This window comes from Marmota flaviventris, chromosome 2, assembly GCF_047511675.1.
Source record: "Marmota flaviventris isolate mMarFla1 chromosome 2, mMarFla1.hap1, whole genome shotgun sequence".
In the NCBI taxonomy this organism is placed as follows: domain Eukaryota; kingdom Metazoa; phylum Chordata; class Mammalia; order Rodentia; family Sciuridae; genus Marmota; species Marmota flaviventris.
In genome coordinates this window covers 187,968,441-188,029,388 of record NC_092499.1, presented here as the reverse complement: position 1 = coordinate 188,029,388, position 60,948 = coordinate 187,968,441, and the positions used below count along the sequence as shown (strand labels likewise).

Sequence of the window (60,948 nt, the reverse complement as noted above, 5' to 3'; positions counted from 1 at the left end):
AGGTGGCAGCAAGAGGGGTGTTTCATTTTCTCTGTGACACAGGTGGGGAGGCCACCTATTGAAGTAAAGGAGAAGTAATGGGGGAGGTGGTTTAAGGAGCATAGAAAAGGCAGTGCTCGCTCCCTCAGGGCACCTAGGGAGCAGGCAGCCCTGAGGGTTCCCTTCACTCAAGGCCAGAGCGGGGCCACCTTGGCACCTGTCTGTGCAGTCAGGTGAGCTCCTGGAGGAGGTGGAGAACGTGAGCTCCAGGGTTGCGCTCTCCTAGCCAAGTAGCCTGGAAGAGCCGCAGAGCAAAGGAATTAAAGGTATTGGCAAGAAAGGGCCAAAGTGTCTGAACGTGACATTTCTATCACATTCCTACCTGCTCACAGGCTTGGGGAACTTACATTCCAACCCTTCAGGTTGACATTTCCCCACCTCAAAGCTTGATGTTTTTTTCAAAAACTGGAGGCTTCCTCGACCTTTCTGCCCATGACCGTTCATAGCACGACAAGGATCAAGTCCATTCCCTGCTCTTCTCCACGGTTCTCGTTGCTCACTCATTCCCCGTAGACAGATGTACCCAGTTCTCCTTATCCTTTGTTTCTTACCTTTAAAATAGTATAAAAGCCAAATTCTTCAGGACCTCTAACCAATAGCAAGGCGAGCACTTAAGATTCTTGGTACCGGTGGCAGTAGTATTCACTCATTCCGTGTTTTTTGGGTATTTTACCAGGAAAACCGAAACAGACTCTGACTGCGTATCATCCAGTTGTTGAAATTTATTTGTTTCAATACACTGACATATAACACTATATTTTGTTTCTAAATTTGTCTCCTTCAAGGGTCACTTTAGCTTAAACCAGAGGATTCTTTCAACCCACATGCGCGCACGCGTCCACACACACACACAATAGGCAAGTGCAAAAATGTAACCTAACCAAAGTGCATGTGAATGAAAGTGCAAACAGACTTCAATGTCAAACTCTGGGACCGGTCTCTCTGCCTCAGAAATTAAACAGAAAGGTCACCCCTGTCTCTGGCTAGGGCAGGGCAGGTACTAGGCGAGCCTGCCAGGGCCAAAGTGTAGGTGGGGCCTGTTGCTAGAGAGCAGGGCACAGGGCACTTGGAGCCACTGCCCGCTTCCTACCCTCCCACACTTCCAGGTCAAGGTACAGTGACCTCATTCGGGAACACGGTGGGGTGAGGGGTAGTGGGGTAGACAGAAGGCAGAATTCTTTGTACTTCCTTATGATTTGGCTTCTTTCCAAAGAGTTTGACATTGACGCACAGGTGCTGAAGCCTTGAAGTTGGGAGGCCTGGGGCACTTTCCTCCACCATCTTGCCCACAGGCAGACATGAGGTGGCTGGCAGGCCTGTGTGGCAAAGGTTTCCAGTCCCTGTCCTCAGTGGCGAGGCCCCACAGCACCAGCCGTGAGCACTGGATGCCTCTCCGTCCTATAGTTGGGAGCAGACTGAGGACCAGCTGACCAGTTCTGCTGCCACCTGAACAGCTCAGAGGAAAGAGAGGTACAGACTTACTTGCCTCTCTTCATCTCAGCCAAGGGGGCAGCAATGCCACCCAGCCTGTGGCAGGGCCTGCCCAGTGTCCTCCCACGAAAGCTGTGCTCAGGGCTGCCTCTGAGGGCTGAAAGGGAAGGGACACTTGAAGCTCCACAGAGGTCAGCTGGAGTGTGTCTGGCCTGCATGGGAGAGCGGCCCTCTAGGGCTGTGGCGGAAATCAATAGAACTTTGGGTTCCCACTTCTAAGAAAAAAATAAAGCTTTATATTTTAATAATAGCCCTTGATATATTCCCAACACTGAACCTCACACCTACACCCATCAAACACGTCTGAGAGTGACACACACACACACACCAGATGATTGCAAAGGGGTCTCTGGAACCCCTGGCTTCACCACCCGCAGGCCCATCTCAGCCCCCAGGGGCACGGGAGCTTGCTGTGGGCTCTTCGCCTCCATGTGGGGCTGGCCCAGGTTGGGAGGCAGGTTTGGCAGTGGCTTAGAGGAGCCTGGGTCGCCACTTGAATGACGAGGTCCATGTCCCAGAGCCCACAAGGACCCAAGTGGCAGTGCAAGACAGATGGAAAGTGCTAAGAACGACTTAAGGGACCTGGAGCATCCAGAGGAGTTTGCCTTCCAAATTCCTGACTGCAGGTGATCTTTGTAAGGCTCCTCAAGAGCGAGTGGTAAACATGTAAGGGAAGTCATGGGGGTGCTACATTCTCACAGCAGGGGGCCTGGCAGGTTGGGGCCCTCAGCCCGCAGGCACTGCCTTGGCTGGGAGCCACGGTGGCAGAGAAGGTGCTCTCTCAGCTTTTGGTGCCACCGCTCGGGCTGGAGCTGCCCTCTGGCCCGACCCGAGATTGTCTGACACATCCTTGGTTTGGTTTCTGGCCTGGGTCACCTATCAGATGGGGCTTCCTCTTCCCCAGGCTCAACATGGAGAGGGGGTGTGGGAAGCAGCAGTGAAACTCGACCTCTGCCAGCTGTCAACCCAGCTCCGCCTGCTGCTCTCTGCTGGAACCAGAACTGGCACTGAAATGCTGAGCAGGACGACAGGGCATACAGGAGAAGCATGGTGGCCAAGTCTCCTCCACTGCTGGGCCAAAGGGATGAGGGTAGCCTGAGGCTCCCGGGAGGCCCCTGTGGACATGTTTCTGAGGTTTCTACGTCTAAGGGGCAAGGGTCATGGGGTCTGGCTGGGTTACACTTGGGGGCACTGCCCAGGAAATCAGGCAGCAGAATAAGGGCCAAAAGACCAGCAGGCAGAAAGGGAGGAGGTACCTTAATGCATAAATGTGTGTGGCAGGGTCACTTCTGGGTAGGAAGAAAGGAGCCAACGAGAGAAAAGCACAGAGACGCCAAAGAGGAAAAAGGGCCTCGGACTGAGGACTGCTGCCCCACCACGCGCGTCTCCCCTGCTAAGGAAAAGACCCTTAGGTGACAACACAAGTTGGCTGGAGATGTGGGGCTGCCTCAGGCCGGGCACCTACTCCATCAGCCATGACCCCAGCTCAGTCGCAGCCACACCAGTGCATCTGGAGGCAAATGAACTCCAGAACGCGGGGAGCCAGGACTCCACCTTCCCTAGGGCTCCTCTGCTCCATGTACCTTCCAGAAAGGGCCAGCCCTGGTCAGATAAAGGGGAGGGGACGCAGGAGGGGGTATGAGGAACTCAAGTCAGGAAGGAAGCATCAGCTGAGCGGAGGTCCAGCAAGGACCGGAGGAGGACCCAGCCCCAGGTCAGTCACTTTAAGGTGTCATCAGCATTTTTGAACATGAGAATGGCGTTATAGATCTTCAAGGCTGGGCCCAGCTTGACGCTCATGATCTTCACAATGTCCGCCTGTGTCAGCAAAAGGAAGGCCTCGCCGTCAATCATCTGAGGGGTTGATGGGGGTGGAAAGAGGAGAAGGTGGGAAGGGTCATGGGGAAGGGGGTGCAGGAAAGGTGGGAGTATGCGTGGGGAGTGGGGAGGGAGAAAGAAAATGGGAATAAAGGATGTTAAATGTGGGGGAAGGGAAGGGGAGGGAGAGAGGAAGAGGAAGAGGAAGGACAAGGAGAAAGGAGAAGGGAGGAGAAAGGAGAAAAGGAAGACAGCAATGGGGACGGAGAAGGAAAGAAAGATAGCCCTTGCTCCCCGTGTCACACACATGCCCTCTCTTTCAGCTGGCCAGTCTGAGTTTCATGGTTTGCATTTGCAAGATGTCTCCAGAGTTCTCACGGACAGCAGCTTCAAAAAAACCTGCCACTGCTCCATAATTATGGGGCTCAGTACAAAATGAAAACAGAGAGCCCTTTGTTCAAAAATTATTAAGAATTTCAAGATAGTAATAGTGAGCATTAAGCCATGAGTGGGGTTCTTCTACGGGGGTGGCCCTGGGAGGCTGCATGGATCACACCCCCACGAAGCCCTTCTGCCCACCTTCTAAGTAGCTTCATTCACTGGTCATCCACTTTACAAACGTTTCCTGACTCCTTTGCAATCTGTGTAAGACCTCTTTGTGTGATTAATACCTTTGCAATGCCCAAAAGACAAACAACAACAATGAAATGACCCCCCACAATAAAACAAAAAAATGCTGTTGTCCTCACATGAACCCAATATTCAAACATAGTGCTGCTAACAGCAGACAGCTGGTCACTGTGCATCCTGATGGAGTGCAGTGCGAGACACACTGTGCCCTCTGACCTATCTTGCCAGAGAGAGAGAAAGAGAGAGCGCTGGGAGGGATTCAACCTGAATCTAACTAAGCCTTCATATCTGACTTCTAGCTTATAGCACACAGGAAACGGAGGAGCACGTTAAGTGACACCACAGGAAGCAAGACGAATCCAGAAGGGAATATTCTGCAAGACTTTTTAAAGCATCAAGAGAAAAAAGAAATAAACCAAAAGAGGGAGGGGGACTCCTAGAAGATACTCAAGAGCCATCACAACCAAAATCAGGTATGTGGGTCTTGTTTGGATCCAGGCTCAAAACTGCAAAAAAAACCCTAAAGTTCTGGGGCAAATAGGGAAGCTTGGACACAGGCTGGGCATGGGGTGATATCAAGGAACTCTGCCAATTTTGCGGGAAATGAGGATGTTGTGGTCATGTAGAAGTTCTTAGTTTCAGAAGTACTGAGGGTGAAACGCCATAGTGTGTGTAATTTATTTAATATTATTCAAAAATAGGAAGAAGCAAACATAGGAAATGCTGATAACTGCTAATTCCAGGGGATAGGGCATGAAGAGAGTGTTGGGGGGGTGGGGACTGGAGGAGGGAGTGAGATGAAAAGAGCCCAGGAGGGAAGCTGTTCAGGCTAGAGACTCAGCAGAGAGAAAACAACCAGACGTCCATGAACAGGAGGTTTGAGACATGTTCATAAAATGGAGTACCACTCAGCAGTGAACAAGCTACAGGTCCCCTTGGCAACAGGGAAAACCTCCAAAACATTACATTGAGCAAAAAGAGACAGACCCAAAAGAGTCCAGGCTGTTAGATTCCATTTATCTGAGTGCAAGAACAGGCACGCTAATCTTTAGTGCTAAAAATTAGTGGTTGTCTTTTGGGGACTGACTAAAACAGAACTCTCTGGTATGATGGAAGTGTTTCCTGTCTTGTTGAAGTGTTGGGTTCATGTGTACACATTGCAGGAAACTTGTGGCACTGTACTTTTAAGATGAGTGTTTTTGCTTTACTTATATTTTAAAACCTTATAGGACAAGGGACACAGATAAGCAGAAAGCACATATTTAGCATGCACAAGGCCTGGGTCCAATCTCCAGCACCAAAAATCCTCAAACCAAAAAAAAAACAAACAAAAAAACATCTAGGGGAGCAGCAGCCCAACGCATTCCAGGTTATCTGGTTTTTAAAAACATTTCCCCTTGCCAGGCGCAGTGGCACATACCTATAATCCCAGTGACTTGGGAGACAGGCAGTTCAAAGCCAACCTTAGCAACATAGTGAGGTCCTAGCAATATAGCCAGAATCTGCCTCAAAATAAAAAATAAAAAGGGCTGGGGATATGGCTCAGTGGTTAGGTGCCTCTGGGCTCAATTCCTAGTACCAAATAAATAAAAATAAAAAATAAAAACATTTCCACTTGATTCTGGATACAAACACAAAGATCAGATCAGCAACACAGAAGGCTCTTGAACACCCAGAACAGGGAGGAGGTGGGAAGCTCACTGCACAGAAACAGAGGGAGAAACCATGTGGGGTCTGGACATTCTTCCAGGGAAAGAGGAGTATTCTCCTTACAGGCACTGACCTACAGTGGGCAGCTGTGAGCAGCTGAGATCATGCTGCCCTGAGTGGAAGGTGTTGTACAGAAAGAATGTTTATAATGTTTCGAGGGAAGCCCTAGACAAACCCAAAGGTTTCAAACTTTACAAATTAGGAGAGTCATAATAAAGTTCTTTTTTTAAGGGCAACTGTGCACTGAAACCCAGAACTACCATTTATAGATTCCCCCACTGTACCAGGCACGCTGGTATAGTGACATGATTTATCTATTGCTTACTCTATGCGAGAGTGTGTATGTAGGTATGCATAGTATGTACACACACTAATGATACAATTATGCTAGACACTCTGGCATTATGATTCACTCTTCATTTCCAATGGCTCTGCAAGGTGGTTCTCATCATACTCACTTTATCTCCATTCTACAGACAAGATGCAGCTCGAACTGGGCAAGCTGAAATTTCAACCCAGCCCATCTCCAGAGCTGGCTTCCTCTTACCTATCACTCACTGCTTCTTGTCTTTGCAAAACTCTTGGGTCTCCATCTGAAGTGTGTGTTAAGACCCTTATTATTCAAAATATGCTTTGGGCTTGGGGTATCAGATCAGTGGTAGAGAGCCCATTCAGCCTGTGCAAAGCCAAGGGTTTGATCCCCAGCACCAAGAAAGAAAAAGAAACTACAGACAGGTGTGAACTTACTGCCCCTCACTGGGAAAGCCAACTTCTGCAAACAAAAGACTGGGCAAAAAGCAGCATCTCCTTCCTGAAGATGTTCTGAACACACAGTGGCCCCAGCTGGCCACAGCCCACATCAGATTCTTCACAGAGACATGGGTCACTGACTAGTCTCACCCAGGTGGGCAACAGAGGCACTGGCTTGGGCAGCACTGATGAGAGCACCTGCTTCCTGCTGTCTCAATGACACAGTGACCTTGTCTCTGTCCCCCACTCTGCACTTGCACCTTACCTCATCTTTGAAGAGGCGTGCTTGGTCCTCACAACCTGTCAGAGTCTGAACAAAGCCAAAGACCTTGAAAAACCAAAGGAGATGTATTGACAAGGGGATGGGGCTTGTGAGTGGAGCGAGGGCTCACCTACGTGGCCCTGGGGCCTTCTGGGCTGGGCCAGTGCTGATTTTTCTCAGCCTCAGAGATCTTGGGTCTCCATGCTGGTGGGCGTGCGAGGTAAGGCTCCTTGCTCTTCAAGCCCAGGGCTGAAATCTGTCTCCCCAGCTAGGTTTCCGGCCCTTCCCCATCTGCCATGATGGGCCTTGGCACAGCGTCTAGGTCAGCCCCAGGGCAACTGGAAGGGACTGTGATGGGAAGGAGGAGCAGGGGAGGTACAGGGGTCTACCTGACCAGGCCCCTCCTGAGCCCTCCCACAGGGCGTGGTGAGAGGGAGAGGGAGGGCGGGGAAGAGGGGGAGGCCAAGGAATGGCTCCTTACCTCCTCGATGGTCCACTTGGAGACTGTGGAGGCCGAGATGCCCGCCACTCCAGGCAGGAGCTTGCAGTGCTGCTCCCAGCACATGGAGAGCGAGCGGTCCGGGTGGGCCGACAGGGCCGACATGAAGAGGGACTGGTGCACGACATCGGGGGTGAGCGCTGCAGGGGAGGCAGAGGCCGGCGGCTGATGCTGAGGACCAGTGTGTTCCCCAGAGCCCACTCACACCCATACAGCATGGGAGACAGGCTGGCCAGCAGATAGGACCAGGGGTCCCTCTGGTAGCTCACAGAGCCAAGAGGGTGACCTGCATTCCCTGACTCCTTACCTGGGGCTACTCCCTCTGGTCAGTGGTCCCTCACTCAGACTCAGGTAAACTATAAAGAGTGGCTACAGGAACCTGAGCCCTGAGAGGATGCGGTCTCAGTGGAGCTGTGTGGCATCTGCAAAGACACCGTTCTCTAGATGTCTTGCATTAAAGTTGTCCCCACCATCCAAACAGGCTTGGCCCTGATGTGAGAAGTGCGTTCTGTTGGCCCTCCTTTCCAAAGTGCTGTGGCCCAGCCAGCTCAGAGCCAGGGTGATTCTGTCTCAGACACCTGCCCTACCTGCCTGCTCTGGCACTAGACACTCCCAGCTGCCTGTCACTTTGCTTCCTGATATGCTCGGGAATCTCTGGCTCCATGGATCTGGTGACTGATGCTGCTCTGCTAGGCCTTCTCCTGTCCAAGCCTGGCGCTCAGCCATTTGGACTTCACCCACCTCAGGCTGCTCCGACAAACCTGGCCCTGCCCTCCTTCTCTGGCCTTGGCTGCCTTGGGCAGTGTGGCCATTTGTGCATGGGATCTGCCCTGCCACTGCCCCCTATGCAGGGGAGCTGTTCTTCCTGTTTGCTTGGTGCTAATTCTGGATGCTGATGAATAAAGCAACTCCAGCACCCTCTTCTCCATGTCTCCCCTGCTGGCCAGAGACCATTCTGCCCTCTCGTGAGCCTCAGCCTTTCGCCCTGATCTTCCTGCTCCTCACACGTGACCTCAGGGATCATCACCAGCCCCACTGACTGACGTTCTTCTGCAGCTGTCCTCTCTGCTGCCCTCTGCTCATCAGCCCAACCTGAGTTCTGCCCTCCTGATAGTCCCCTTGAATACCTCCAAGGAACTGCTTGCCCACTCCATCAGCCAGCTCTTTTGTTGGCCCATCAGGGCACATCCAGGATCTCCCTTGAGATCCACTAGCACCTTGTTCTACCTGGCCACGTTTTGGCCTCGTCCACCCAGGTGCTCCCTCTTTGAAGTCCTGGGTTTGATCTTCCTCACGGCCTCGAGTGGGCTTGGAGGCCACACCAAGTTTGTCAGGAGTGTCCCTCTTTATCTCCCCTTCCCAGAACACAGTGAGGCACTCACAGGCAAGTTATAGCTTCTTATTCAACCATCTCGCTGCACATCCGAGTTGGCGCTACCGCTCCTGGAGACGCCAGAGCCATCAGTGCCAAGCGTTGTCACAGAGCACTCCCCATGGGGCAGTTTACAGCAAGCCCAAGCCTGCACTGAGGTCTGCCATGGATGTGTGAGAATCCCCTCCAGAAGGTTGCCCTTCTGGGTGCGAGACCAGCTGCTAGAGCACAGAGGTCAGAGACCAGGGCTCTGTGCCTCAGGACCTCGGGTGAGTCCTTTCTCCCCTCTTTGGGCTGTGGTCTCAGTCATTGGAAAGAATAACTTCCTAAGAATCCTACAGGTTGGTTAGCAAGTGCCCTCTGGAGGTCAGAACTTGGTCCTGCAATGGAAGCTGACCAGGCAACCAAGGTGGGCAGAGTAGGTACCCACTACAGTTTAATCCTCAGAAGTCTTCATCTGAGGCTCTAGAGGCTGGTTAGACCCTTGTCACCAGGCCTGAGGCTGCAGGAGGTGCCTTCTGTTTGCACCAAGAGGACACAGCATGGAACAGCAAGAGGGAGTCCGGCAAGACAGACTACTAAGACAACTGCTACTCACTGTGCTCAGAATCCCACATGACCATCTTACTTAGGCCTTGCTATCCAAAGAGGGGTACTGTCACTACCAGAAAAAATAAGTACACAATGCTCCGGGAATTTGGATGCACCATGGGAGACCAGGAGTGCCCACGCATGTTAGATGGACCGTGCAAGGACACAACAAGAAAACGGCCACCTGTAAGCCAAGGAGGGAGTCCTCGAAAGTAGAGCTCCGGCTGACACCTTGACTTTCAGCCTCCAGGACTGTGGGAAACAAACACCTGTTGCTTAAGCCACCTAGTCTGTGGTGTTTTGCTATGGCGACTTACGCAAAGTGATCCACTGGGCAGTGAGAAGTAATCTGACGTTTGGATCAGGGGCTTTATGTCTTATGCCCGAAGCACATGGCAGAAGTCAGGTCAGGTGTGAATCCCAGTTCAGCCTCTTACAAGGTGAATGGCCTTGAGCAAATGAATTTGCTCTGAGCCTCTTGTTCTTCCTCTCTCAGATATATTACAGTTGCTTGTGAGAGCTACAGAGGGTATACACGAAGAACTCAGCACAATGCCTGGCCCATAGCAGGTGCTCAGAAAATGGTAGTAGTGACCACTGTTATTTCAGGTATTGACTTTTTTTTTGTACTCTAGGAGATTTAACCCAGGGGTGATTTACTGTAAAGCTATATCCCTAGTCCTTTTTTTTTTTTCTTTTGGTACTAAGAATTGAACCCAGGGGTGCTTTGCCACTTAGCCACATCCCCAGCCCTTTTATATATTTTATTTAGAGACAGGGTCTCACTGAATTGCTTGGAGCCTCTCTAAGTTGCTAAATGCTGGCTTTGAATGCGCCATCCTCCTGCCTCAGACTCCTGAGTGCCTGGGATTATAAGCATGCACCACCATGCCTGGCCCCAGTCCTTTTTGTTTATTTTGAGACAGGGTATCACTAAATTGCTTAGGGCCTTGAAAAATTGCTGAGGTTGGCCTTGAACTTGCAATTCTCTTGTCTCAGCCTCTGGTCACTAGGCGTGCACCCCCATGCCTTGACATCAAAGTCAGGTTTTCTTTCTTTCTATTGGCAGGGCTGGGGATTGAACCCAAGGCATGCACATGCTAGTCAAGCAAGCACTCTATCACTGAGCTACATCTTCATCCCAAAAGGCAGGTTTTATTTATGTTTTCAGGTATGGAAACTGAGGCTCAGCGAGGTTAAGTGACTTGCCCAATGTTAAACAGCTAGAAACTGACAGCCTTGCTCTCCTTCCCAGGAAGCCTAGAGTCAGAATAGCAGAGCTGGGCATCATCTGCTTCACAGTGGAGAACCAGAGGCCCACATCTGGTGCCTTTTCATGCACCACAGCACAGCAAGGCCATGGGACTGGAACCCAAGGCCTCTCAGGGCCCTGCCTGTGCTTTTGCCACTACTCTGCGGTCACAAAGAGACTCCCTTCCAGCTTTTCCTGCTCTGGGTGCCCCTGGAATCTCACCCCACCAGTTACAAGCACCCACTGGGAGCATGAGTAGAGGACCCAGGAGCAGAGGACCCAGGCTTACTCTGGAAATCTTCCTGTGGCATCTTCCGATACTTTGGAGGGCGTCCAATCCTGGAGAGAGAGGGACCAGGTCCATGGCAGGGGATCAGTGTCTGGCCCAGGAGGACACGAGGCCCCGCACCCGGAGAGCCCAGGCCCTCACTCCCTGGCCTTCGCACCGGCCGTGATGGCGAGGCTTCTTCCTTGGGGACAAACTGGAGACGTTCTTTTTCCGTGCTGAGGCCTCTGTGTCAGACAGCTCCGCTTTCAGGCGACTCTGGTTCCTCTCAGCCAGTGGGCAGCCCGAGAGGCAATGGTGAGCTGTGAACTTGCCGGTTACGTGGCCAGAGCCATCACAGCCAGGAGTGGGGCACTTCCTGGGAAGAAGGCTGAAGTTGGGCTGATCCACTTGTCCCCACTGAGTCCTCCCCAACTCTGGCCCTATTCAGCAGGTCTTGGTGAACCCCCAAGGGCCTCGCTCAGCTGGTGCAAAGCAGACCCTCCCAGAAGGTCCACAGATGCCCGGTGTCTTGAGGCAGGAGGCCTTTACTCACCGGTGGTGAAAGCTGTATTTGGAGGTCCTAGTGTGGGACAGACTCCTGTAGTTGAGAGGAGGGCAGCTCCCAGGGGAGGCGGAGCTGGGCTCTCTGGGCCCTGGAGGAGCAGGAAGAGAAGTCAGCATAGAGTCCTAGAGATAGGGCAGGGAGGGCAGGGCAGGGCAGGGATGGTTTCCACGCAGGAGGTCAGCACTAGGAACGGGGTCCCCAGGAACAGGGCCCTGAGCCAGGTCAGGCCACCATTCTCACACTATTCATCTACCTGCCCATCGCTGGGGAGGGAAGACTTGGTTCTCTTATGCTTTGGGCCATGCCCTTGGTCTCTGAGCCAGGAGCACTGCTTAGTGTAGCGGACAGTTCTTGGTGGGGAGCATGGGTATCCTGAAGCTCACTGTGGGACCAAAGCCCTCTATGTCAGACCTGGTTATGAGGGACAGAGCCCCCTGGGCAGGCCAAAGAAGGAAGGGCTGTCAGAGATTGCCAGGAAGGGCAAGGGACGGGATGCCCTAGGGTACGCACGGAGAGGAGGCTCCAGGGGATGTCCTGTCTTGGAGCACCAGCCTGCGGGGTGGATGTCTGGGTGGTCCGCATCAATCCAGAAGTCATAGCCGTGACTCCAGCCATCAAAGTGGAGCTGGGGATGAAGAGCCCATGGAGGTCAGGAGTTCCTCATGGAGCCCTTTTCAGCCGAGAGGGCCTCCAAGCCCCATGAGGCTCTCCCAACCCTAGGGCCTGTGGAAGCAGACCCTAGACTGGAAGGACCCCGGAGCCAACTCCACAATAACTGGTCTCGGCCCATGTTCACCAAGGGCCTCACCCATTACATAACCGGCACCATGTAGGGACCATCAGTCCCTAGGACAAGGATGATTCGGTCCATCTGACAGAAGAGAAGACTATAGCTCAGAGAGAAGTGACTTGCTCAAGCCCACAAAAGACAGATGCTGATGAGGCAAAAACGAGAAACAGCGTCTTCATCTTCCTGTCTCATGCCATGCCCTTAACCTCTAGCTAGTCCACAAACTCCTGCCCAACTGACCTGTCCACTCCCCCAGCCCTAGGTCCCGGAGCCACCTTTATGCGATGGTCCTCCACATCCTCCACACTGGCCACACGAATCAGGGCTGGGTTCCTGCGGTCCACAGCCTCCAGTTTCATGTTGACCAGGAAGCTGTGAGGAGGTCGCTGTAAGGGGATAGTCATTTTCAGGCCAAGGCCTAGCTGAGGAGAGCCCAAGTGCTACACCCAGGGAAACCGGCCTGCACTCAGGGAGGCCAGGGCCCATCCTGGCTGGTTAAGGGCTCCATGTCTTCCTGAGCTCAGCTCCAGGGAAACGGAGCATCAACTCACCACTTTGAAGGCCCAGGAGGGCACAGCAGAGGTCCCAGTTTCTTCTAGATATTTCTCCCAGCAGAAGCTGTCAGGGTCTGGATAGTCTACAGAAGAAAATGAGAGCAATGTCTAGAAGGTGACTGGAGAGCTCTCTGCCCCGTAGCAGGAATGAGGAACGAGGAAGGGGCTGAGACCCTTGGAGCAGAATCCCTTCCATGACTGCTGCCAGCCCCTCACCCAGGTTCCCGAGGCAGATGGGTGCTGGTGAAGCAAGGGCAGCAGGTCATCAGGGACTCTGACCCCACCACCCATGGCCCTGCTGCTCCACTCCAGTCCTGTCTGAATCTCTACTGTGCTTGGCCAGCATGGTGCTCCCAGGAGGAAGGTCACACTCTGCTTTGGACTCCCTGCTCCTTGCTGAGGTGGTCCTCTAACTTTATTCCCCTGAACCCCACCAGAGACAGGATTTGACAGGACTTTCCCAAAATCAAAGGAGACTCAACTCCTAGGCCAAGAAGTGGAGGCTCCAAGCCATATCCATCCCCTTACCCTAACCCTAGAGAGCTGGCTAACAAGGTTCTGGTAAGGGCAGGAGGACAGGGAGGAGGGGCCAGGCTGGGAAGGGTGCACGCCCAGTGCAGGGTTACCTTGTGGAGGGGTGAGGGGCTTCCCTTGCTTCTGGCACCAGCCTACTGGGTGGATGTAGGGACTGGTGGGATCACACCTGAAATCCAAGAACTCGTCACTGTTCCAGGAGAAATGTGGGGGGCTGAGCCTGCTGTCCGCTCACAGCGTGGCTTCAGGGCCATCCCATCCTACTTCTTAGTAAGAGGGAGACAGATGGCTGACAATACAGTCAGAAAACTGCTGCATTAACTGAAAACTCCAGCTCACCATGCTATCTAAGGGGGAACTGTGAGTCACGGTGTACGTGCATCTCAGCCAGGGCAGCTTTAGATGTCACATGTAATAGGGAGCTGCATTTCTTATGATACAGCTCAACTCCACAGGACAGCCAATTACCCCACCGTGAGCAAGATCTGAATGTTGCCACATGACACCTGATATGAAAGCAGTTGCCCCCAGCCACCCCCTCCCCCTGCAGGCCTCCAAGTACCAGTAGTCATAAGTATCATCCCAGTTGTCAAAGTGCACCAGAAAGCGGCTGTCCACCACGTCAGTCACACTGGCCACGCAGACGAGAGATGGGTTCATGCGATCAACAGCCTCCAGCTTCATGCCCACCTGGAAGCCCAGGGGTGGGGGACTCTAGGGATAAGAAGAAGGGCTGCCATGGCCTGGCTGGCTAGTGCTAGCCCAGAGCCTACTAGCAAACATAGGAGTGGGTTCTCTAGAAGGGCCCCCTGAGGGTGGGAAGTAGAGAGGGTGGGAGAAATAGGCTGGGAATGAGGGTCCCTCCAGGGAAGAATCATAACCGTTCTGTCGCTCAGAACTCAGGCCTCCAGGTGCACCCAGAGGAAGCCTGCCTTGTCGCAGAAAGTAACTGGCAGGAGGCCATGCCTTTATCCAGAGACTCTGACCGTTCAGTACCAGTCTCCTGTACTGGCCTAGCCTGGCTTGAGGGCAACAGTGGGGTGGTAGGGAGGGAAGCAGGGAGCAGGAGGGGACCAGCATTAACTGGGCACCTGCCTTATATCAGGCATAAGTTTCAAAAGATATAACCTCCCTTCATCTTTACAATAGTCCTATAAGTGTTCTGATTTCCACTTTAGAAGTTAAATAGTCTGAGTTGGAACACAACCCCAGTCAATGGGTAGGGGACAGGATTTGAACAGTTCCCCACCAGTTACCTTTGAACCTGAGAGTGTGGTCTCTGGAGCTGGACTAGGTAGGGATCTAACTATCCCTGCCTGAGCAGTATGGTGGCATCTCTGGCCCATGGGGACCCTGGAACTTTAATGTGGTTCTTGCTCTATTTATGTAATTATTTTTAAGTGCTGGGGATCGAATCCAGGTCCTCATGCATGTCAAACAGGCCCTGGATGGTAGCACTGAGCTACACCCCCAGCTCCACTATGGTAATACCTCTAATGGGGGTTCTCTATACTCTCAGACCCTTTGTTTGAGATCATGAGATACTTTGGCTGCCAAATAAAGCTGCCAGCTCCTTGAATAGAGTTAATGGGTAGTGGGGTGAACAGTTGGAATGAATGGGAGAGCCTCAATATTAGCAGAAAAGAAGCTCCCAGAATAGAGGCTTTGACTTACACCACAGAACTAAAGAGCAAACCAAAGGAAGAGCCCAGTGGTGACATGTCAGTGTCAGACTGAGGTCATGGGCTCTGAGGGAGAGTGTGGAGGAGGACTCTGCAGTCGGCAAGTGCTAGGGCTGGGCTGGAGGTGGGTCCCCAGTGGGGCACTATTGAGAGATGTTGGGACCTCTAACAGGTAGGACCTAACAGGAAATAATATTAAGTTACTGGGGGTATCACTCTTGGAAGAGATTCATGTAGTTCTTGTAAAATCCTGGTTAGTTCCCACAGAGTGAATTACTATTTTTTTTTTAAAAAGGCAAGCCTGGCCCCCAAATCCCTCTGACTTCAAAACATGCCCTGTGATCTCTTCCATATGAGCTCCCACCATTGTGATGCCATCTGCCATAAGGGTCTCCCCAGAGGTTGAACAGTTGGGGCCACGTGATCTTAGACTTTCAGCCTCTAAATTATAACAGCCTCGGGTATTTTGTTATAGCAACAGAAAATGGACTGAGACAGGAAGGAAAGAAGGAACTGGGGGGAAAACCCATAACCAGCTTTACCCACTCTGGCCCTTGGCCCTGCCCAGCTATGCCCCTTGCATCTGATAGGAGACCAGAACAAAGCTGAGAGCAACAGCAGATGGATTCTCTTCTGATGAGTCAGATCCTTGGGGCCGGCTGCAGTGACTCTGGCCTGGGGGTGATGTCCACTTGCTCAGGGCACTCACATGGCTCTGGCTCACAAACAGGTGCTTGGGGGCCGCCTGGGCTCTGGTGCTGCGCAGGTACTGGCTCCAGCTGAACTCCTCCTCTTTGTAACCTGGGCCCCTCAAGGGAATGCAAGAGCACTATGCAGAGGTGGGGCCACGGAAGGGTAGCCCACACCAAAGCAGCAGAACCCAGCAGATCTGAGGAACCCACAACCCTCAAGAATCTTACCAGGGAACCCCAGTCAAAGCAGGACATGACCTGGTGAATACTTGAAGGGCAAAGCAGAAGCCCTGGCTTTTGACCAGGGCAGAGTTGTATCATAATGTGATGCAGAGGCTGGCTTTGGAGCAGGGTTAGGGTAGAAAACACGGGAGCTGGAGGGGTCACTGACAGGAAAGGTGGGCGGGGAGTCTGAGGACTGATGTCTCATGGGACCAACCAGGTGGGCCTTACCTTTGGGAGGCTGCAGCTTGTGTCCAGTCTTCTCAAACCAGCCAGCGGGGTGAATGTCAGGGGAGTTGGCATTGACCCAGAAGTCATGGCACTCGGAATACCCATCGAAGTGCAGACGCAGGCGGTAGCCACACACCTGGCCCCATGAAGGGAATCACAGGGACTCCAGCGCCAGCAAATGTCCTGCTCCCTGTCCCTTACCTCTGCTGGCCTAGACTGTGGTCTCAGGGGCTCTAAAGCTAGTAGGCTCCAGCCCTGCTTTTCTTCCCCATCCTGAACTCTGCCCTGAGCCCTCCCAACCTGCGGTGAGGACAATTCAGGTACTTGTGAACCCTGAGTGCTGGGTCCAGGACGGGTGGACTCTGTATCAGCTTCCTGTGCTCTGGGGCCCTGGATAGAACTTGGAAGGTTCCCATAAGGTTCAGGACAGCTCAGGGCCCCCGATGGCCTTCCCTTCTGTGACCTCTCATTGTTCCCCACTCACATACCCTGCTATGGTCCCGAGTTACCAGCAAGTCCTTGAACATGGTGGCCTTTCCATGCCTCCGAGTCTTTGCCCTTTTGCTTCTTCTGCCTGAAACTCCCCCCTCATTCACACTCCTCTCAAGACTCCGTGAGAGACCCTTCCTCTATGCTCTTCCTGACCACTCAGGCCAAACGGGGCACTCCATCTTTGTGCCCTACTACTCATCTGTCACCTCCTGTGGCGTGTCACTCATGTTTATCTAGTTGATTTTCTGTATAACTGTGAGCTCCTAGAGCACAAGGACCTTGTCTGATTCAAGCCAACATCCCCAACCCTTGGGATCGCCCCTCCTCAAGATCCCCCAGCACAGACAGTCTGTGTGCATTCACAGACTATATATATACACCACAGCCTATAGCACTTGTTCTTTCTTTTTAATATTTATTTTTTAGTTGTAGTTAGACACAATGCCTTTATTTTATTTATTTTTATGTGGTACTGAGGATTGAACCCAGGGTCTTGCTTGTGCCAGGCGAGTGATCTACTGCTGAACCCCAGCCCCAGCCCCAGCCCTGGCCCCGGGGCACTTGTTGTTTTTTGAATAAAGCTTTCTCTGCGTTCCAATTCCATCCCCACAAGACTATGCCTTCTGAAGTGGAGCAGTGTCTCCTCTGTGCCCCCAGCAGCGACATCCCTCTACACTCAGCTATATCAGCAGAAGGGCATTACCAAGCTCCGCTTACCTCGGCCACTGTGAGGATGAAGTACATGGATGGGTGCTGAGGGTCGATGCCTTCTAGCTTCATGCCCAATTTGAAGCCATTCTTGTTATGAGTGACGGCCTGGGACTGTCAACGCACAGAGTGGAGAGGACCCAGCTTCCATCCAGCCTTATCCTTGCCTAGTGGGCTTGGGGTGAAGGAGCTGCCTTTAGGCCCCACCTGCCTGGTATTCCCGAAGCGGGCAACATGCGTGGGGATCTGAACTGCGGGGATTGAGAGAGAGAATAGCTGGGGGGCTATTCTGAGGGCCTAAGTCAGGACTGGGCTTAAGGGCCTTCTCTAGCCTGACTCATGGAAAGCTCAGTGCCAAACTGAGGAGAAGGCATGAGAACTCAGCAGTCTGTAGGCCCAGGGATGGATGCGCCTGGATGCCATCTCCCCCCTTCTTCCTGCCCCTGGTGGTGGGCCCTCTCCTACTCCAGGCTCCTAAGCAGTCGCTTCCCTTCCATTCTGCCAGTCCATCGAGGAATGTCAAGGAGAAAACACCGGAAGGTCTGAGTATGTGATGAGTCCCTGGCTGGGAAGACAAGCTCTTCCCAGGTGGAAACTGCCAACTCACGTCCTGGAAGAGGCTGACTGGGGCAGTGATGGCCTTCTGCTCCTCCAGATAGGACTCCCACGACCAGCCCTCCTTCTTCTCACCTGGTGCTGTGGAAAGGCACAGACAGGCCAGTTCCTGGGCTGCCACTGATGCGCGACTTTTCTCAGTGTCCCCTGACCACACACTCCCTTACCCTCCAAAGCAAGCCTTTGTCTGCAGTCACTTGAACCCCCTGGCCACTAGGCCACGATGTGCTCGAGGGAGGCAACCAAGTCTTGCCACCCAGTCCCCGCCCCTAAGCCACTCAGCAAGTCCCTAAGCTTATCAAGTCTCAGCCTGAGGCACTCTGTCCTCTGTAACCCAGGACAAAGATGAGCAAGGAGTCCTCAGCCAGAGGACTTAAATCACAGCACCACCTAAGCTTGCAAGGAAAGAAATGGAAAAAGAGAAATGAGAGGGCAAACAAGGAAACAAGAACTGGAGGAGAGGGGACACACAGAAATAGGAAGTCCTTTTTATAATTCGCCTTTTTCTAAACACGCAGACACACTAATGTGTATCCATGTGCTTCATGTGCCCCAGAGTAGATGGGCTGATTCCACAGCCCTCCCAGACAGACAGACAGACACACACACACACACACTGTGCGTACACTATGATAGAGGCCCAAGTCCTGCCCGTATCTTGGAGTCTCGGGTTCCTGGGGAGGGAAGATAAACTCCCCTTATAAGTGGAGTCTCAGCCTCCACCACAGAGGACACACACCCTGAAAGGCTAGGATAGGGAGCTACCCGTATGGTCCGAGCTGCCGTCTACAGAGGACCACAGACACTTAAAAGGCCACAACTCAACCAGAATCAGTTCATAAGCCTTTGGTACAGAGCTCCAGCTCCTTCTGGAAACTTCAATGTCTCAATTTTGTCATCTACTAAACGCAGTCTATCTTGGAGGATTGTTCATGAGAACTACAGAGACGCTGTGGGTCAGAGTTCCTCACGAGGTGACTCATGTTATTGGTCATTTTAGTCAGATTTTTTACTGCTGTAACCAAAAGACCTGACAAGAACAATTTTAGAGGAGGGAAAGTTTCTTTGGTGCTCCGTTTCAGAGGTCTCAGTCCGTAGAGTGGGCTCATTCTTTGGGGCTCAAGGTGAGGCAGAACATCATGATGGAAAGGTGTAGGGAAGAAACCGGCCACCAAGAAGCAGAGGGAGAGAACTGTCCTCACCAGGACAAAGCTAAACACAAAGGCACACCCCAGTGCCCACCTCCTCCAGCCACACCTACCTGCCTTCAGTTACCACTCAGTTCATCCCTGTCAGGGGTTAATCCACTGACTGGGTGAAGGCTCTCATTGCCCAGTCATTTCGCCTCTAAACCCTCTTGTATCGTCTCACACATGAGCTTTTGGGGGACACTTCGTATCTAAACCTTAACACTGGCCTTCACCAAGTCAGAGACCTGGATCCTAATTCTGCCTCACCCTAGTTCACTGGGCCACAGCCCTGGGTATTCAGGCACAGAGTGGTTTGCCACTCAAGAAAGATGGTTTTTCCTCAGTTGGAAGCTGTGTGTGCAGAACATCTGTCTTGCAGCTGCCCCTTTCCCCAGCCACTGCACTAAACCAAGAGATTCCCAACCACCTGACCCAGTTGGGCTAAGGCACGAATTTTGTTCACCAACTGCTCAGCCAATCAAACCCTCTCAAGTCTATTCTGATGATCTAATTTAGAACACATCTCTTTGAGCTATCTTTTGTCCTCAGTGAGACCTGGATTGTGCTTTATAACATACAACCTACTATGTTCCTCAAGAAACCCTCTAGTTCTCCACCCAGCTTCATCCACACTCACCGAGTAGGGAAAGAGAAGAGAGGGTGGACCTCAGGACACCAGGCTGAGTTTATCTCGCTGCCTCCTGCCATGGGGACTCCATATCTTCTACACAATGCCTCCGCTTGTTCCAAACCACCGCTACCAGGACAGAACTCTTCCCAATGCCCACTTCTCTCTCTCTCTGGATGATACTCTCTCTCTTTTATTTCCCCCTCATTCTTTCCCTACTGTAGCACCTGCTAAGTAAGGACCTGACTGCTTGCCAGAGTTCTCATCTCAAGTATTCTTGTGGCTCCTGAGCATTTCATTTTGAATACCCCCACCCCATGCTAGTCATCCTCCAACATGGCCAAGCCCCAAGACCCCCATGCCACAGCAGGCACCTCTGAACAGCACCTCGCTACACGCCGTCTCTTACATTATTGCCCCCAGCCCTGCTACTTCCCTCCCTGGACCTGTGCCTCTTGACACTCTCATTAGACCTAATGCAAGACAAGCCTGTATCTCCACAGTCTACCTCACGCACTTCTTAGTTCTACCTTGACCATTCTTTTTCCATTCAGTGGGGCCACATGTCATGCCAGAAATTGGGGGTGCAGAGATGCCTCAGAGACTTCATACACATTGTCTCCATTAGGCCTCCCAATGTCCTGAGGTGATGGTAAGGACTGGTTGTAATCCCCTTCAAGATGAGAAAAGAGACTAATCTGTTGGAAAGAGGCCTGACTGCTAAACCTTTCTGTAATAACTGGATTCCTTCCCTGGACAAGCCCCCACCTTCCTCTCGTTTCCTGCATTCTTTTTCCATAGGTGAGAAATGGACTGAGCCTTTAGGCACATCCCCAAGACCAAATAAATCTCAAAGCTTCTGTGTATAGCCGTGCAAGCTGTGTACTCTATATAGATGCCCAGCCAAGCGGGGACAGACGGGGGCTGAAGTTCAGCCTGGACTTCTTGCCAAGTCATGTGGCTGAGTCTACAGTGAAGAAAGGTGCCCTTTTCTAACTTTTCTGCTCAGAAAGGCACCTTTTTTGCTTTCTACAAAGGCACCACACAGGCTGGCTGCAACACACTCTCTCTACTTCCAAAAAGGCTCCTTGGCTTATCCCTGCTTCCTTAGTCTAGATGCCCCTGGTTAGCTTGTTCTTTGGTAAGCCCAGCCTGGCAAAACCAAAGCCGCAACTTCTGTGCCAACGCCGGTGGGTCCTTTGGTATTCTTTATCCTAGTCCACGGCACCACCACCCACTCGCTGTGTTGCACAGGCCAGGAACTTGGACATGATCCTGGTGGCTCTTTTTATCTCTAACTCTGCACATTTACCATCCTTGCTTTGAACCTAGTGCACAAGCCTCCTAACTGATCTTGCTGCCTCAGACCTTCCCCACTGCCAGAGCATCTCTAACGTAATATACACTTGTTTATTTTAAGTTCCACAATGGCGTCTCAGACGTAGAGTACTTGCTAGCATGTAAAAAAAATCTTTCCACGGCTCAAAATCCCTCAGTGAACTAGCCACTCACTGCTGCTCCAGCTTCCCCATGTGTGTCCTATGCTCTGCACAGGCTGATCCTCTGTGGCAAAGATCCTGTCCCCACCCTGTCAACCCATCCTCCTATCATTTTCTGGCTCTTCAAGCCTCGGTCATAGCTCCAGCACCTAGTTCAAAGCTTTACGCAGACTAGATGCTCAACAAATGTTTATTAAGTGACTGCGAGTGGGTGGGCAGGTGGGTGGATGAAACCCTCCTGTCCCACGGAACCTTCCTTTGCTGCATGAGTTCATTCTGTGACAGTTCCTTGTATTTACATACTTCAAATGCAACACTGATTATACGGTCGTACACTAACTACCTGTGTATATATCTATCTCTGCATCTTGTCTGCTAATACTGTGTTTTCCTCACTTTGAGCTCTTAGCATCTAACCCAGTGCCTGATAAAGGCAATGTCTACAGGAGAGACAGAAAATATAAAGAGAAGAACAGGATGCCACAGTATAAGGACCACCAATTACAAGCAGTCAGGGTACCACCATAGGCTGGGTCATCTTGTTTTAAATTTGTTACAAACATATCTTTGTATTTACCCACCTCTTACAGAACATGGTTAACCAATTCAGAATCAGTTCATGTTTTTTTGCTTATTTATTTTTTTAGTGCTAATGTCTAGTACATGCTTGTAAGTACTCTACTACTGAGCTACATCCCCAACCCAGAATCAGTTTAAGACACTTAAAGTGCTTTGAAGTTGTAGCTCGGAAGTTGAACATATGCTCCGCCTGTGTAAGGCCCTGGGTTCAATTCCCAGCCCCAAAGGAGAAAAAAGATACTGAAAGTTCATTCCTGATCCTTGTATTTAACATGTGTCTCTTAGAGCTCTATGTCTGGGAACACTAAGCTTCCTAATGCTATGGTCCCTTGTTTACCTTGTGAGGGTCATAAAGGCTGCCTGGTTTCTAGGGAGCACAAATGGGCCCTGCAATGGTTTGATTGTCCCCTCCCGGTCTCATGGTTAAAATTTTTTTAAAAAAATACATTTTTAGTTGTAGTTGGACACGATATCTTTATTTTATGTATTTATTTTTTTAAGTGGTGCTGAAAATGAACCCAGCACCTCACACATGCTAGGCAAGTGCTCTGCCAGAGCCACAGCCAGGGCCCTCATGCTTAAATGTAATACTAGCGTTGTGGTGGCAGTAAGAAGTGGGACGGGGCTGGGGATGTGGCTCAAGCGGTAGCGCGCTCGCCTGGCATGTGTGCGGCCCGGGTTCGATCCTCAGCACCACATACAAAGATGTTGTGCCCGCCGATAACTAAAAAATATTAAAAAAAAATTCTCTCTTTACTCTCTGTCTCTCACTCTCTCTTTAAAAAAAAAAAAAAAAAAAAAAAAAGAAGTGATTAGGTCACAAGGGCTTGCTCTCAAGAATGGGCTCATGAAGTTACACACGGTAGCACATGCCTGTCATCCCAGAAACTCAGGAGGCTGATGCAGGAGGATTGCAAGTTCCAGGTCAGCCTGGGCAACTTAATGAGGATCTGTCTCAAAATAAAAATAAAAATAAAAAGCGCAGGGGTGTACTCAGTGGCAGGATGCTCCTGGGTTAAATCTCCAGTATTATGCACACAAAAATAATAATAATAATAATGGATTCATGCCATGTCACAGGTGTTGATTAGTTATCATGGGAGTGGGTTCCTAATAAAGGATGAGTCTGGCCCAGTCTTCTCTCTCTGCCTCACACATGCTTGCTCTGGCAGATCTGTCATGGGATGGTCACTGCACAAAGGCCCTTACCAAATACTACGGTCATGCTCTTAGACTTCTCAGCCTCCAGAAACATAGCCAAATAAACTCTGTTGCTTATAAATTACCCAGGCTGTGGTATTCTATAATAGCAACAGAAAATGGACTAAGACAGAAATTTGCTATCAAGAAGGGGACCTGGGGACTGAGGTTGTGGCTCAGCCATAGAGCGCTCCCCTAGCACATGCGAGGCACTGGGTTGGATCCTCAGCACCACATAAAAATAAATAAATAAAATAAAGGTATTGTGTCCAACTACAACTAAAAAAATATATTAAAAGAAGAAGAGGAGTAGGAGGAGGAGGAGGAGGAAGAGGAAGGGGAAAAGGGGGAAGAAGGGGAAGAAGAAGACCTGTAACAAATACCTGAAAATGTAGAAGTGGCTTTGGAAATGGATAATGGGAATTTGGAGTAGCAGAGTAGAAAAAGCCTAGATTTCCATGAAGAGAGCTTTAAGGGCAATTCTGGTAAGACTCAGAGGAATAGAAGAACTGTGCAGAAAATCTGAATCTTCTTCCAGATTACTGAAATGGTAGTGACCAGAATGCTCTTGGCAGAAACATGGATAGTAAAGGGCATTCTGATGAGGTCTCTGGTGTATAAAAGGAACATCTTACTGGAAAATGGAAGAAAGACCTTCCTCGTTATATGGCTGCAGAGAACTGGTGGAATTATATCCATATCCTAGGACTCCATGGAACGCAGAACTTAAGAGTGATGAAACAGGACACCCAGTAGAAGAAATACCCAAGCAGCAAAGCACTCAGGCTGCTGCTCGGCATACACCAAGATATGAGAATGAAGAAAAAGCTTGATGGAATTTATGATTTTTTAAGAGAAGCAGGGGGTTGGAGACGGAGCTCAGTGTTATAACATGTCCCTGGTATGCACAAGGCCCTCCTTGGGTTCAAACCCCCAGTACCATAAAAAAAAAAAAAAAAAAAAAAAAACAAGAGACGGATGGAAGAGAAGTGGAAAATTTGCAGCCTGACCATGTAAATAGGAAAAAAAAAAAAAAAGTTGTTCAGGGGAACAAGCCAAAGGTGTGGCTAAGCAATTGTTTGCTAAGAGAGTGATATGGCTAGAGGAAGCCAGGACCTATTCAACGAGACAATGGGAGAATGTCCCCAATATCATTTCAGAGAACTTCCGAGGCTGCTCCTCCCATTCAGAGAGTTAGGAAGGCAGAATGGTTGCCAGGGTTGGGCCCAGGACATCCTCCTTGAGCTGGGGACACCATTCATGAGCTTATTGCTCAGGACCGCCCTAGGTCTCTGCTCCAAGTAGTCTGGTGACATACTCACAGCCACCCAGCCATAGATGAAGGAGGCCAGGGCAACTTGAACTGCTGCTCTGGAAGTCATAAGCTGTGAACCGCGGTGACATCCACATGGTGCTAATTCTGCAGGCACAGAATACAAGTGCTGTGGGGGCATGGCTTCCTCCACTCAGATTTTAAAGGAGGTCACAGTCAGTTTGAGGGGCCAGAGAGAAACTTGTCTTGGGGCAGAGCCATTGCACAGCCCTACTAGGGCAATACCCAGTGGAGCTGCGGCAGCGGAGCCACTACCCAGGTCTCAGAAACGTACAGCCACCAGTGTGTGAGACTAGCCTGGGAGAACCAAAGGCACAAGATTCCAGCCTGTGACAACTGCTGCTAGGGCTGAGCCCAGTAAAAGCAGCAGGAGCAGAGCTGCCCAAGACTTTGGAGCTTAAACCTAACAGTAGGTCCAGGTAGCATCACATGGTATGAAAGATTAAGTTAGAGCCTTAAGGTTGAATGCTGTTTTCCCTGTTAGATTTGGAATTATGGTTATAGTTAATGGGTAGAGTTAATTAATGGGCATAGTTACTACTCTCCCCCACACCCCGCTCTTTCCCCCTTTAGGAATGGGAACATTTATCTTACACCTATACCACCATCATATCCTGTAAGTAGAGAACTTTTTTGATTGCACAGGCTCATAGCTGGAGGGAAATTTCCTTTAGGATGAATCATCCCTTGACTTGCACTCACATCTAATTTAGGTGAGACTTTTGATTTTTTAGTTGATGCTGAAATTAATTAAAAGTTTGGGCCTGGTGTTGTGGCACACGCGTGTAATTCTAGTGGCTTGATTTAAGAGCGGGTGGGGGGGATCAAGTACTGGTGAGGATATGGATAAACTGGACTCCGATACATTGCTGGTGGGAATGTAAAACAATGCAGCCATTTTGAAAAACAGTCTGGTCGGGCCTGGTCCCACACACCTGGTCCCAGTAATTTGGGAGGCTGCAACAGGAGGATCACAAGGTTGAGGTCAACCTCAGCAACTTAGTGAGACCCTATCTCAAAATAAAAAATAAAAAGGGATGTAACTCAGAGGTGAAGTGCCCCTGGGTTAAATCCCCAGTAACAACAACAAAAAGTCTGGCAATTACTTAAAAGGCTAAATATAGAGTTACCACAGGAACAAACAATTCTACTCCTAGGTATATGTCAAGAAAAAATGAAAACATGCTTATGCAAAAACTTGCACATAAATGTTCATATTAATTAGCATTATTCACAATAGTCCCAAAGCAGAAGCAACCTATATATCCATTAATTGACAAATAAAGTAACATACCTACAATGCAAAGTTATTGGACAATAAAAAGGAATAAAGTACAGATGCATGCATGCTAATGAGACAGAGGTGAAGGACAGGTAGTCAGCTTGAGTAGGAAAGATAAGGGCTTATCATCAAAGAAAAGGAAATGGGTTGCTAACATGGTGTGTGTGGGGGGGGGGGCTTCATACTTCTCAAAACAAGGAGTTGCTAATGACTACCCCCTGGGCCCGCTCCTTCCTGCCCTTAGGCACATACATGGAGAAGAAAAAGAAGATGAGGAGATTAAGATTGGGGATTCTGGCCAGTCAGGTGGCCCATGTCTGTAATCCCAGCGGGTAGGGAGGCTGAGGCAAGAGGATCACAAGTTCAAAGCCAGCCTCAGCAAAAGCGAGGCCCTAAGCAACTCAGTGAGACCTTGTCTCTAAATAAAATACAAAATAGGGCTGGGGATGTGGCTCAGTGATTGAGTGCCTCTGAGTTCAATTCTAGGTATCAAAAAAAAAAAAGAGCCAGACTGGGGATTCTGAGGATCTATAAAAGGCAAGACATAAGCCCTCCTGAGGCCACCCAGCTCTGGATCCTGACTTCTCTCCAATAAAGTCTGCTAACTCTGTTCTGTCTCTTTTTTTCTGTTTTAGATGGACACAATACCTTTATTTGATTTATTTATTTTTATGTGGTGCTGAGGATTGAACCCGGTACCTCACACATGCTAGACGAGTGATTTACCACTGAGCTACAACTCCAACTCCTGTTGTGTCTCTTTCTTAAATAAAACTTGCTTTCTATGCTTGCCTCAATGTTTCTTGGGTATTTAATCTTCAACACTGTGGGAGCGAGGACCAGATCCTGATTTCCAAGGCCGACATCACTAAAACATGACTAAACTTGGAAATACTATGCTGAAGTGAATTAAACAATAGTCACAAAGAACCACATATATAATTCCTTTTATATGAAATAGGCAAATATATTTATACAGAAAGCATACTGGTAGTTGGCAAGAGCTAAAGGGGACTTGAGAGGGTATAGAGTTTCTTTTGGGGGTACTGAAAATGTTTTAAAATTGATGTGCTGATTATTACACAACTTTGTGAAGATACAAAAAAATGCACACTTCAAACAGATATGTGTGGTTAGTGAGTCATGCAACTGAACTACAGTCCATAAAGAACCACCAAAATAATCTATTCATCTATTGAACAAATTATTCACTGAGAACCTACTCTATACCAGGTTCTAGGGTAAACAAACAAGATACAATGATCAATAAAACGATTTCAGTCCCTGTTGATGGACAGAGGAAGATAAACATTAAACAAATTGCTATACAGAATCTAGGTGATTACAAGTGTGATAAATGGTACTTAGCTCCAGTTGACAGTTGTCACCTGGGAATATTAAAGAGTATAACACAGAAAGCCTCAGGGCTGGAGCCAACTATGAATGAATCTCTGCTCCATTTTTCTTAGAATCAAAGGACCAGAAAAAGGCACGTCAGACCAATGGCCAGCAATGCCATCTAGTGCCAATAGAGGATGCTCAAGTCTTCAGATACTGAGCTAAGACATCCCTGGCTGTGGGGCCTAGTCACAGTTGAATAATAAAGGATAAACACATAATATAACCCCCAAGAACACACATATACTACTACATCAGCCCAAAACAATCTTTTCTTTCACATACACTAACCCATGCTCATCTGGTTATGTAAAACATACCACCACAACCATGACCCATACTCCCAGCCTCACACCTCCACAGGCATATACACACCTCACACAAATATATATACCCAGGCCACCATACCAGGCTGGCTGCTGCTCCAATCCTCACTCTCTGCAGTTCTGGTAGTGGGTGGAGCCTCTGGATCCTTTCTTTCTTGCTTCTCCTGTAGAAGGAAAGCCTGATTCCAGCTTCCTGTCCTCATGAGTTGAAGGCACCAGTCTCTGATCCTGGCCCCTGTCTGGTTCTGTGGCCACATGTGTTCTGCTCCAAAAAGGCAGAATTCATTCTAGGCCACCAACAGGAACAAAGAGTCAGCAGACAAACTGCTGCCACTTGGGTACAGAATCATGGGGACACATACACCCTTGCTGCACAGCCTGACTAGAGTTCTCATTCTTGGGTGGGGAAACTGAATACATGATCATGTGCCCCATGCTGATTTTACCTACTCAGTAGAATTTCCATGCTCTGCCTCTTTCCACTAATGCAGCTACGGCCTTGTTTCCTGATTTGGGCCTGGCTCATACCTCCAATGATGGAGTTTCCCACCTCCTATACATCTACCTTGGGTACCAGTTCACAAGAATGTGTCTCAATCCTAACAGTAGATGGAAATGGGCACTCCAGGAAATAGATTATTTATTACCCTTCGACCAGGTATTCAAAATGGGTCCCAAAATATGACAAATCGTCTCTGGCCTAGGCTTATGTCTTGGATTGAAGAAGAGAAGATAACAGGAATTGAGGCATGGGCTCTAGCCTCCCTCTCCCCTCCCTCCTGCCCTCTTCCTACCATGGCCTCTGGCTCAGACTCCTCTGATAGGCTCTGATATTCCCTGCGCTTTCGTTTCTTCACGGGTTTGAGGAGCTCTGAAGCACTGGCAGAGCTTGAGGAATTCTCCACGATGACAGACCTGAGGGAAGAGCAGCCTTAGCGAAAGAACCATCAGCCCTGCACCACCCATCCCCCTCCTACGCTTGAAAAGAAATGGGGCTTTGGGAGAGGAAGACAGAGCAAGAAAGCTGCGACCCCCTCTCCCTTACCGCTCCTGGAACAGCTGAGAGGGGCCGGCATTCGAGCAAAGAAAATCTGGACCGGTGCCTTGAGAAGGCCCACAGGCCTGGCACCGACAGGCGCTATCCTCCTCTGGGGGATCCTGAGAGAGCTCTTCTGGAGAGTCCTCGGGGAGGTCCCCTGTGGGGCCAACTGGGCCTTAGGCCTCCCACCCTTTCAGTCATGCTCAGGCTCCGCCCACGGCCCTTAGGCCCTGCCTCCCCTGGTCCCACTTCCACACTGGACAGCCTCCCAGCCTTCTCCACTCAGGAGCCACCCCTGGGCGCACCTGCAGGAACCGCGGGGCCACGCCCCCAGCGGATGCTCCTCAGGAGCTCAGGCCTCACCCCACACCGCGCAGTGCCCCAGCTCAGGGCCCGGGGAGCGGGCTCCTACCGGGCTGTTGGGTGCCCGCATCGCCACCTCCCTCCGGGGCCCCGCTGTCCTCCTGTTCAGCCACGTCTTCCTGCCGCAGCTCTGGACTCCGTGGTTGCTCCACTCCCACCATGTTTAGCGGCGCATACTCGCTTATCCGAAACTGGAGCACGGGAAAGTGTGAGGACAGCAAAGCCTGCACCAAGTCCTCGACCCACTTTGGGGTGGAGGGTTGTGCTCATCCTTCTCACGCCTCATGCTGGATAGGGCCCCACTAGGCCTCAAGGCTCCGCCCCCTGCCCCACTAGGCCACGCCCCCAGCACCTGCAGGACCAGTCCCAGGGTATCGCACTCCAAGCCACGCCCCCAGGGCCTCTAAGGCCTGACTGCTTCAACCCAAAGCATACCCTGAAAGCCCCACCCCGCAGAATCCATCATCTCAGCCCACCTCCCACTTTTCATCTGAAGCCCCACCTCCAGGTCCCCACAGGCACTGACCCGCAGGCCACTCCCAGGGGGCGAAGCCACCGCTTCTGTCCACTCCAGCAGCTGCACGGTGCTGGTACTAGAATTCGCTGCTGCCCCGGCGCTTAGCTGTGGCAGAACAGTGGCTGTGATTGGTTCACTGCCGACCACCCGCTCCAGGGCGCCTACATGGATGGACTCCCGGGGGAAGCAGGACACATCCAAGGCACTGCTGGGCAGGCCAAGGGTGGCGGAGCTGGCTGCGAATGGATACACAGATACACAGGTGGGCCTGATGGCCCTTCTTCAATTCTACTACTTGCAAGTGAAAGAAGGCAGGTGTAGGAAAGTGAAAAGTTAGGATCTCCCTGGGATCCACACCTGCTTCAGCAAATACGGCCATACTCCTTCTCCCCAGACCTGAGCTTGACCTACCTGGAATGATGAAGGCAGTTGCAGGCAGGTGAGGACCGGAACCTGAGCTCTCTCTGGCCACCAGATGCACGCTGACCTCCCCTGTGGAAGGCCCTTTCAGTGTCCTCAGCACCTCCATTTCAGTATGCCCTTCCATCCGGACAGGTCTACAAGCCAAACAGTCCCCAGCGTAATCAGGAGGGGACCTTTCTGAGAAAGCAAGGGAAATGAGAAGGCAAGTCAAGTCAGCCTTAGCCCTGGAAAAAGTAGAGTATTAGAGGCCCAGCATCAGGTCTGGCTTCTGGGTCTACTCAGGTCACTCTGGCCAGGCCCTGAACTTCCCTATTCTCTGTGAAGATGGGCACATTGGCATATGTGTGGGTGCTATGCAAACTGTGTACCGAACTGACTTCAGGAAGCATGACTCAAATCAAGATTCCATTTGGCCAGAAATCTCATGACAGCCCAAGCCAAGCCCAAACTCTCCTTTTTTCTGACCACCTCCACTAGAAGCATTCCCTTCTCCTTCTGGGGATCCAGAGCCCACACATATTAGGTTCTCCACCTAACCAGGTTCATCTTCCTAGGAGAAGGGATCTTTTGTCATTTTATGCCCCCTACCTACCACTCTGTCTGTACCCAAGTACAGAGTGGGCACTGAATCATCTGTTAAACCAATGCATGTGTCAGAAGAACAAAGGGGTGGTATATGAAAACCCAGTCAGCATGAGATTCAGCTTTAATAAAGCACAGACAGTAGAGGCATTTAACAAAAAGTTGAACATGAAAAAAAGACATAAAGACATAATATATTTAATATCTAGCATTTATTCAACTTCTAAAATGTGTTGGCCACTATCTCAGACGTCTTACCACCACTGTCCAATAGAATTTTCTGTGATGATAAAAATTTTCTATATGTATGCCATCCAATACTACAGTCATTAACCACATGTGAAACTAAGCTTGTGTGACTGAGAAACTGAATTTTTTAAACTGAATTTTAATTAAATTTAAATAGCAAGAGTGGCCATGACTAATGTACTAGACAACATGGCTTTATGCGTAATTGGCCTGTTGATGCTTCCTCTGAAACACATTTCAGCGTCTGGCCACTTCTAATCCTTTATCACCGTGCTAGTCCCAACCACAACCAGCTTTCCCTGGACTTCTGAAACTGCCTCCTAACTCACTCCCTGCTTCCTTTCCTGCCCCCACTACAGTCTGTTCTCCAGTAAGAGGGCTGGGGTGTAGCTCAGAGGTAAAGTGTATACCTAGTATGCATGAGGCCCTAGGTTCAATCCCCAGTGCTACCAAAAAAGAGAGACTTTCCAATAAGCTATGAAAATATAAATCAAATCACATAATTTCCCTATGTAAAATTCTTCAATGGCTCTCCGGAAAGTTTTAGAATAAAATAAGAGTGCTTTACCCTGTAGAATCTGACCTCCAGCTTCCCCTCTGACCTCATCCTCCACTACTCTTTCTCAATATATTCTGTCCTTGACAGACTTTGGTTTCTGTCTACTGCTTGTCCAATGTTCCCACCTCAGAGCCTTTGCCACTGCTCTGCCTCCCACCTGGAAGGCTCTTCCCCAAGCCCTCTGATTGGCTGGCTTGTTCCCACCTTGCAGACCTCCGCTCAGCAGTCAGCTCCTACAAGGAGGTCTTTCCTGACCATGAGTTTAAGCAGCACACCTCCCACCCCACCCTGCCACTGTCTCTTTACCGTGTTTCTTCCACTTTTGTTTGTTTGTTACAATCAACTGTGATTCTGATTTATTTATTTCTGTGTTTGATCAGTCATCCCCACATAAAGGCAAAGTCTTCATCTTTCTTGTTCGCTGCTGTATCCTGAGTAGTTAGAATAGCTCCTGACACATACTAGGTGCTCAAAAAGTATTTGTGTTGAGGGCTGGGGATGTAGTTCATTGGTGGAGCACTTGCCTTGTACGCATGAGGCCCTTGGTTCAACCCTCAGCAGCACAAAACAAAAGCAAAACAAAAAGTATTTGTGTCAATCCCCAGCAGCACCCCACAAACACACAAGTATTTGTGTGGGATTTCAGTAATTTGAACTTATTAATAAAAAAAAAAAAAAAAAAAAAAAAAAAACCACGGCAGGTAGGTTGGCAGGTGCAGCTCAGTAGTAGACAGTGTTCTTAACACGCCCAAGGCCCTGAGTTCAATCCCCAATGCCAGAAAGAAAAGAAGAAAAAAAAGGAACCCACCCCCCCACCCCACCCCCACCCCTGCCACCACACACACACCCTGTAGAGTGTTGGATTCTTGGTTGTTTGTTTGCAGTACTTAGCAATGGCTCCGGGTGAATATTAATAGAAAAATCACAGACACAGGCCTAAGGCAGATTTTGAATCTCAGCTCCCTCAATTAATACCCGTGACTCCAAATAAGTAGCTTACTCCCTCTGAACCTCAGTTTCCTCATGTGTAAAATGAAAGTGGTAATGATACCTACCTCAAAGGGTTTTGGTGAAGCTTGGACATTAAAAAAAAAAAAATTTAAAGTGAAGTATTGATACCAGCAGGCCTTCAACAAATATTAATCAATTCCCTTTAAACAGAAATTCCAGGGAGCTTGGTAACTTCTGGCTAGTAGCTAGCAGTGATTGCTGTCTCTCTTGCCCTCCCTCTCACCCTCTTTCTGTTCTTGTGCACTCATTTATTTTCTACAGAATCCATACTTCACATTATGGAGGCATATGACAATAGAGGTTTAAACTAGACAAATACTCAGGTAGGCAAAGGTGAGCTATACAACCTGATTAAGACAACACCCAAATCAATCAAGATCGGTTTCCCATTTAAAAAAATTATAACACAGAAGCCCCTGAATTTCAATCCCGATTATTTTGCTTTGCACAGTTGAAGTACTTGTACAATTTTTAATTATTTTAAATAGAATTTAACTCTTTTATTCAAAATATTGGCAATCATTAAAATTGAATATGGTTACTTTTTTTTTTTTTTTTTTTTAGTATTGGGATTGAACTCAGAGGCACTCGACTGACCACTAAGCCACATCCCCAGCCCTATTTTGTATTTTATTTATAGACAGGGTCACACTGAGTTGCTTAGTGCCTCGTTTTTGCTGAGGCTGGCTTTGAACTCATGATCCTCCTGCCTCAGCCTCCCTAACCGCCTCCAGATCTTTTTATTTTTTTTATTTTGAGACAGGGTCTTGCTAAGTTGCTTAGGGCCTCGATAAATTTCTGAGGCTGGTTTCAAACCTGTGATCCCCTGTTTCAGCCTCACAAGTCACTGGGATTACAGGCATGAGCCACTGTGCCTGACAAATATGGTTACTTCTTAATAAACTCCCCTCTGTTTTAAAACCCGTCACATATCAGGTCTATCAAGGAGAGGCTGACAGAATGCCTTTCTGTTTGGGTTTGGTGCCCTTTATGGCAAACACTGGAGAACCAAGGAGGCATCCGCCCCACTCTGTGCTCTGGGGATATGGCTGCAAACAAGACAAAAGGTTCTTGTGTAGTTTATACTCAAGAAGTAACAGATACTCTTGGGGATGGATGGAGATACATATATATATATATATATATATTTGAAAGTCATTATGTATACAAGGCATTTAAAAGAGAATGACTCAGGAGGTTGAAGCAGGAAGATCACAAGTTCAAGGCTAGCCTTAGCAATTTAGTGATGTACGGAGCCACTTAGCGAGACCATTTCAAAATTTAAAATATGAAGGGTTAAGGATGTAGCTCATTGGTAGAGCACCCTTGGGGTCAATCCCCAATACCAAAAATTAAGAATTTTAAAAATTAAAAAAAAAAAAAAATAAAACAGAACAGGAGAGTAGAGAAGAGCAGGAGACTTGGCGTCTTGGAGTTGAGAAGAGGAAGAGGATCCAGCGAAAGACTCAGAAGGGCCTGAAACCAGGTGAGAGGGGAATCTAGAAGAATCTGGGCTTCCGGAGGGTAATAGAGAAAGTTTTCTAGTCAGCTGTAAATTCTCTTGGAATTGCCCTTCACCAAGGCAGCTGTATCACCCCAGGGCTTTCTCATTGATATGGGGTATAAAGGCCTTAATTTGGGGCATCTGCAGGGCCATCTCAGTTGCAGAGTTTCCCTTGGGACAGATTGAGACCCCTGTTGAGACTACTTCCGCATTTCACTTGTCACTGTCCAACCCTGCTGTCTTTACAAGGGCACTAAACTGACACTCAAACTTCAACTTTCCCAATGGCTTGGGAGGATCGCAATTCAGCAATTTAGCGAGGCCCTAAGCAACTTAGAGACACCTTGTTAATATAACAAAAGGGCTGGGGATGTGGCTCTGTGGTTGACTGCCCCAGGGTTCAATCTCTGTTACAAAACAACAACAAACCCTCAACTCTCAGTCTGTTTACAGGGACCTGTTAAAAGGACTAATAAATCCCCAGACCAGAGCAGTGCACATAGCAGATGCTCAATAAACAATTATTGAATAAATGTGTCCATGTTGTCTCTTGGTGCCTGCCAGGGTTTCCCCATTTCTTGCCCATCACAGCCTTGTAAACCACAGACGCCCAATAAATGCCCTGGTTGGTACTGGGAGTGGTAAGCTGAGTGTCAGAGACAGAAACCGCGCATGCAACAAAGTGCTTGCAAACTTGGGGCCCCCGCCCCACTCCCTGGTCGAAGCGTCCGGGCGGACGCGGGACGGTATCTCTCTGCACGGTCCTGGGTTCCAGCATCCAGACCCGCCACCTGCCTCCCCGACCAAGCCAGCAGCGGGCCGGGCGGTCACTGATCCGTAGGTTACTTTTTTAGAGGCCAAAATGGCGGAAATCTTTTTATTATTTCCCTTTACATTGAAGGAAAAAAAAACTAAAAAAAAAAATTTTTTTTAAATCCTATTTTCCATTATAAACATCAAAAATTAACAATAAGAAAGAGAAAGTTTGCCAAATGGCCCATTTCCTAAAGGAAGCCCACGCCTCGCCGTGCGCACCCTCCTTCCCATTAAAAAAAGCGGTCCCCGGTCCCCGCGGGCGTCGCTGTGACCCCCGCTCCGCCCGCCCCAGCCCTCCGGCCCGGCCCGGCCCGCCGGCTCCGCTCGCCCTCGGCCCGCCGCGCCCTGCCGCTCGGCCCCCGCCCAGCCCGCCTTGCGCTGCGCCCGGCCCCAGCCGCCGCCCCAGCCGCCTCCCCGCCGCAGGAGTCGGAAAGACCGCAGGGCCCAGCGCTCGCCGTGCGGGGACCGCGGCGCCCGGGACTGCCGGAGCCGACCCTCCAGCCAGCACGGTGCTCACCTGCAAGGCCCGCGGTGGCCGCCCCGCGCGGAGCTGCGGTGAGAGCGGGCGCGGCGGCGCCTGCGCGCTCAAGGGGGCGGACCCGCCTCGCTGCGGGACGCAGAGCGCGGAGCCCGAGCGCCCGCAGATCTGTCTGTCCGAGACCGCGGGGCTTCGGGCGACCGCGACCTCCTGCCTTTCTTCAAGGCCCGGGCGGCTTCGGCCCAGTTCCCCCTTATCCCTGGGACCGGTTTGCGCAGGCGGGTCGGGTCGAGATTCTTCCTGCCCCCCACCCCCCTGAATCCCAGCCAAGGGTGCCCAGGGTGGCTGGCCGGGGACCACAGAGCCGGGAAGACAGAGAACACCTGCTGGACCCCTGAGCTGGATGGTGGGTGACAAAAGACAAGGCTGCACCCTGCATGTATCCCAGTCGGTTGGTTGCTCCGTCCAGCGCCTTCCCACCAAGCCAGTCCCTCATCTAGAGAAGAGAGTCAAGGGGTCCTTCTGGAAACTGACCCAGGAAAGGGAGCTCCGCACAGCGTAGCTTCTGGCCTTGGCCTTGCTTGGCATTAAGACCGCTTTTGGATGACCCCATTACCACTGACTGATGGTGTGACCTGGGAAAATATCACTTTATCCCCCTAGTCTTGTTCTTTTCCCCCCACCCCCTAATATTCCCCCGGATGTTGATGGACCTTTATTCTATTCATTTGATTTTCTGTGTGCTGAGAATCGAACCCAGGGCCTTACACATGCCAGGCAAGTGCTCTTACCACTGAGCCACAACTCTAGCTCCTCCCCTTAGCCTTCTGTTTCAACATTCGTAAACCCTATCACCTACTTCATGGCATATGGCTCTTTCAATAATGGTTCACCTTGTGGAGTTGACTTGAACACCGTTCCCCTGTGCTTCAATTTCATCGACTGAGCTCTCTAGTCAAATCTTGTTATTGGTTCTTGTAATACAAAACACCTGTCTTACATATGACACAGCTATTACTTCATGTAGATTTGAGTAATTCAATAGTTTTAAAAGACTGAAAGATCCAAGAGGAAGGAAAACACATTAGGTTTTCTGTGTATGTTTTTCTGGAAATGGAACCCAGGAATTGAACCCAGAGCCTCTCCACACACTGGGCTAACATTCCACCACTGAGCTACATCTCTCTGCCCATCGTTTATACATACATACACACACACACACACACACACACACACACACACACACATATATATATATACATATATGTATACAACACATATGTATATATGTATACATACACATTCATATATGTATATAAAATTTTTTTAATCACTGGTACCTAGCACAGAGTGTATGCTCAAGAAGTATCTTTTGATTAACTAGTTTATATACCCCAAGCAAATGAAACAAGGCAATTTCCAGGGCCCCATCTGTCTCACACACTGCTTTTTAAATTTAATTCCTTACTTTACAGAAGAGGAAACCAAGGTCTAATTTGACCTTGGGTCATGGTCACCAGTCAGACATCTAGGCTGCTGACTCCTAGTCCTGATGAAAAAAAAAAAGTGTTTCTAATTAATTGTGGGCAAATCCCCCAAATTGCTCTGATCAACAGGTTTAAATTTATGCAGAATTTAACTATTCTGGTTACCACGCCAACGCATTACATGTGTTCTGCCTTGCTGCAATGTCAATTTTTAATCACATCTCATATTATTGGGAACGGGATTGCATCAGTTAAGGATGCTGGTTGCCATAACAATGGAAGCCTCTTCATGCGCACCAATACGCACACAACCATCACTTGGTTTTCTCTCATCTGTACCCAGACTGTGCTTGTTCTGGATTCCAAAAGGTTTATTTTAGGTATTCAAAGGATTAAAAAGAAAGTCGTGAACCTACACAAACACATGGCTGCTCAATAACAAATGCATCTTTTAGACAGTGATTAAGACACACAAGTGAAATTTGAGCAAGTGGGATCCAGAAACAAACAACTAACATGGATTTGAGTTGCTGTAATATTTTTCTGCCCATTAGCAGTATTTTTTGGTCTTAAGTTCTGGCTTGTTTACTTCATTCAGCCCTTCATGGATGGAGTGTCCTTCACAAGTTGATGTAATTTGGGGAAGGGTCTGCCTCATGTGGCCTGAGTTTGCCCTGTTGGTGTCCATCGTCAAGAGCAAGTCCAGCCTTTCCTTCAAGTGACAACCTCCTCTGTTTTACAGGCTGACAACCCCCAGTGTCTTCTCCATGTTAACCCCCTACCCAAGAAAGGACCCCAAATTTGTTGGAATGTGGAAGCATTAAAAAATAGTTGTTTATAAGCAGTCTGTAGCTTTGCTTCTACAAGAAAGTATAATCCATTATTGGGGCAGTCCTGGAACTAGGAAAATCATCAGGATGTGCCCTTGATGTGAGAAAACACTTCTGGTTTCCTTGACATCAGACTGCACTAGTAGGGAATCCTTTTTAACACAGGATTTTAAAATCCTGCATAAAATATAAGAAAAGCACCAAGCAAGACACAAGGATAAGAAGTAAATTCACAGCTGAACTTGCAAGGGGAAATCCTGCAGGAGCCAGAAACAAAGAGGAAAACAGAAACAAGGGGATGGTCTGACCTCTCTTTTGTTGTGGGAGAAACAACCATCACTGAGCGACAGGGATCTTGGGACCAAATGGTATTGGAATTAGAGTTGAATCTCCTTGTATAAAGACTGGACATTTCCCCCACCCCTGATATATAATTCAGTGAATAGAGTTCTAGAAAAACTCAGTATGCCAGTATGTGTGTGTGTGTGTTGTTGGGGGGCAGGATGGAAAGGAAGCTTGTCTCTACCTGGGATACTCAGGGCCAGGGGAGAGGACAAGGACAAGCCAACTTTTGGAAAATTAAGCCCCTAAGTCTACCCTACATAGACTGGGATTCTCAATTTGTACTACTACTCTCCTGGTATAGACATCTTCAAGCTAGGGAAACAATGCAAAATTGATCCTGGGCAAGTGATATACTTGCAGAAGTAAATATACAACTGCTCAGAAGGGACACTGCCACAATTCAGGCCAAGTGGAATGCTCAGGATAGGAAAAACCTCAAAATAGTCATGGAAACAATATGCCTTGTTTAACCATCGGCAGATCTAGTAAGTAGAAAGATTAGCACCCACAAGAACTTGAGATAACAGTACAATTTGAAGGAGACTATTAAATAAACATGTTGCTGGGTGCAGTGACACACACCCAGAATCACAGTGACTCAAGGCTGAAGCAAGAGAATAGAAAGTTTGAGGCCAGCCTGGGTAACTTAGTGAGAGACTCTCAAAATAAATTTGTAAATGAATAAAAAGGCAGATTAATTAACAGGTTACTTCTTTTTTTTTAAGTATTTTTTTTTAGTTGTAGATGGACACAATACCTTTATTTATTTTTTTATGTGGTGCTGAGGATCGAACCCAGTGTCTCACCGTGCCACTGAGCCACAACTCTAGCCCTTAACAGGTTACTTCTGATGACTTCCTTGGAAGGGTTAAAGCAGAGAACACGTCCTTATTCCTTCCCATGCTGGCTAAAACTGACCTGTTTGGGAACTTGACTGTCATCTCTTGATTCCTTGGAAAGTTAGCTAAACAGCTTAGTTTTGGTTGGTGACATAAAACTTTAGCTTGAATAATTCCATTTTGGCGTGGTCAGTTCCACTAGGGCCTAGAGCAGGAGTTCAGTCCAAAACAATGACCTCCCATAAATTTCATTCAACAGATTAAGTTGAGGTAGAAAATAAAGCCCAGAATTTTAGCTCCGGAGCCCATCCTGACTGCCTTGTTTAAACCCACAGGCTGCTGAAGACTGGGGATCTGTGCTCTTTGTCTTGCCTAACGCAGGGCTGAATATAAGCGAAAGAACAGAGGAATCAAAGAAACAGGTGATAGCTGGTTGTGGTGGTGCACCTGTCCTCCCAGCAACTCAAGAGGCTGAGGTAGTAAGATCCCAAGTTGGAGGCCAGCCTCAGCAAATTAGTGAGACCCTCCGTTTCAAAATAATGAAAAAGACGGGCTGTAGCTCAGTGATAGAACACCCTTGGGTTCAATACCTGGCACACACAAAAAACAAACCAACCCTATACAATGGTGTAACAGCTATGACTTAGTATTAAAAATGCCTTTTATAATAAAATAGATCCTTTAAAATGTATCTGAATAGATGATCCATCTGAGCAGACTCACAAATCAGACATGGGACAAGACAGAAGTTTATTCTGGCCAAGAGAATGTCTGGAATTCCTCTCCTTGTTACCTCATATTCATATGAGTATTCACTCATACTCTTTTTTTTTTTTTGCTTTGAGATGCTGGGGATGGAATCCAGGGTCTGACACATGCTACACAAGTGCTCCCCCACTGAACTATACCCCAAGTCCACTTTTATTTATTTTTAATGGAGAGGGGAAGTGGCTGAGTGACAGAGGTAGGACCATCAAATGGGGACTTGGGTGGTGGCAGGGTATTGGGGAGGAAATACTGTGTGCTGCTGCTGGAGTCCTTCTCCATTTTGTCATTATTAAAATACTGTGTTCTTAAAAGAATCAGTGGTGAGCTGGGTGTGTGGTGCAAAGTAATCCCACAATCAGCTGTTCAAATGGGTTTCCTAGGAAGTTATCTTCTTATCTCCCTTCTTCCTACACTCAAAGAACACATTGGTTTTCAGCTACAAGCAAGATTGATAGGTAGGTCAGACACTGTCAGAGGAAGGCATTAGGTAGTATCCTCTTGGTAAAGTTAAAGGGTGAGAATAAAATTGCTTGGCACACTTGTTTATTCAGGAATCTCTTCCTGGTTTTTGATGGTTAATGAAAACTTCTGCTAACTTTGCTTAGTTTACACCATCAAGTGTAATGTTTTTCACTTTATTAAAATATAAAACACCACTTTAAAGATGTGGGCAGGGTATAGGAAAATCACAATTGTTAGCATTAAACCATGGAGCAAGGACATGGGGGTGGGGAGGAGCAGTTACCAGGACTTGGAACAAGAGAACTGTGTAGGTCTTATACTGAGGACTTTGGATAAGGGCCACAGCCAGCCTAAATTAAGCCTGCAGGGAGGGAGCTATATAAACACCCTAACTTTAATCTTTTCCCTCCCTCCCAAATCCTACTACTGCCTCTTATAAACTGAACCTAGGCAGACAGCATGGATGAAAAGTGAGCTTGCTGAGGCTCTGAACAGGCAGAGAAAGACTGGGAACCCAGGAGCTCACTGTACCCCAATCCCCACATACATGGTTATTGTAAAAACATATGTATGGTAAAAACACATGTAGGGCTCCCTAGTATCCCATATCAGCTAGCTATTATTGCTGCTAACCACCCAAACTGAGTAGCACGCCCCCTCCCAACCCAGAACTGAACTCAGGGATGCTTTCCCACCAAGCTACATCCCTAGCCCTTTTATTTTTTTGAGATAAGCGTTCTCATTAAATTACTAAGGCTGGCCTTGAACTTGTGATCCTCCTGCCCCAGTCTCCCAAGTGTTGGGATTACAGGCATGCGCCACCACACCTGGCAATAGCACACAACTTTTATTTTGCAGATGTGCAGGTTGGCTGATCTGGCTGGGCTCTGCTTCAATCTGTAGGTGGGTGGGGCTAACAAGCAGTTCTCATCCATCTCCCTGAAAAGGCAGGCTGGCTGAGAAATATTCTTCTCACGGAGATGGCAGAGTGTCAAGGGAGCAAGCCCGATTGTGCAAGTGTTTCTCAAACCTTTAGTAGTGGTGGAGCCATGAGAACCAATTACCACAAACTTTATGGCTTAAATAAAAATTATCATCTTATAGTTCTGAAAACAGGAGGTCCAAAATTGATTTCCGTAGGCCACAGCAAGGTGTTGGCAGGGCTGCCCTCCCTCCAGTGGCTCCTGGGGACAATTTGTTTCCTTGCCTCATGGCCTCTTCCATCTTGAAAGCCAGCAGTATAGCACCTCAAACCAGAGTTTGCTTACATCTTCACAGCAATCTTTTCTGATTTCTTGGCCTTCCAGCTTCCCTATTTATAAAGACTCTTGTGATTCTTTTTGGCCCAGCCAGATAACCTAGAATAATATCATCTACAGACCTCTATTTAATTATATCTGCAAAGTTCCTTTTATCATGTAGCTTTACATTACCTACTCAGATTCCGTGGATTGGACTGTAAACATTCTAAGAGGAGGAGGGCATAATTCAAACTACCTAATATACCTGCTAAAATTCCATTGGCAAAAATCAAGAGATGGGAAGTACTTTGCTCATGGAAGTGGAATAGGGAGGTAGTCAGTATTTCTGACAATAATCTGATCTATCCCATGTCCAGGAAGGTCTTTAGTGTTGTTTATTGAATGTGAATTTGGACCACATGGTAACTCGTGGCAACTATGCTCTGAGGGTCTCCTGAAAATAATAAGCTGTGATTGTCTTATTGAGGGTCTCCTGAAAATAATCTGTGATTGTCTTATTATAATCACATCCACACTGCTGTCTGGCCTTGAGTTCCTGTTGGGTCTGCAGGCAATGGTGGATGAAAATGAAATTTAAAATCCTATTTACTCATTCCACTCACAGTGCTGTTGTATACTCCAGAATCATATTGAAATTTAGGTTCTGAATATTGCTTCTTCATTACCCAGTGCACATTATCTGTTTTAAATTCTTTGAAGATGGAGAGGAGTCTACAGGAGTCTTAGAGAAACAGTTCTTTGAATTCTCCTCATCCCTTTTCCAGAAATGGCCTAGAATTCAGCTGAAGAAGCATCTATAAGACAGGGAGGCCAGGTACTGCTCTGTTTTGATTAGGTTAGAGTAAACCTGAAGCGCTGTGCCTTCAGTGGGCCCTACTCTGTAAAAAAGACACTCATAAACCTGAGTACAGGAAGACAACTAGGACAGCCTGGGAACTCAAAACTGCTGCACAAGAAAGGACCCCCAGATGACCAGAAGATAACATGATATGTGTTATCTAGAGGCAGAATTGAGGACCAGTTTTCCAGCTCTGTCCACTGAAATGACCTATGATCAAAGTAGCAGTGAGCACCCCAAGGCCCAGATTTTAGTTGCTAAAGACCATTTTGAATTAAACAGAACCAGGGCTCTTTTGGAGAAATGGCTGATTTTAGATTCCAGACTGGAAATGTTGAAGATGAGCCTGAAATCTTACAAACAAAAAAGCATGAAACCTACTAAGATTATTTCAAAAGAACTCAGGAGGCAATTTAAATCTTGCTGACTGAAGACAGCAAGGTAAAAATGGTAAGAAATGTAATGTATTAAAATGTTTTAAATCATGAATTCATGGTTTGATGAATCTAGGCAAAGATCAATGGCTGCCATTATAACAAGACACCCAAGTAGTCTTGAAAGAATCAAATTAGAATTTAATAAAAATTTGAAAAGAATTTGATAAAATTGCTGGAATAGTTTTACATTTTAGTATGTCCCAGAAGAGGGGCTTGCTAAAATACATTTGATTGAGCTTCACTAGTGTTTATTTTTTAACATTTTTTTAAAAAAGATGGACACAATATCTTTCCTTTTTTTATATTACTTTTATATGGTGCTGAGGATTGAACTCAGTGCCTCACAGTGGGAGGCAAGCACTCTACCACTGAGCCACAACCCCAGCCCCTCACCTAAGTGTTTCTTAGTGTTCTTAGTGTTTCATTCTGAGTTTGGGTGGGAAGCTGCATTTCTAACAAGTTTGTAGGTGATGAAGATGCTGGTCAAAGAACAATTGCTGGGGCTGGGGATGTGGCTCAAGAGGTAGCGCGCTTGCCTGGCATACACGCGGCCCGGGTTCGATCCTCAGCACCACATACAAAGATGCTGTGTCCGCCGAAAACTAAAAAATAAATATTAAAAAAAATTTTTTTTCTCTAAAAAAAAAAAAGAACAATTGCTATAGGCCTGACGATTGAATTAGAGGAAATGCAGGAACAGAATATGCTTCATGAAACAAAACTCCAATTAGCAAAATTAAGATTGGGAAACTTCACAGAACAGTGACCTGGCTTCCTCAGCAAATATATTGTATAGGAACTCGATTTAGACTTTTCATGTCTTTTGGAGGTACACCTGAATTAACTACAGATGAAGTGTCTACTATTTCCTTGGAGGAAGTGGACTGATATTGTTATAGCTAGATGAGTATGTGGGTGGTCCATCATACTGTTCTCACTGATGTTTGAAATTCAGAATGTCATTGGAGCAACACATTTAGTACACTCACACCATTTATCAATGAACTATAGACATTAGATACTCTACTTGGCTAGTAGGGCTTCAGGGTTTAGCTCTATTTAAGGCAGTTACTATTTGATAAGTGGCTAAGTGTTTTGTTAACACCATCTATTTTTCTCAGTACTAGAAGGTATGTTCTACAAATGAGGATGCAACTTACTTTTTCTTGTATATTCCTCTTATACAAATGATGTCTCTGCTTTCCCATTCTGGCCTTGGGCTAGGGGAATTCCTTGCTTTCAGAGTAATGGAGCTCAAGCTGATGCCACCATGGTTTTCTCCTTGGTAAGTCTTTCTCATATCCTTGCTGACTGGCTCCCTCCTGAAGCCCCCTCCAAAACCTTTTTCTAGACTTAAGATAGTTTCCCAGAGAAAGCTCTTCCTGCTGTGATGACGCATGCCTGTAATCCCAGTGACTAGAGAGGCTGAGGCAAAAGGATCCCAAGTTCTTGGCCAGCCTTGGCAATTTAGTGAGCTGGTTCATCTCAAAATAAATAAAAAAGGGCTGGGGGTGTAGGTCTGTGGTAAAGCCACAAATAAAACACTTAAAATATCACCACCAGTAAATTCCATAGTAGATACTTTGACAAAGCTGTGGGCATTAAATAGACTCTAGTTATCCCCTCACAAACTATTAATTACAAAGGAGAAAAGTGACTTTACAGTGACCCAGATTACTATAGGTCACTGGATATGATAAATGAAAGTCTCATTCTTGAGGCATTCCTGTGGACAATGCAATCATGTAGATACATGAGACAAACCCAAATCAACAGAAACTCTCAGTCCTCCATCTATGGGTTCCACATTTGCAGATTGTTATTATTCCCTCAGTAAGTAACTAGGTCATGTGTTAATGCTAGGAGATTTCGTTGTGTGAAAACTGTTGAGAATACTTTAAAACTACGACAGTTACATCACTAGGTGATACTATCTTCTGGACCAGTGAGATATGTGCGGCACATGGTTGACTGAAATGTGCAATGCACAACTGTAGCAGCACGGTATTTACAATCTAGAGAGGATTTAAAGCACACAGGAGGATGTGTGTATGTATGAAAATACTATGACATTTGAGCTGGACATGGTGGCATAGGCCTGAAATCCCAAAGATGTAGGACTGTCAAGTTTAAGGTCAGCCTCAATAACATGGCAAGACCCTTAGCAACTTAGCAAGACCCTCTCAAAATAATAAAAAGAACTGGGAATGTAGCTCGGTGGTAGAGTGCCCTTGGATTCAATCCAAAGTACCAAAAAAAAAAAAGACACAATTCCCCCCACACCCCCTCACACACACAGAAACCCCCCAAACCACCAAAAAACACACAAAAATATGCCATCTGGGGTTTTGAAATCTGAGGCAGTATCCCGAAACCAATTCTCCAAATACTTGCATTTCATTATATGTACAACATACCATCACAACCATGACCCACACTCCCAGCCTCACACCTCCATGGGTACATATATACCTCACAGAGGCCACCACACCAGGCTAGGTGCTACTCTCTCACTCTTCACTCTCTAGGGTGCCAGTGGTGGGCCATCCCTCTGGATCCTCTTATTGCTTCTCTTAAGCAAGGAAAGCCTGATCCCAGCATCCTGTCCTCATGGGTTGCTCTTGGCCCCTGCCTGGCTGTCTGGCCATGTGTTCTGCTCCAAACTGGCAGAATTTATTCCAGGACCCCAACAGTAACAGTTCCAACAGATGACCTGCTATTACTTGGGCAGACTCCCATGGGCATATCCTAGCCCCAGAGGATACTAAAAGACAATAATATTTTTGGGTAAAGGAACACAATGTTTTCTACTTCCAGATGCCTCAATAAGAAAATCATGTAAATAAAAAATGAAGCTAACGCAGGAAGACCCCAAATTTGAGGTCAGCCTGGCACTAAGACTATCTCAAAATAAAAAATTAAAAAGGGTGGGCTGTACTGCAGTGATACAGTGCCTCTAGGTTCAACTCCTGGCACAACCAGGGCTGCTCTACCACTGGAGCTACATCACCACACCTTCCTTTGACAGGATCCCCAGTTGATGCTGGCCTTGAACTTAATTGTCCTATCTTACTAGGATTATAGGTATACACCATTACACCTGGCCAAACTTTTTTCAGCCTTCTTTAACCTACTTTTGCTTGGTATTGGGGACGGAACCCAGGGGTGCTCTACCTGTGCAACATTCCCAGCCCTTTTTAAAATTTTTTTATTTTTATTTTTGAGAGGATCTTAGTAAGTCAGAGGCTGGCTTTTAATTTGTCATCTCCCTGCCTCAGTCTCCCAAGTTGCTAAGATTAAAGGCATGGACCACAGTCCCTGTTTAACTGGACTTTTAAGGAGAGCTTTTAATAGAGGAATTGAAGATGATATAGGCACTGAACTTTTACAGTTGTTAGGAACTGAAATCAAGATTTAAAATGCTGCCTTTACTTAACCTTGTTGTACCGTATACTCTTAAAAATACCTCTACAATAGGGGTAAAAATATGTAAGTAATTGAACATAAACAATAGAGCTTCTTAATGTAACCTTTAATATTAAATAGCATTTTGACTTTTGTAAACTAAAACAAGCTGTGATAAATCTAAGGGAATGTGAATTCTTCTAGATATGCATTAAGCATCTTCAGGAGGTTTAAGAACTAGTGATCCTAACCTTCCTTCAAGCAGTCAATAGTGGACTTCACCTTTTTTCTTTTGATTTTAGAACCATTAACTCCTTTCTATTGAAAAAGAATTAATCCCTTTAATAAGTGTTGGTCTGGGAGTGCTGTTTTTGGGACTACCGCATAAGAGCAACTTAGTATTTAAAAGAACAATTGTACAACTGTCTCAACTTGTTCTTTTAGCAAATTGAAGCACACATTGTTAGGGATATTAAACACACACCTTTATCCAAGATGTGGTCACTGACAGAAAGACTATTAACGATAGTGCTGTTTCATGACCTGTTCAAAATAGTTTAAAAATACATATTAGAGCCCCCCCCCACCCAAAAAAAATTTATTTAGTGGAAACTCTTGGCTCTGAAAAATACATTCATCAGTATATTAGTTAACTATTCAGAGAACATTAGATGTCTTATACAAAAACAAGTTGCCTATTACCACTTATGGTATGAATAAACTATTGTTAAAAACAAAGGACACATGTGGCCACAAAAGTCTGAACTGACAGTTAACAGTGACTAAGTGGACTGGGGAATCAAACCTAGGGCCTCACATGTGCTAGACTGCAAGTACTGTCCATATATCTTTTATATAAAAGAATTTAAGAAAATTAAACATTCCATAACAGGGTCCATTGCTACATATCTGAAACTGAATATAATCACAGCAAGTTGAATTGGAGAAGAGTTCTAAAACCAAGGTTAAGCAATGGAAACATAGTATTGCAGCATAAATTGCCAAAGTTTAGTGTGTCAAGTCCAGAATTAAGGAAATTAGGTTAAAAATTTAGGAAATTATTGAAGTTTCTTAGTTTGATTATTTGAGAAGTTGCTGGAAAATGTTCAAACCACTTAGATAAAAATGAGTGAATTTTATGTGAGAACAAAGTCAAAAATAAAAAAGGATAGCAAGTTACATTTATTGTGGTACTAAGTATTTTCATACATTATGTTTTACATTGTTTTCATCTTCCCACTCCATAAAGTTTTATCCCTAGATGACATTCTCAAATGGTTTCAGAAGAACTGAAACAATTCTTTTTCTTATCCAGGAATGGCTAGTGAGTGCCAACTCCAATGCAAAAATCTCACTCATCAAGAATTTGGTGTTAAGTGGTAATACACAATAAATTCCAAACAAGTTTTTCCCTCAGTAAGCATTTTATTGAGTTAACATAAAATACGTTAACAAAATGGAAAAAGATACCAAGATGAAAGGTGGTAACACAGGAAGAGTGGGAACATAAAAGCTGGAGTAGGTAGGACTCAAACTGGCCATGAAGGCACTAATGGCATATCAAGAAACACTATCAAAAAAGAAAGGGGACGCAAGATGTTCCTCATTCTTTTTTGCCATCAGGTCAATACTCCATCTAGCCACTGGTAATTGTGCAGCACACTGCTGCTGCTCAGATCTTGCTCACTGGGAAGCAGAATTAAATGTTTTACACTAGTCAACTCTGTATTCTGAAATAGGCCAACTTTGTATTCAATGACTTGGATCTATAGATATATAATTAGATTTTTAATAAATTGGTCTTTGCCATTACTAGAAAGATTTTATGGGTGCAGGCATTTACCAATACAATTACCCATTTACTGGGGCAGCTTAACAATGTCGTCAAATATGCCTCTTGCCATATGATGTCACAATAACAACAGAAAGCCCAGCTGAAGATGTTGCATACTTTTAGAAAGCCAAAATTCACTATAATATCGTTCCCCCCATCCTTTTAAAAGGCTGTGGTTCAAAAGCTTTTATGTTCTTTCCCTGGAAACAAGAGAACTTTGGTCAAAGCCAATTCCTAAGAATCATTACTTCTGTTCTTTGAATAGGCAAAATAATGAACTATAATTAGACACCATTTCCTTCTCTTAAATTCTGAAGTTTATATTTAAAAATAAACCCATTTCTTATAAACATTTAAACAAACAAACTATCAAGAAAAGATATTGGAAGCAGCATCAACCTTATGGGCCACTATATTTCCAAAGTTAGGATTTTAAACAGGAAGTCTAAATTCCTTAGAGATGAAGATTTTTTCTTATTACCAAGTACTCTCAGCTATTCTGACAACTAGATCCTCGACTCAATTTTTCCCTCAGCCTCATTTTAGTAAATGTCCTCTGGGTTTTTAATTCTTCAAACCAATCCCAGAATATCATGCTCAGTCACAATCCTGGTACCTTTACACAGTGACAGCTCCCTAAGAAGGTATTAAACCTGAGTCAATTCATCTACATCTTGACTTAAGTGGATGTTAATAAGTACTTTTAAAATGAAATTACATAAAAGTATCCGAACAAAGGGATGTAAGATAACTCACTTTTGACCTGCAATCTCAACTTATTAGCCTTATGAATGTATGGACTAATTGCTAACCCAGTATAAATTTGCAATATTACAGTCTGGTTTACACAGTACTGTACTTCATTCATAATAAAGTACTATTAGTTTTTTTTGAGTTTGCCCATTTTTCAAACCAACCACAGAGAAGTATAAAAATTTACAAGAATGAACCAACCAATTACCACATAACCCCAACAAAACTACAAAGGGGACTGATAGCTGGAATTTTATTTGCCAACAATCTGTTAAGCAACTGACCTTATCAAAAGATCTGCTAAGTACCTGTTAAATGTTATCTTTCCGCAGAAAATGCAGTATATGCCTATCCACTTTGAACGATACACTAATTTTCTATTCAGATAAAGGCTACTTCCATTTTTACATAACATTAAAGACCACTGAACCATACTCTTAACTACACTAATCTCATTAACCACCTCCAGAGCATGGGATCACTAACTAAAAGATCCCAAGCCCTAAAAGCTATTTCCTAAATAATCCAGTCAAATCATAAGTTCGAAAACAGTCTATTTAAAAACTCATTAATTCAGGCAAAATTGTGTTATAGATTGACTACAAAATATCTTTTTATTTTTAACCCAACTTGTTAGAGGGGCAGATAAAGACTTTGGCAAATTTGATTAACAGCACAAAATAATGTTATCCAAACTGAATAATTTATTGCTGGTCTGAGGCTTGCCTTGTTTTACACTTTAGTAGAATTTACACTGTTTCCACAAATAGCAGATATCAACATTAAAGGAATTTGATAGTGACCTATTCAATAAGGCAATCATCTTGGTAGCAAACTTTTATTTAAATCTTACATAACTCAAGCTTTATAAAAAGCCAACATAATTGAAAATTGGATTCTCCCTCTAAAGCCTTAAGTATCCAAAGCTTGAAACGGTTAATTTAAAAATAAGCAAACAAATGAAACAAAAAAAAAAAACCCTGCAGCAGATCCTGCTGAAAATACTTAAAAAAAAAAAATCTAAATGAGCTTAATCTTTACAAAAGTTATTTTAGCTCAAAAGCTATAAAATCAAAGTTATCTTAATTCTACAAAGAAGGGAGAGGGTCTTTGACTTCATGCCACCATTTTAGAACCTCATCTTTTTCATCAAATTTGGCCACAAATCAAATTTTTGTGTGCTCCTGCTCTCAGGAGATTCCTCTTGCAGAAGAGGCCAAGTATAAACATGGAAGAGTAACTGCCTAAGCAAGTAGGAAAGTGTTCCATAATAGTGTGCAAAGAATGTAGAGTTCTGGGTTAATCTCTGGAACTTGATCTGGACCTTGACCTTGAGCGAGATCTAGAACGGGATCTTGAAGTAGCTCTTTTTGGTGGAGGGGACACAGAACGAGCCTTTGAGGGTGGAACAGGAAGGGGTGAATTGGAACGAGACTGGCTCCTTGATCTGGATTTTGACTTTATATCACCTTTTCCATTTTCTTTGGGGGACCGAGATCGAGACCTGCTTCGGGACTTTTCATACTCATCCTTAGATCTGCTTCGAGAATGTGAATGGGAACCCCGATCAGACTTGGGCTTAGATTTGCTTTTTGATCTAGATTTCCTGCCTTTTGATCGAGAACGTGATCGACCTTTGCTCCGTGACCTGGATCTGGACAAGAAAAGGCAGATTTTTTTTCAGTTATTGGGTCAGAACATACACATACTCCATGAAGAAGTCTAATTATATTTAGGGGGGAAAAATCCTAATACCACAGTATTTACCGGGAGCGACTTTTTGAGACACTTCGAGATCTACTGCGGCTGCTCCTGCGACTCCTACTTCGTGACCTCCTTCTTGAACGTGACCTGTAAAACACAACAATGAATATTAAGCTCAAGGATATTTGTGCCACTCAGCAGAAGCAACAATAGAGTGCTTACTATAAAATTAACCTCATTAACAAAACATCTAGAAAAGAACAAGGAGACACAACCAAATGAAACCTATCTTAAGTTCAATTAAGCAACAACTGAAAATGACTCAAGTACCCCTTTTCCAGCCCACTACATGTCTTTCAAATTACCTAGATCTGCTTCCAGAATAAGACCTCCTATGGCTTGTTCGTGGCTTATCTTCAATAAGTCTAATATTCCTGCCATTTATCTCTGTACCATCCAGTTTATCCAAAGCACGCTTCATGTCAGAGTAGGAGCGAAATTCAATTACACCTTCATTTGTACGTTCTTTGTGAGCATCTGCATATGTTACTTCACCTGCTTGCCGCATGAAATCCTGAAATAATAAGCCTTATCAGACTCACAAGCTGGGCATGCTGGTTTTAGTTCTCAGAAAAAAAGGTACCAAGAGGGCCTACCTTTTAAGAATTAATCAAATCTCAACTCAAATTATAGGACATACCTTTAAATCTTGCCAACTGCAACGACTAGAAAGATTTTCTACAATAAGCCTGTACTCTGTACGAACAGGAGGTCCATATTTGTCTCTGCCAGAGGTTCTCCGACTGCTGTATCCACCTCCACCACCTTTATCACATGAAGGGAACAATTAGTTGCTTTGCAATGATAGGGATGCATAATGTTTTTGAAAGTTAGTACAAACATATCAACTTTTATTTACTGGAGTAGGACTTTGCTATTATACTGCTAAACCTTCGATACATTTGTGATTTGCCATAAATTAAATTAAGGGCAAGTCAAATAGACTAAATCCAACTAAACCTCTCCTACAATCTGTTAGAGAGTGACTGCTCCTTTATTCAATTTACCTCGCTAAGTTTTATTTTACAGAACATTGTAAAATATAAAACTTAACTGATTACATGCATTTCTACAGTTTACAAAAATTTTTACTAGTTACACTAAGTACTTACATCACAGTGTGAGGTTTTTGGTGGTGGTTTGGCCACAAAACACGCAAGGTAACAGTCACCTAGTTCAGATTAACCAGTTTTGTCTAACCCTTGGAATCCTCACCATCACCCTGCGTCTAATGGCAAAAGGCTGCTGTCGTCATGGCTTCCGGTAAGGTCAGCCAAAGGGTCATAGGGCAAGGGTCACACAATGTATGGAAAAGCCAAGGCCAATCAGGAAAGGCAGTCATCTTAGCCTCAGTGGACACAGCCTCAGCCCCATTGGTCACTTTCAAATTGAAACATCAAGGACTTGTTAAAAAGTTTGAATTCAACATGCAACAATTTCAACATCAAACATTTAACATAACCAAAAATCCCCCCAACCTCCTCCCAATAACATGCCCCAAATAGTTTAAGTATAGCATAAAGCTTATTTAGATTTACTCTGTGGTACAATACCACAATACTTTAAAAATAGTATTTTCTTTGCCCCCCACCAACTTTACTAACTCTTCAGATCTACACCTCAAGCTCCTCCCCTTTCCCCACCCCCTACCCCACCTCCACCCCAGCCTGTCCCCAAACTTCCACATTTCTATCTAATGCACTGACTATTAAGCAAGGGGCATACGAGAAATACAGTCATCCCTTGCTTCCAAAGTGGGCAGAACCCACGATAGTGTCAAGGAGGGCCCAGCAGAAGCCACCCCCCTCCCAACTTGGCCAAAACCGAATACCCAGACCCAATCCCCGCGCTCCGGTGTCCCATGGTTGCCCCGGGCAGGGGTGGAGGCAGCGGGGCCCAGGGACAGCGGGGTCAAACGACTCCCGGCCCCCGCACCTGCCCGGGCTGGGAGGCCCCACCCCGCCCACCCTAGTGCCTGCGCCCGCCCCCCAGGTCCCAAAGGCGCGGAGCGCGCGGGGGCGGGACTCACTGCGGCTTCCGTAGCTGTAGCCGTCGCGATCGCGGCGCGGGCCCCGGGCGTGCTCCACGATCACGCGCTCGCCGCAGAGCTCCTTGCCGTTCAGCTCGTAAACGGCGTCGTCGGCGTCGCGGGAGTCCTCGAACTCCACGAAGCCGTACCTGAGTGGGGGGGGGCGCGGGCCAAGCACCGGCGGGGTCGTCGTTAGCCGGTGTCGCGCACGTGCGCGCACCCGCGACCCCCGCGCGCACCCGCGGCGCCGCGCCGCCGCCATCTTGGAGGCTCTGCCACGCGGCGCCGCGGCCTTGGCCGCCTTGTCTCTCGGACAGCCCCAGCCGCCACTAGGCCCAGGGCGTTGGGCACGAACGCGGGCGCCCAGGCCCGACTCACCCATTTTTGAGGTCTACTTCGAGGAGGCGGCCATAGCCGCTGAAAAAGCGCTGGATGTCCTTCTCCCGGACGTTGTAGCTCAGGCGTCCTATGTAGACGCGAGGCATGTCCGTGGTGGGCGAGGTCCCGAAGGCTGGCTGTCGGACGGCGGACAGCAAGGCAGTAGCCGCGGTGCGGGTGCGGGGACGGCGAGGGCCCGAACACGCGCCTCACACCGCAGCGGCGGCCGAGTCCAGCCACACAATGGTGTGCGTGCGTGCCAGAGCTACGCTATATGGGCGGCTGGGGGCGGGGCCGGCGCGTGACGTCAGTGCGCAGCACGCACCCTCCCGCGTTGAGCCCCAGACTCGGGAGTGACTTGCGGGTACCCTGCACGCGACGCGTGTCCGTGGAGTGTGACCTTGCTTTCAAGTTTTTCTCCAGTACTCCCACCCGGCTCTGTAAACATATCCTGTGGTCTAGCCGCGTACTTGTCTTCTCATTTGCGCTTTTTAATAAACTTCCCCTCTGTATTCTCGACCACGAGAACCTTCCATTTTTATTGGCTCTGGAGGTTGTCATAATAAGTCACTCTGGTCTCTGATTGGTCGGTTAAAACGAGGCTGCGCATTTCCTCCACCGATTGGTTCACGCCCACTTGGCTGGGGGTGGTGGTCTAGCACACAGTTGGCTCTCCAGCTTCTTTGAGTCCGTAGCTTGTGCTTCGTCTCGGAGTCGTGTTGCGAGCGCTCTGCCCTTCCAAGTTCAGTCCCTTGGGGACTTCACGGCCTTCATCAGCTTCCCACGCCTTCCTGCACCTGTCCCTCCATGGCTTTTCTCTGGAGTACCGGCAGCGTGTAGATTGGAGTGTACATTGGAATCTGGCACTCGCTGCAGTGGCTCACAAAGGGAGCATGACCAAGGACCCTGGCACTAAAGGACTGTCCCACAGCAATGAGCTCTTTCTCCTATTTGGAGAGTCTGTGGAACCAAATATAAATTTTGGTTTGGAAGGCATTTTATTGATGGCAGAAATAAACATTTGTGAGTTTATCAATAGAGATGCCATTTAAAACTGCAGAGCTAGATAAGCACAAAGTAGTTTTCCGGTAGAGAGCAGAAGTCCCGTGACTATACCCTGGAGTACTAGGAAGGGAGACTCGAAAAGGAGTGACTGCAAATCACACACACACACACACACACACACACACAAAAAAAAAAAAAAAAAAAAAAAAAAAAAAACCAGGAGAGTACAATGTCACTGAAGCTAAAAGAAAAATAGGCTATCGCTGAGATAATACAGGTCTTAGGTATTTCTGCATCCCCGCTCTTTTTGAGTCACGCAGTCTCAATATTCTTCAGCCTCTAGTTGAAAATGGGCGAATTTGTCCGCAGGGGACATCTGGCAGAGTCTGGAAGCATTGTTGGTTGTCATTGTTGGGGGAGGCAAGTTAATACAGTCATCTGGCCTGGTGGGGAACACCTGTAATCCCAACAATTTGGAGACTAAAGCAGGAGGTTTGCAAGTTCAAGGAAGCCAGAGCAATGTAGGGACACCTTGTCTCAAAATAAAAAGGGCTACAAATTTAGCTCAGTGAGAAAGCACCCCTAGGTTCAATCCTATTACTGTTAAAATAAAAAAGCTTAACAACAACAAACCCTGCCACCAGTCTGGTGGGTAGAGGTCAACCTTAAAATTAAATAAATAAGAAATATAGATTTAAAACAAATTTTAAATACTTATAGAGTATAATTAGGGAGATGAGACTTCAACAATGTTATACTATTTTTGTACTCATCAAATTGTCAACATTTAAAAATTTGTGAAAATTAATTATTTGCAAGAGGTAAACTGGAAAACTACCCTCATAGTGCTAGTGGGGCTGAACATTAATTATTTTAACTTTTTTTTTAATGGTACTTGGGATTGAAGGGGGGGAGGAGGCACTTTAACACTGAGCTACATCATACATCTCCAGTCCTTTCTTTCTTTCTTTCTTTTTTTTTTTTTTTTTTTTTTTTGGTGCTGGGGATCGAACACAGGGCCTTTGTGCTTGCAAGGCAAGCATTCCACCAACTGAAGTATATCCTCAGCCCCTCAAGTCCTTTCTATACATCTATTTAATGTTTTGTGTTGCAGAGTCTTGCTAGATTGCTGAGATTGACCTTGAATTTGTGATCCTTGGATCATCTGCCTCTCAGCCTCCTGCATCCCTGGGATTGTGGTCATACACCACCACCTAGCTGAACATTCCTTTTGAAAAGGAACTGGAATAGGACTTCTTAAAGAATACATGTGGAAAGTAGGTATTGCTGCCTCTCACCTTGCTCATTTGCTCTAAAAGAAGGATGCCCCCCACAAATATCCTCTTTTTACCTCTCCTTCCCAGAGTTGAATAGTTACTCTGAACAAAAACAAAACAAACAAGCAAACAAAAAATCCCACACAATGCCGAAGTCTGGCTGGGAACAATTCAGGAGCCACTTATCAAGCAGAAACCAATTTTATTTTTAGAACACACACACCATACCTGCAAGCTCTTCAGGAATTCCCTCAGAGCCCAACTGCCATCACCGCTACCCAGGAGCCTCTCAAAACCCCCACTCCTCCCGCTCTTGAGGCTGATTGGCTGGGTCCCGTGTGCGGAACCAAAAGAGTCCCCCAATGAGCAGCTCCGTCGTCTGAAAGGGCGGGGAAACAGCCCAATGAGCATCACCCCAGAGGAGCCAATCAGCTGGCAGCTGGAAGTTTGCCGGGGCCCTGGTGAGCCAGTCAGCTGGAAGTTTGCTGGGGCCCCTTTGGCTGTGGCTCTCAACAACACAACACCAAAAAACTCATTAGCAATAAAAAAGGACCTCATCATTAAGCCAGTGGTAGACCATCAACATTCTGTGGAGTCCTGCTGATAATCTAACTGTTGATAATTTTGAAGAACAAATCAAGGAGGAGTGATTGCAACACAGGAGCTTATTTCTTTAAATATCTACAATTGCAGTTGATAAAGAGCATTCCATCACTGCTCATTTTAAAAACATGCAGGTAACTGCTGGAATCTGTCAGGATTAATCGGATGAGATTAATGACGTGTTAATCTCATCTCATCCCAAAGACTATTATTCACCTCAAATTCCTAATGACCCAGATTGTAAAAGATAGTCTCAGGTCCATAATGATTTTGTGGGTTTCAATCCAGTGCGTACTCTTTCTTACACAAGTTAGCTGGAAGCCAAAGAGATTTTCAAATCACCTTGTTTTCTGAAATGGGTGTAAACTGTATTCTGAATGATTCTACTTTCTTACGTCTGAGAAAAATCTAGCATCCCAGCAGCTGTCATCATGAATGGATCTTGGGAGATCATGGCATCTGAGAAGACTAACTTTAGGTGTCAACCTGACTGAATTAAGGGATACCTAGATCACTGGTAAAGCACTATTTGGGTGTGTCTGTGAGAGTGTTTCTACAAGAAATGGACATTGGAATCAGTGTATTGAATAAGGAAGATTCGCTCTCACCCAGTTTCGGTGAAGCCAGATTTAAAGTTAGGTAGTCAGTGTAGTTAGGTAAATCGGGTCTAATACCGAGTGAAATCTAAAATGGAGGCCATGCTGACAATGATTCCGGGAAACGCAGGACAACTCATGGAATGGAAAGGCCGTAGGCCAAAGTCCACCCCAAAGAAATGTTAATGGAACCCAGGGAACAGCCCCAGCAGATTTGAAGATAGCCTATCCCAAAGAAGTGTTAATGAAGTCCTTCCTGCCCAGATTACCTGTGTCCCAACCCTTCCCCCTTACATTCCATCACCAAAACTATAAAAAGGTAAAACAACCACACTTTCACGGATTCCACCTCTTGGGTCCCCTTCTTCCTCTGGGAGAAGTCTTTTCTGCTGTCCTTTAATAAACGTCTAATTTCTACTCTGACCTTGCCTCAGTGTGCTTCTCTAGTGTTATACTTCAACATTGGGGAAGCAAGGTCTCGTCATCGGTCAACAGCGGTAACATTGGCAGGTACCATTCAATTGGCCGAAGGTCTGGATAGAACAAAATACAAGAAAGGTGAATTTGCTCTTTCTCTTGCAGCTGGGACAACCCTCTTTCTCTGCCCTTGAGTATTAGGACTTTGTGGTTTTGGACTCTCGGGCTTACACCAGTGATCTCTCCCATTCTCAGGCCAGTGTCCTTAGACTGAGTCACACCATTGGCTTCCCTGGTTCAGAGGCCTTCCCCTAATAAGTTGTGAAAGAGATACCCAGCCTGCAAAAGCCTGAAATATTGACTAGCTGGCTTTGTGTGTGTGTGTGTGTGTGTGTGTGTGTGTGTGCGCGCGCGCGCTACTAGATATTGAATCCAGGGTTGCTCTACCACTGAGACACATCCCCATCCCTTCTTATTTTTCATGTTGAGATGGTCTCAGTTTGTTCCTGAGGCTGGCCTTGAACTTGCAATCCTCCTACCTCAGCCTCCCAAGCTGCTGGTATTATAGGTGTGTGCTGCTGTGCCCAGGAAGAAATCTGTTTTAATATATTCAAGAACCCATTTTTGTATAAAACAAACACCTCAAATCTTAAAAACCCCAACTACTTACTTATCTATTTATTGTGCTGGGGATTGAACCCAGGGCCTAGGGGTGCTAATCATGGGCTCTGCCACTAAGCTGCATCGCCAACTCCAACCCTTTCTGTGACTGTCTTTGTGGGCTGGCTTTGGGGTTGATTTTGAACAGCAGTGGGGGCAGGTCCCACACAGCCACATCCCCTGATTCTCTCACTGCCTTCCTACCCCTCTTCCTCCCACTAGCTTCTTCCTTGAAAGTATGCCCTCCCTCCCCCCAGGGCCTTTTTGCTGAACAATTAACTGTTTCTGGAACTTTATTTCTCTATGGTTCGTTCCCTCACTTCCTTCTGGTTTCTGTGCAAAGGTTTCACAGGGCCTCATCTAACCATTCATATAAAATAGTATCTCTCCTCTGCATCCTCTTGCCCCGTGCTATTTTTTTCTTGTAGAACTTTTTATCCCTCGACATGTATGTATTTACTCTGTCCCCCACCCTGCAGGACATTGGCTTCAATAGAGCAGAGATGTTGTCTTGTCTTTTCTCTTCTTTATCCCTGACACTTAGAAAAGCTCCAGACACACATGAGGCCACGTGGGAGTGTCCCTTCATTCTGAGTACAAGCATGAGAACCTTCTCTGCTCATGGGCTCCTGGGACCAGCTGGTGGGATGATCTTTTCTGCTTTCTGCTTCCCACCTGCCTTTAGTGCTGCCTAGACACACCACCCCTTGAGGGCCTAGAGGAATTCAGCGATGTCTTCTTCAGCACCACTTTGCCTCCATCAAAATTTAACAAATCAGAAAAATCTGGTGTGGTTAGGGAGCCACCAAAACACTCATATGTTGTTAGTCAAATGGTTGCAATTGCTTTGGAAATCTGCTCAGTAGTTTCTACTGATGTTGCCGAAGCTGCAAGCTGGTCATATCTATGTGAACTCACACTTCCACACCCAACAGAAATGTGCTCATCAGCCTGCAGAAGAAATGTACCAGGTATCTGGACGTGGTGGTACATGCCTGTAATTCCAGTGGCTTTGGAGGCTGAGGCAGGAGGATCACAAGTTGAGAGGTAGCCTCAGCAACTCAGTGAGGCCCTAAGTAATTTAGCAAGACCCTATCTCAAAAAAAAAAAAAAAAAAAAAAAAGACTGGGATGTGGCCCAATGGTTAAGCATCCCTGGGATCAATTCTCAGTACCAAAAAAAAAAAAAAAAAAGAAAGAAAGAAATGAACCAGATATTCAGAGCAGTATTATATTCAATAGCCCATAAGCTATGTGGACATAACTCAGATGCCACCCACTGCAGAATGGAGGAAAGAATTGTGGTGTATTTACACCATGCAGTGCTCACAGCAGAATATGAACCACAATGCAAAATCGGCAAGTGTTAGAGAGAGGAGACCGAAAGGAATCTGACAGCACGAGTTCATGTATGCACAGCTGAAGAAAAAGCAAAACTGATGGATGGTGCTAGAAGTCAGAACATATCTTACTCTTGACTGGGTGGGGGAGGAGTGACTAGAAGAAGCCTCAAGGGGCTTTGAGGATCCTGGTTGCATTTCCTTTCTGGAGCTGAGTGCTGGTTATACAGGTGTGCTTTGCTTATGAAAATTCATTGATTGATGTACTTATGATTTGTACATTTTGCTGTATGCATGTTTTTCTGCACTAGAAAATTAAAACAAAAAAAAGATAATAAATCTCTCAAGAAAAATTACTACTTATTTGACTTGCAGCCCCCTGGGTTGTACTGGGGACTATATCTCCATTAGGACTTGATTTATAGTCTTGTGACCACTATAGACCACAGTTGTTTAGGTGGTTTTGTTTGATGATGGAGATGGGGGTGTTTTGTGTTCCCATTAGAGGCTAGGAAGCCCTCCATGATGTGGAAGGTGTGGCTTGGTCGCCACCTTGTGGCTATCAATATGATTGCAGTAGTAATAAATAACATGGGTCTCAAGAAAGCTCAGAGATGAAGGTCTTTGAAAGTTGCAATTCTTGTAGTTGTCAAACCCCTTATTCACCCAGAAGTTTTCTGTAACTGAACATCTTTTTTTTTTTTTTTTTTTGGTGGTGGTACTGGGGATTGAACCCAGGGCCTTGTGCATGCGAGGCAAGCACTTTACCATCTGAGCTATATCCCCAGCCCAGAAGTTTTCTGTACCTTATTTGCCCACCTTCCCTGACAGGAGAGTTCACTGTCTTAGGAGGCAGCCAAGTTCATTGTGGGACATCTTTCACTGTATGTAAATTATTCTTTATACGTAGTAAAAATTACTGCCTCAAATTGCCTCTTCACTGGTCCTAATTGTGCTTGAGCCTGTGAACATACACATACATTTCTCACAAATGGGACTTCCAGATGTTTGGAGATAACACTGAGATCCTTGTTCCATATCTTCTCTTATGCACCGTCTCCCAAATAGCCCTCCAACCTGGTTTCAAGTCACCTTTACTGCTGATGCTTATGTTCTCAGACTCATGGGTGACCCTGGTGGCTGGCCTTGGCCCTCTTGGCGTATGGCCTGGGTGTGCCTATTGCTACTGCAGAGAAGAGCTGGGCCTGTTACTTGCATAGATAGCTGCTGATGCCTAATCCCTCACTCAGCTCTGCTTCTGCTGTTTGGAAACAAACAGGATGCAATCCTGGAACAGCCCATTTGGCAAACAAGGTTTGCCTTAGAATGGAAAGCATTGTAGACAGCAGGTGGCGAGGCTGTGCTTGTTGGCCGGAGGTTTTGGGGATTCTTTCTCAGGATCTGGGACCCTGGGGAAATAGAGATGCCAAAGAGGAAGATCCTCACTGGCTATGTGTCCAGGGAAGAGCACAAGACCACAGGGGCAATTGGAAGACAATTACACACAGCCCCAACAGCATATTTTAGAGCCCTTCAAGCTTGTAAGAATCCTATGAAAGGCAATGCATGGTCCCTCCCAGATCCTCCCCAAAGCTGGCACTTGTAAGATTTCCATTCTTCCATGGGGCAATGAGCTGTGACTGCAGGTACTCCACCCATCAGTTGTTCCTCATGCTGTTATTTGAACAGATTTAAGCAGAAGCCTGTTCTAGACTCCTGTGGGCACTCTAGATTTTCACCATAGCCCTTATTGTGTGGCTGCACCAAATGGTATCCCTCTAATGCCACTGAACAGGAGAAGCTGAGAAGAACCCCAACATGCCAGAAGTACAGAACCCACTTCCCAGGAGAGTGAGGGGTAGCAAGTCTTTAGGGTCCAGGCACAGTGCTAAAAAAACGGATCCAGCTGTGCCATCCCCAAATTGTGACCCTGAGGCAGTGGTCCTCAGGCATGAGAGAGCACCATTTAAACACAGACATGTGGGCTGCAGGTCAGAGTAGGTTCACAGGGGTGGGGGATGGGGGCAGAGGGGGTGGGGGTAGTGGGGGTGGTGCTGGAGGCTGGGAATTTGCATGATTAACTTTTCCTGCAGGACTGCCAGGTGCATGGTCAGCTGACCACACTGGAATAGGCAGAACCAGAGGAACAGAAAACAGATTAGTGTTGCCTGGGGCTGGTGGTTGGGGTGGGGGTGGGGGACAGCCGCAAAAGAGGCAGGAAGGAACTTTTTGGAGTAAAGGGTATCACTTGGTCGTGAGTATCAAAACCCGGACTCTACAGTGTACTGTGTTGCTAAATTAGGATGCTAGATTAGGTAGATTCAATGTATTTTGACTTAAGATTTTCCAACCAACGATGGGTCCTTCAGGAGGTAACTTCACCCTAAGTCAAGGAGACTCTGTCGCCCGCGGTGTCTCACACGTGACAGTTATTAGGAGATAGCCTAAAATGTATATCTCAGATGCCTTTCCATAAAGAAGGTTCAGTACCTACATATCTTTGGAACTAGATTGCTTGGGTTCAGCTCATCATGTGTGACCTTAGACAAATTTCTTAACCTCTCTGTGCCTCAATTTCCTTATCTATAAGATGGAGAAAGTAGTAATATATTAAAGGAGCTGTGTGAAAGTTTATAAATTTCTTTTGTTGGAAAGCATTTAGCCCATAATGATACCAGCGGTTATCAGTGCTGCTCCCTCACATGTTGAAGTACAACATGAGAGAAGCATGCTGAGGCAAGAATGTAAAGCAGGGTTTATTTAAAAATGGGTAACGGACTTCTCCCAGGAGGGCCACAGCTGGTATCCTGGTATTCCCAGAAGTGACTTGTTCCACCTTTTTGTATGTCTTAGGCTTCCTCTTATCTTTCTCCTTCC

The 60,948-nt window shown here is 46.9% G+C and overlaps 2 protein-coding genes and 1 non-coding gene across 4 annotated transcripts; all 3 read right to left on the bottom strand.

The window, feature by feature from the left end:
- Positions 1–782: 782 nt before the first annotated feature.
- L3mbtl1 (L3MBTL histone methyl-lysine binding protein 1) lies at positions 783–34,832 on the bottom strand. Of its 2 annotated transcripts, none has more exons than XM_071608936.1 (22): positions 34,783–34,832; positions 29,533–29,721; positions 29,131–29,357; positions 28,654–28,795; positions 28,248–28,398; positions 27,997–28,117; positions 27,285–27,366; positions 17,760–17,848; positions 17,162–17,266; positions 15,953–16,088; positions 15,517–15,608; positions 13,688–13,839; positions 13,218–13,294; positions 12,589–12,674; positions 12,313–12,423; positions 11,758–11,872; positions 11,236–11,335; positions 10,861–11,058; positions 10,704–10,753; positions 7,182–7,339; positions 6,704–6,766; positions 783–3,384 (listed from the first exon to the last, which is right to left on the bottom strand). In XM_071608936.1, the coding sequence occupies exons 2-22, from the start codon at positions 29,666–29,668 to the stop codon at positions 3,250–3,252; spliced, it is 2,526 nt and encodes an 841-aa protein (XP_071465037.1). In that variant the 5' UTR covers positions 29,669–29,721; positions 34,783–34,832; the 3' UTR covers positions 783–3,249. The 2 variants fall into 2 exon arrangements, with proteins under 2 accessions (XP_071465037.1, XP_071465036.1); XM_071608935.1 differs by having other exon boundaries at positions 783–3,348.
- A 13,754-nt stretch (positions 34,833–48,586) lies between these two features.
- On the bottom strand, positions 48,587–52,442 carry Srsf6 (serine and arginine rich splicing factor 6). Its single transcript, XM_027945192.3, has 6 exons — positions 52,175–52,442; positions 51,797–51,945; positions 50,408–50,532; positions 50,073–50,281; positions 49,771–49,854; positions 48,587–49,657 (listed from the first exon to the last, which is right to left on the bottom strand). Exons 1-6 carry the CDS (start codon positions 52,279–52,281, stop codon positions 49,303–49,305), a joined length of 1,029 nt encoding a protein of 342 aa, XP_027800993.3. The 5' UTR covers positions 52,282–52,442; the 3' UTR covers positions 48,587–49,302.
- A 6,342-nt stretch (positions 52,443–58,784) lies between these two features.
- Trnaa-cgc (transfer RNA alanine (anticodon CGC)) lies at positions 58,785–58,857 on the bottom strand. Its single transcript has one exon. It is a non-coding gene; the product is annotated as a tRNA-Ala (tRNA).
- Between the last annotated feature and the right edge of the window lie 2,091 nt (positions 58,858–60,948).

Coding starts and splice junctions, on each gene's coding strand:
- L3mbtl1 (XM_071608936.1), bottom strand. CDS start 29,668: ATGGAAGGGCATACTGAAATGGAGGTGCTGAGGACACTGAAAGGGCCT. Junction 17,849..27,284: donor TTGGAGCAGCAGCCAGCCTG/GTATGGTGGCCT, acceptor GCCTTTCCACAG/CACCAGGTGAGAAGAAGGAG. Junction 11,059..11,235: donor AAATACAGCTTTCACCACCG/GTGAGTAAAGGC, acceptor CCTTCTTCCCAG/GAAGTGCCCCACTCCTGGCT.
- Srsf6 (XM_027945192.3), bottom strand. CDS start 52,281: ATGCCTCGCGTCTACATAGGACGCCTGAGCTACAACGTCCGGGAGAAG. Junction 50,282..50,407: donor GCAGTTGGCAAGATTTAAAG/GTATGTCCTATA, acceptor TTATTATTTCAG/GATTTCATGCGGCAAGCAGG. Junction 49,855..50,072: donor TATTCTGGAAGCAGATCTAG/GTAATTTGAAAG, acceptor TGTGTTTTACAG/GTCACGTTCAAGAAGGAGGT.